General features: G+C 32.9%; 2 protein-coding genes across 2 annotated transcripts; both read left to right on the forward strand.

Moving 5' to 3' along the window:
• The first annotated feature begins 25,323 nt into the window (after nt 1-25,323).
• On the forward strand, nt 25,324-33,211 carry LOC111881720 (very-long-chain aldehyde decarbonylase CER3). The gene is made up of 11 exons (XM_052766823.1): nt 25,324-25,689; nt 25,777-26,003; nt 26,125-26,360; nt 26,944-27,163; nt 28,826-28,953; nt 30,559-30,815; nt 31,521-31,628; nt 31,716-31,922; nt 32,110-32,220; nt 32,453-32,626; nt 32,881-33,211. Exons 1-11 carry the CDS (start codon nt 25,633-25,635, stop codon nt 33,049-33,051), a joined length of 1,896 nt encoding a protein of 631 aa, XP_052622783.1. The 5' UTR covers nt 25,324-25,632; the 3' UTR covers nt 33,052-33,211.
• An 18,657-nt stretch (nt 33,212-51,868) lies between these two features.
• Nucleotides 51,869-55,762, forward strand: LOC111881716 (fumarylacetoacetase). The gene is made up of 13 exons (XM_023878105.3): nt 51,869-52,270; nt 52,910-52,988; nt 53,081-53,139; nt 53,209-53,333; nt 53,426-53,500; nt 53,587-53,662; nt 53,748-53,847; nt 53,941-54,000; nt 54,669-54,802; nt 54,897-54,961; nt 55,038-55,134; nt 55,243-55,368; nt 55,470-55,762. Exons 1-13 carry the CDS (start codon nt 52,061-52,063, stop codon nt 55,530-55,532), a joined length of 1,269 nt encoding a protein of 422 aa, XP_023733873.1. The 5' UTR covers nt 51,869-52,060; the 3' UTR covers nt 55,533-55,762.
• Nucleotides 55,763-72,089: the final 16,327 nt, after the last annotated feature.

The following is a 72,089-nucleotide window of genomic DNA, read 5'->3' on the forward strand; positions in this document are numbered from 1 at the left end:
CAATTTTGAGAAGAATCAAGGCAAATTCAAGTCCATTCTTACTTATTCTTTAAGTTGAACTATGTTTGAGCTACTTGACTTCGATTTTGATCTTAGTTTTACTGTAATCATGAGCTAAAACTATTATCTTCTGTTTAGGATAGATGACTTTATGATTATGCTATGATTATATGGTTGGATTACTTTTATTTGGTGATTATGTTTTGTTAAGCTTGTTAAAGAACCTTATGTGTTAATTATAATTATTCTTCTATTAATTAACCAGTATATTAAGTTGTATGACCATCTCTTAATTGCTAATCTCATATGATTTATGTGAAAACATTGTTATATGCCTAGGAATAGAGAACGTGAAACTAGGGTTAATAGAGAATAGGTAAGTTAATGTGTGAGCTTGTGTGAAGAACCATCAGTAAGAGGTTAATTGAACGACCCATTTAATTAACCACTACATGTCTTACTTAACCCGAATCAATAAACTAGAAAACCTGTTAATTTAACCAACTGGCCATTGTTTGAATTGACTTGTTTTTCTAAGGATTAGAAATAGCGAACGTGAACCTAATCACACTAATCAGTAGCCAATGAAAAGTTAATCCATTGCATTTGCCATAAAATCAACCATAGGAATAAATGATTCAAAACCTAAACAGAAGTCTTCTTCATTATTAAATTTAGTTGATTGGTTATTTGCTTTAGCTGTTAGTTGCTTAGTTTGAGTGTTAGTTAAGTATTTAAGTTTCTAGTCTTGTAAAACTAGAGAAAACCTTTTTTTACTTGTTTTATTTAGATAATATTAGCATTTATTTTAATTGTTTACCGTTCCCTGTGTTCGATACCCTACTTGCTTGAACTATATTACTAACCGATAGGTACACTACCTTTCGTGTGTTTATTTTGTGTCTAAGTTAGTAGGATTAAAACTAGTTAGTTTCACACGTATCAATCATAGTTCATAGATCTCGGCTAAATAATACTGAAAATTTTGAGATTTGCTAAGATCTAACACATTTTTACCAAATAAACTAAGAATTCACATAAAACATGCATATAACACATAGATCTACACATTTTACTTGCATTCTCCCCCAAAAATCATATGAAACCCGAAAACAAGGGGGTATGAACTCACCTTTGCTTGATGCTTCGGTTTTTTAAGAAGTGGAAGGGATTTTTGGTCTTAGCACACCTTTGTTGTGGATATCGAGTTTATTAAGCTTCTAAGGTGTGATCATGGAATAAAACCATGTAAGAAGGAGTTTTTCATGTTAAGATGAAAGAAGATACTTGTGTTTGAAAAGAACTTACCAAAGATTGGAATGACTTGATGAAGATCCGTAGAACCCTAGAAAATTTTTGAGATCTTAGAGGAAGGAAGAGGGTGATTTTAGAGATGTTTGGAGAGAATTTTTTAGTGTGTGTGTGTGTGTGTGTGTTTTGGCTCTCGACCAAGAGTAGAAGAAGAGAGGGGAGAGAAAGGTGGTGAGGTGACTTACATGGAAGTATGGGGGCCCTTGCATGGATATATGTTGAACATTATGGAGGTGGCACCTCCTAAGTCAACTCTTATTATATTTCTTTTTTCTTTTTTTTGTTTAATTGATGTTGGGCCAAGATCTTTGGGCCAAGGAGGGAAAATGGAATAGTTTTAGCCCATTAACATTTAGTTAGAATTTTTGGAACCTAACATAAAACTTTCGGCCAATTGGGCCTTTAGAGTAGTTCACGACCCATTAGTATAAAGGAATGGGAGTTTATGGCCCATTAGGGCAAATTATTTCATTAATGGCCCAATAAGGCCCATTAAGGGTAAACTAATTTATTTTGGACCCAAAACGGCCCAAAATGCTAAGTTTTATGGAAGTGGGTCCAATTAGACCCCAAATACGGTTTCCAAGCCCAAAATGGTTGAATTGGATGCTCATTGGTTCATTAGGCCTAATAAGGAAGTCTTAGTCCGTTCTGGACTTAAACCATGAATCTTAGGGCTTCAGACTCTTTGATGAATATAATTGATGAATCTAAATGAGCATTGAGTGAGATTTACTTAGGTGATGTTTGTCTTTTCTGATGCAAAATGTCCACAGTCTGCGGACCACATCTGTACACCTCTGCAGTAGAAGAGGTGGACCAAACATCTGCAGTCTGAAAAAAGAAGATTGTTTGTTTTTTAACATCTGCGGACTGCTAAAATAAACTGAAATCTAAATAAACTAATTTTTTTAATCTTCAAAGTGATTTTTTTAATATTTTTATGACTTTGTTATAAATAATTAACGAATCTATATCAACTTTTATGTTTTATTTTATAAAAAATAAAAATAAAAATGGTATGAACTAACATATATATTTGATAAAAACCAACAACTTTGGTTGCAAAGTTATAACTAAACATTATAATTAGTGATCAAAGAATTTGATACATAAATGGATGGAAATAAACTTCGATTTTTTCAATTAAATCTTTTAAAAATGTACCATAAATATTTTCTCGAGAAATTGATGATACTGTATTAAATAATGTTTTACAAAATTTGGCAAAAAAATATAAGAATATATTATGATTTTTTTCATATTTATATAAACAAATTCAACGACTATTACTGTAATAAATCTTTATTTATAAATTTGTCAAAAATATCATTTTTGTATCGTCGAACATTTTTCTTTAAGTTTTGTAATTTTTTTTTCAAATTGTTTATCATTAATAAAGGTGGAAAAAATATAAATTAAAAAAAAACTTGAAAAAAATAAAGATATATATATATATATATATATATATATATATATATATATATATATATTTAGGCTAGAAGATGTTAGAAGACTATGATCCACATCTGTGCCAAAAAGAGGGCGCCCAGACATTTTTAGGTCTGCAGTCTTCAAAAAAACAAACAGTCTGCGAAGGTTAATGTTTGCGCGTAATTGCGCGGCGCAGACAGAAGAGGCCTCGCAAATCTACTGACAAAAAACAAACAATACCTTAGAGTATATGTTTTACAATAGATGAACGGTTACACAGGAATATAATTTGCTAGCTAAGTGCCAGTTGTGACACTACATCAAAAGATTGAAAAATCTTGGAACGAATATCAATTTCTATTTTGCATTCTTGAAGAATGAGATATAACAAAACATTTTTGAAGTAAATTACATTAAAAAATAATAATATATTCATGATGATTCTAAAAGAATAAATTTGCTTTATTCTAAAAAAATATGCTCATCATACATTCTAAATGAACAAGACGATGAACGTTTATTTCGTTTTGAAATATCGATGATCATTGTACATCCTTATCCCACACACCATCGTCTAACCTTTAGGCCTTTGATCATCATGTTCTCCTTATTGCACAATTTATCTGTATTATCTTTAGGCCCTTTACAATAAATTCATTGAGAATAACAAGCTAGAATCCCTTGTTCACGACCAATAAAAATGATAAAAATTATTTTGTGAAAAACATCTATGATAAAAAAAATAAAAAAAAAGAGAGAGAATAATGATGTATTGCATAAATAACATCTATGATAACATGTCAAATATTTATAAAATACATTCTTAAAATAATAAAACTGTTTTAGTTCTTTCACATTAAGAATAAAACATCTATGATAACATGTCAAATAAAACATCTATGATAACATGTCAAATATTTATCACAATAAGCATTCTAAATTCAATAAATTCTACAAAAAAAAACATTCTCACATTAAGGACTAGTATTTTTATAGTTTGTGTTTGTTCTTTCTTTTAAAGCCTACTTCTATATAAGATTTTAGAATGACTGACCAACAATTGGCTTGTTCCATATATTTCGGATCAACCAAAACCTTTTCTTTTTTGAAATGACAAATGATTTTAATATACGAGACAGAATGATTCAAAATAATATATGTGAGTTTTACTTTAATCTTTATAGATCGGATGATATCAAAAGAAAAACCAAGTTGGGTATACATTTATAGATTGGAAGATACTAGGGAATGATTTGAAAATGATAATGCCAGTAAAGAAATGAGAAGAACAGAAAGCAAAAAATAAAAATAAAAAAAATAAAAAAAATAAAAAAAAATAAAAATTCTGGGGAAAGTATGAGCAATCACATGAACATCTAACGTTATATTTTTTTTTTATTGAAAAAATAATTAGAGATAATCACATGATTTTTGGAAGGGTCATACTAATTAGACCCCATATTCACTTACTAGACCCCAATTATTATGAGTTTTCAGCTTTTCCAGATCTTGAAAATTGTAATTGCTTACTTTTTAATTTCATTTATTTTTACAATTACAGTCACTACCTCCTCGAAGCCATTTTTACGTTTTCAATTTTTTTTTTGATGGTGAGTGTCTTGTTGATACTAAAACTTATTTAATTTAATACCAATTTTTTTTTTTTTCATTTCATCCAGCAATAAAGGAATAAAGGAGAATATGGACTATCATTTTCATTTTAAAAAAATAATAACAAACCATCATATTTTTATTTATATAAAATCGAAACATTATTAACATAAAACTACATATACTGCAAATTATGGATTATCATTTGAATGCTTTTAGTTGATAGTTACTTTTGTACATAAATTATATATAAATACTTTATAATATATTTATAAAAAATGATTTTTATAAATTGTATATAAATAATATAAAAAATATATAAAAGCTGTTTTATTTTAAATGTTTGATAACATAAAAATTATCTCATTAAATATATTTTAGTAAAGTTTGTGGTTAAAAGGATTTAAGTAAAATTTGTAATTTGTATATTAAAAAAAAGGTTTTCATCGTTACTCCATAATTAATTAATAATTACAAAAAAATCATAAAGTAAAAATGTTATCATTATATTATAATGATAGTATTTAAGAAAAAAATGAGATCTAATGATTAGGGGGTTATTTTAAATAGTAGAGAGGATCTAATTAAATGGACCCTTTTTGAAATATAAGTAACTGAAAAAGTTGAGGAAATTTGGTCGATTCTTGCCCCATTCTCATTTTAGTCATTTCTTTTTGAAGAACGAAAAAAATGATTTCATAAAAGAAAGAGTAAAATACTGGTTCTTTCTGATCATATCAATACTAACGAAATTGAAGATTGAGAAAAACAATCAAAGAAATAAATAATTACATATATAATAAACCATAAAATCATATGAATAAATCAACAATTATATACCAATAAAATTGAAGATCGAGAAAAACAATCAAGTAAATAAATAATTACATATATAATAAACCATAAAATCATATGAATAAATCAACAATTATATACCAAAAGAAATAAAATTTCCAAAGATATTCACCGGAATAGTGAGGATCGATTATGGCCCTTAACGATTGAGCAATATGACATCGGTTGAAGTTCTATTCATCACTTCATCTTCTTCCTTTCCATTTTTGATGCCTCGTGAATATCTCTTACCCATTCTCGACTTTATTTCACGAGCAACAAGCAACGGGTTAGTGTATGTGGGTGTCCGGAGGCATGGGTGCATTTGCTCACCAGAGAGTTTAGAGAAATAGAGGGATGATCGCCGACAGTTTCAAAAACAGAGATGGAGAAGGCGAAAAAAGGCGTGGAGAAACACCAGAAATTGATCGATTATTTCTAGTGGTGGTGAAGATGAATTAAAACCGATTTGCTATTTAAAAGGATATTAGATAATTTAACAATTACTATAAATAATAATATATATGATTACAAAATTACCGTTATATATGTTATTGAAATGATTGGTTGATATTAAATCTTATATCCACAAAATAATTGTCCAGCCTAGATCCATACAATAGTTGTCCAATCACATATGAACCTAGCTTTCTTTCTCTTTCTCTCTCTCTCTCTCTCTCTCTCTCTCTCTCTATATATATATATATATATATATATATATATATATATATATATATATATATAGGGTTAGGTTATTTTGTTTTCACTATCTATTGTGTGCTCGTATGACTGATTCTGGACCAATCATTTTAGTTATTTTAAGAAAGTAATTAATGCATATTACATGTTGAAGATATAATAGGTATTAATTACATCTTCAGCATTTAATATGCATTAATTACTTTCTTAAAATAACTAAAATGATTGGTCCAGAATCAATCATACGGGCATACAATAGATAGTAAAAACATTTGAACCTAACTATATATATATATATATATATATATATATATATATATATATATATATATATATATATATATAAAAGTAGGTTCGTGTAAAAACAAGAAACATTGTGAGAACGTAAGAACGATTCTCAACCAATCATTTTATTTAAATACTTCAAAATTAAAACAAAAAGTAAAAGGGTATTTGTGGTATTTTAACATTGAATTAAATATCAAAATTAATTTCAAACCCCTGTTATTATGGAAATAGTTTTAATGATTAACGATTCTTTAAATATTTAGCTAATCTTTTGTATCCAAACCCTAGCCGAGAGAGAGAGAGAGAGAGAGAGAGAGAGAGAGAGAAAGAGAGAGAGAGAACCAATCGGTGCTTTTTTTTGTTTCTCTACCATCGTTATTATTTTCGTACACAACTCCATCGTTGCTGTTCTCCTCCATGGCTACACTGACATCCTATGAATGCCTTCATCTTCTTAGGTAATCTCTGTTCCTAAAAAACTTCTAATTTCACATCAAGTTTTCCTTTATCATCTTAGATTTAGAGTGAGAATGCCTCCATCTTCATGTAAATTTAAATGGTTAAAAGATATGCTATGAAATACTTGACTATTGCTTGGTAGTTCTTATTTCTTTGTGAAAGTTCATACTTGTTGTGAAAATGTTTTTTTATCCAATTAATCCTCTTATTTGTGATGAAAAATGCAGTTTTGGTTTAAATCTATAATTTCTCTATTTCTATTTCATATGTTGTATGAATGTTCTTGCGGTCAATATGATGAGTCTAATATATCTTTTAATGCTAATAGATGACTCATGAGCTTATTGATTTGAGAAACGTGTTACAAAGAATATTGTTTGACAATATGTCTTACTAAACTATTGATTTGATTGAAAAACTCTGTATAAAGGTAGGAATGATAATGTTATTATTGGATTGTGTAAACTGAATATTGACAGTCAAATACTTGCATTGTTGTATATCAAACTAAAAGACACGCAAGGAAACCGACAAATAATATTGTGAATTATATGTCGATTAGTTGCGAATAATAATTCAATTATTATTATTAAATTTACCAAGTTTCGTCCAGAAATCAGATATATCCTTCTCGATTAGATCTGATTATAAGAAATGTAGAAGAAGACTGTCCTGTTATTGGACGAATTAAGCACAAGACAGAAAAGTAAAACCGACCTGATGATTGCTGACTTGATCTTGAAGCAACTGCACAGATCAGATTCCTGTCCTTAAAGGTTTTTACTTCACTTGTATTGGCTGTAAGCAACAGAGTAAAACCCCAGGATTTAATGCAGCTAGATCGATATTCCAACAGCACTGAAAATCGACAAACACAAAGCGACTACTCGGAAACTAGAAGAAAAAACCGCAGAGAGAGGGAGAGAGATTTCAGATTTTCGTGTGTGTTCTGAATGGCTCCTAGGGGGCTATATTTATAGGTATCGAAACCCTAGAAGGCATAAACCGGGCCCCAGAAACCCTAGGGCGATAGCTTGCTCTCCAAGCAAGCCGTTTCCTGATCCTTCTAGAATGCCCCGATGACTTATCCTTTACGAAGTCAACCGGTCAAATCGGCTTGACCCAAACTCACCAAAAATAAAAGCTCCTCAGCTCCCAGCGACCGATGCGTCGTGCGAAGTGCAAAGTGCCCCTAAATCGCGCCATTTCGCGCACTCGCGGCGTCGGCTAGTGCTAGGCTAGGCTAGGCGCGCACGTGGGCTTGGCCCATTCCTTTGATCCACTAAAGCCTTTGAAGGCTTACCAAGGGAATAGGCTTATAAACCCTCAAAATTTTCTTCTCCCCACCAATGTGGGATACAAAGGAAATTGCCAACTTGCAATTCCTTTATATATATATATATATATATATATATATATATATATATATATATATATATATATAAAGTTCCAACAATCCCCCACCAAGTTGGTAAGTTTCCTTTCACTCAGACAGATGATGTCACTCGGGTGTCACGAAGATTAAACCCTAGTTTAATGAGAACAAACAAGAAGAGACCGATTCTATGGTATCCTTATAGGTTTAAACCATGAACCTCAATGACCTCTCCGGTTTACCCCCACACACCACAAGTCATATTTGTGTTCTCCCTGAGCACTATTATGGCCATGCGCTATAAATCCTTTTCATGACCCTTTAGAAGATAAACCACTAATCTTCACTTGAGGCGGCACCACCTCTAGATCATATAGGCATAGTTTTACAACATCTTCGTTGCTTAGATGTCTCCAAAACTACGTTAAGAGTCGTAACTCAACCTCATTCTCGGCAACGACGCACTATCCTACCTCACATGGATTTATCATGAATGATAGTACCTTCTATCGTTAGTGATTTCGTTGTTACCCTTTAAACTTGAAAATTAGGAGCACTAATGTCAAGTTGGGTTTCCATCACTAAACGATTCTATTGTGGTTTTAGACCCATGACTCTCGTGGTAGATGTAACCAAATCTCTCGTCAGAGGTTTAGTAAACGGATCTGCCAAGTTCCTACTTGTCTTGACATAGACAACCTTGATGGTACCACTTTCAATTAGTTGTCACACAAGATTGTGACGCAGACCTACATGTCTTGACTTCCCATTATATACCGCATTATATACTTTAGACAGTGTGGCCTCACTGTCACAGTACATGGGTATTGAAGGCATCAGAATATCCCACAAACGTATATCCATAAGTAGATCTCGAATCCACTCTGCCTCTTTGCCTGCTGCTGCTAAGGCAATTAGCTCAGCTTCCATCGTTGAATGAGCTATGCATGTCTGTTTCTTGCTCGCCCAAGAAATAGCACCACCAGCTAGAGTATAAATCCAACCACTTGTGGATTTTGAATCACTGGTGTGATCAATCCAGTTGGCATCAGAATAACCTTCAAGTATTACATTAGATGACGAATATGTCAATTCAAAAGTACTTGTCCTTTTCAGGTATCCTAGTACTCTACCCACTGCTTTCCAGTGCTCCGTCCCTGGATTAACTGTATACTGACTCAACTTGCTTACAGTGAATGCAATGTCAGGTCGCGTGCAGTGAGTAGCATACATCATGCTCCCAACTGCACTAGCATATTCTAGTTGGGCCACAACTCGACCAGAATTCACCTTAAGTTTCACACTTGAATCAAAAGGAGTGTTAAATTCCTTAATGTTCAAATGTTGAAACTTTGTCAGAATTTTCTCTATGTAATGAGATTGACTCAGAGAAATCTGACCACCCGTCCTCTTCACCTTGATACCAAGAATAGTATCTACTTCTCCAAGATCTTTCATCTTAAAGTTCGAGGATAGGTATTTCTTCGTCTCAAGAATACCTTCTAGGTGAGTGCCAATGATCAACATATCATCAACATAAAGACATATAACTACTATGTAATCAGATGTATGTTTAGAGTAAATACATCTGTCAGCACTATTGTGCTGAAAACCAAAGGCAGTCACAGTGGTGTCAAATCTTTCATGCCACTGTTTAGGAACTTGTTTCAACCCGTACAAAGACTTAACAAGTCTACATACTTTGTTTTCTTGTCCAGGTATTACGAAACCTTCAGGTTGCTCCAGGTAAATCTCCTCTTTGAGATAACCATTCAGAAAGGCTGTCTTCACATCCATTTGATGAATGTACAATCCCTTCAAAGCTGATATTGCTATGAGAGTTCTAATTGAACTAATTCTAGCAACTGGGGCATAGGTATCAAAATAATCGATCCCTTCTCGCTGCCTATAGCCCTTTGCAACCAACCTTGCTTTATAAGCAGATATGGATCCATCAGGATGATATTTCTTCTTGAATATCCATTTGGATCCTATGGGTCTTCTCCCCTTGGGTAGATCGGCCAACTCCCAAGTTCCATTACCCATAATTGAATCCATTTCGTCATTGATTGCTTCCTTCCACAGAGGAGCATCCCGAGACGTCATGGCTTCAGTAAAGGTCTTAGGATCATCATCCAAATTAATTGAAAAGATGACCTCTCTCGTCACTTTCTTTTGTGTTCCTTCGACCAAATAAGAATAGAAATCCTCTCCAAAGGTTTTCTCAATTCTAGCCCTAGTACTTCTCCTTGGTTCCTCCACAATGGGAGGAGGTGGGAGTATTTCTCGAGAGGTACTTGTAGGTGTTGTATGACTAGAGTTTTCTTCATCCTTAGAAAACTTGTCCTCAAAGAATTCCACATCTATGGATTCCACAACAACACCAGAATCAATATCTAGTAATCGGTAAGCCTTGCTATTTTGAGCATATCCAATAAATATACTCTTATTAGCTCGTGCTCCCAATTTGGTTCGCTTAGGATCGGGAGTCCGATAATAAGCAACACACCCCCACACTTTCAAATAGTCTAGGTTAGGCTTTCTACCTTTCCACAACTCATAAGGGCTTGTAGGAATCACACGACTAGTGATCCTGTTATGAACATAACAAGCAGTTAATAGTGCTTCCCCTCACAGATTGTTTGGTTGACCCGATTGGTTCAACATACAGTTGACCATCTCACAAAGAGTTCGGTTTTTCCTTTCAGCCAAACCATTCTGTTGAGGGGTGTATGGTGATGTTCTCTCATGTTTGATTCCATTCTCTTCGCAGAATGTGTCAAACTCTTGGTTGAAATATTCTCCGCCTCTGTCCGAGCGAAGAATTTTGATGTGTCTTTCAAGTTGATTTTCGACCTCAGCCTTATATCGTTTAAATGCATCAAAAGCTTCATCTTTTGATCTCAGCAAATAAACATGTAGATATCTACTGAAGTCATCACAAAATGTGATGAAATACCTTTTTCCTCCTCGAGTAAGGATTCCATTTAACTCACATATATCAGAATGAATCAACTCAAGTAAAGATGTGTTTCTCTTAACTGATGAAAATGGTTTCTTTGTGAACTTTGATTTTACACATGTTTCACATTTTTCAAAATCTTTTGAGTCATATTTTAACATACCTTTAGTTTGCATTTTTTCAATGTTTTTAACATTAGTGTGAGCTAAACGTTTATGCCATAAAGAAATTGAACAAACAATATAACCAGAAAAGTTCACTTCATTCACATTAGCAACCAATCCATCAATTACATCATTACCAACACTCGACACCCTAGCAACACTAGAAACACCACACTCAACACTAGGACCACTCACATTACCCTCATCACTAAGACACAAGCGATACATTCCCGAAGTATTGTTCGCCCTCCCAACATGTGCCTTTAGTGATCACAATTTTGCCTCTCTCAAGCACCATCTTGAACCCAGCCTTGTCAAACTTGTCCGCAGAAACCAAACCCTTCGAGATGGTAGGAACATGAAGAACATCTCGAAGAGTCACCCATTCACCACGTGTGAACTTCAACCGAACATCACCCTTTCCTAGAACTTCATCTCTGTGGCCATCAGCACAGACGACAACCGTCCCTTGTGGCATGGGGTGGTAGGTGCTAAAGCTTTCTCGATGCCCACAAACATGCACAGTGGCTCCAGTGTCCACGAACCAACCTCGAGCACAGATTGCTCGAGTAAGAGAGGAGATCATGAAAATCTCTCCAAGGTTCACACTGGCCACCATGTCAGTCACCTTCTCGACTGCGTGTGCAACCGGTACTGATTTGTGATCTTTGCATTCTCTTGCATAGTGCCCAATCTCTCCGCAGACGTGGCAAGGACCGGCCCTTTTTGGCTTTGAGTTAGGATTTTGATTACCCGGTTTCTTGAAGCTTTGTTTCTTGGGTCCAAAGTTCTTCTTGTTCTGTCCCCCAGATTTGCCTTTGTGGCTAGAACTCCCAGCTGACACTTGATGCACACTTTGTCCAACTTTACCTCTCTTGTCCCTGATGCGAGTTTCCTCCTCAATGCAGAGGTGTTTCATCAGATCATCCAAGGAGTAGTCCTCAGACTTGTGCATCATTCTCTTAGAGAAATCTTTCCACGAGGGTGGTAGTTTTGCGATGATCGCACCAACCTGAAAGAGTTCTGGAAGAGAGATGGTGAGTGCGTTCAACTTGTTGACATGACTTGGAGTTCATGCACTTGCTCCATAATCGATTTGTCATCAACCATTTGAAACTCAAGGTACTTGGACACAAGGTACTTGTTAGTACCTTCCTCATGTGCCTTGTACTTAAGTTCCAACGCATTCCATAGCTCTTTTGGATCTTTGATCGGCGAGTAAAGATCATAGAGCCGATCAGATAGGGAATTCTTGATGTGACCCACACACAATTCCTCGGATTCTCTATGCAGAATCCTTTGCTTTTCCAGTTCTGCAATGACCGCTAGGTCCACAGATTCCCCCTCCTTGGGAATTGGATTATCTGGAATTGGTGGCAGTTTTGGGTCCAACACAAAGGAGAGCTTCAAGACATGAAGCATGAACTTGACCTTTTCGGCCCAACGAGTGTAGTTTTGACCATCGAATTGGTCAAGTTTGGCAAACTCTTGGTTCATGAAGTGGAGGCTAGCAGTAGTGTCCATTAGTCTGTTGATTGATCACAAAGTATAAAAACCTTTAAGATTGTTGTATATCAAACTAAAAGACACGCAAGGAAACCGACAAATAATATTGTGAATTATATGTCGATTAGTTGCGAATAATAATTCAATTATTATTATAAGTTTCGTCCAGAAACCAGATCTATCCTTCTCGATTAGATCTGATTATAAGAAAGGTAGAAGAAGATTGTCCTGTTATTGGACGAATTAAACACAAGACAGAAAAGTAAAACTGACCTGTTGATTGCTGACTTGATCTTGAAGCAACTGCAAGGATCAGATTCCTGTCCTTAAAGGTTTTTACTTCGCTTGTATTGGCTGTAAGCAACAGAGTAAAACCCCAGGATTTAATGCAGCTAGATCGATATTCCAACAGCACTAGAAATCGACAAACACAAAGCGACTACTCGGAAACTAGAAGAAAAAACCGCAGAGAGAGGGAGAGAGATTTCAGATTTTCGTGTGTGTTCTGAATGGCTCCTAGGGGGCTATATTTATAGGTATCGAAACCCTAGAAGGCATAAACCGGGCCCCCATAGGCCGGCCCCAGAAACCCTAGGGCGACTGCTTGCTCTCCAAGCAAGCCGTTTCCTGATCCTTCTAGAATGCCCCAATGACTTATCCTTTACGAAGTCAACCGGTCAAATCGGCTTGACCCGAATTCACCAAAAATAAAAGCTCCTCAACTCCCAGCGACCGATGCGTCGTGCAAAGTGCGCCTAAATCGCGCCATTTCGCGCACTCGCGGCATCGGCTAGTGCTAGGCTAGGCTAGGCGTGCACGTGGGCTTGGCCCATTCCTTTGATCCACTAAAGCCTTTGAAGGCTTACCAAGGGAATAGGCTTATAAACCCTCAAAAGTTTCTTCTCCCCACCAATGTGGGATACAAAGGAAATTGCCAACTTGCAATTCCTTTATATATATAAAGTTCCAACATGCATTATATGCTATCAATTTCGGTTGTTTTTTTTCACAGATTTTGATAATTGTTGCAAGATTCCATATAGAAAAATGAATGGTTAAGATCCTAAATCATTAACCTTGATAATTGTTGCAAGATTTACTATAATAAATGAAGGTTTTTTGCCACATGTCCGCTTCTCATTCATTTAGACACATGACATTTTCTAGAATTTTTAAATTTTCTATTTTCCACTTGTCATTTTATTGTATTTTTCATTTTATTAAATTAAAGTTCCACATTTAATATATAAGGTAATATATATGTAAGGTATTTATTAGAAAGAGTTTATATATGTAATGTATTCAATACATTAAAGCCTTGTTAATTTTAATAATTCAAAAAAATTCTCATTTTTCTTATAAATTCAAAATTTTCAAATTGTTAAAATTTTAAATTTAATTTTTTTTTAAATAAACTCATGTAATACATGGGTCTCATACATAGTTCATTATAGAAAAATGAATGGTAGTTAAGATTCCAAATCGTTGTTGCTCTGCTTCTAGTTGCTAATGGAATTTGATAAACTTTTTTGTATTTTGCATAGTAATCTGCCACATTTAGTACTAAATGTATGCTTTATACTACTATGTTATTTACTTATTTTGCAAGTGTTGTCACTACTTATTGTGGTTGCTATCTTTTTTTTTTATTTATCAAATTTCAACGAATTTCATTGCTTAATGACTTTTTTTTGTATAATTCAATTATGTTGTAGGTTATTATATTTCATGTTTATGTTCATACAAAAAACTTCATAATATTTTTTGATTTATTTGTATGCTTATTTCTAAAATATAATGTCATTTTTTTAAATAAAATATTAAGGATAAGTTTGAAGAACAAGACATTCTTTTCCATTATATTTTTAAAATGTGGAACAACAATCCATAACAACTACACCAATTATATGAAATGTTTTTAATAATGTTAATATTGTATTGGAGTCCCTTTTGCAAAATTAAGTAGTTAGTTTATATGATTTTTGTTGTAATTTTTCCGATTATGTTGATATTCCATCATGAATTTTTTTTTTTGTTTCTGTTTTTTTATTATATTCTTAATAGAATATTACAATGTTATTTATAATGAAAATCTTTTAGAATCTGAATAATACTTCCATGGATATCCAATGAAGAATATTGCCGGCCACTTTTATTGTGACTATACAATTAGATATTCACGTTAGAATTTTATAAAAATACCACAAAAAACATGATGTTTGAACTGAATGAATAATTATAATTTGATATGCATATTAAAATTCATATAAGAATGTTTGAAAGAATAATGCTCAAGTTTAATATTCATATCAAATTTTAAATTTTAAAACTCTAAACTAAAAATATCATATTTTAAAATAATAATATGAAACTTTGAAAATTCCAACTATTTCATAATTTCAAAATTTGTATTTTTAATTTCGAATTTAAATTTAAAATTTTGAATTTCAAAAGTTCCACTAAAAAATCCTCAATAGGAAACAATTATACTTCCATATTTAAGGTTTTTCTCTTTTACCATTTTACCTTTATTCTAATAAAAATAATGTTTTTAATTAATTTAATTCACAAATTACCAAAATTAAAGGAAAAATCTACACCATCCATTGGATGATATTTGTTCTTAGGTTCTCACAATAATCTTTGTTCTCATTTGAACCATCATATATATCTTTAATATCTTATAAAAGAAATCTCATTATTTCTAAAAATAGATTGAATATAATAATATTATTTTTTTAAGACGTTCAAATCATTAAGCTAATAGTACAAGTAGTCATCAATAAAATAATATTAAATTTTAACATGTCTTTTGAATACTTATATTTCTCAACAAATTCTATCTCCTTCCCTAAATTTCGGATAATTCAAAAATTTGAAACCATCAGAAAATACATGTTGATTCAAATATCCCTCCTGCAGATGGCTCTTTCTTAACAGGTTTTTATTTTAATCCTTACTTGTAATTGATTTCATCATTTTTTTACTTTTTGTATTTTTATCTTATAAATATATTGGGTGAAGGCTTTATTATATCAGGTTTGTTCATAAAAAAGGTTTTTACTATGTTTCTTTAATGTGTTGACTTTGCGAGTTCAAAGAACTCAACCAAGAGAGCCAGTTGGAGCATTGTATTATCATTAGTTTGTATATTTTGGTATCTTACTTTTGCAATAAAGAACGGTTAAACACAAGATTTGACATGATTAAGGTAATTTGTATATTTTTCATCTTGTTTAATCTAAAAATGAAACTTTTTTCATCATTGGTCCTTATAATATCAAGTTCCATCACATGGACTTCCTGATTACGGTGATTATTGTCGTTATTATAAGGTTCTATATAGATTTTGTTCAATATTTTAAGGTTTCGAGAACCTAAATCAATATGAATCCTTGAATTACATACCATCGTTGAAAATGTTTTAATTTGTGACCAAACTTGGTTTAAAATCACAATGAACAAGTTGACATCTGAGTATTTTGGCCTTCTCAAAGGCCTATTTATCGACTTTTGAATCACAACACCTGATATTCTAAAGGTTTATTTTTATAAACTATTATTTATATATTTTAGCGTTTTACTTAGTAAGACATTAAATTAATAAAGGAATTAGGAAAACGAAAAAAAAAAAAAAAGAGGACGATAAACAGTACAAGTGGTTTGGGTATGTATAAATGGAAGTAATAACCATTTAGGGGGTGTTTGGCAAAAAAAGCTTATTGCTTATTAGTTTATTAGCTTATAAGTTAATAAGTAAGTGTAGGGTAACTTATGAAAAAATGACGTATTAGTGGTCCCCACCGGAATAAGTTATTTTAATCCAAACACTTTTTTAACTTATAGTGATAGGAAACCTAATAAGTTGTTTTAAAAAAGCTTAGTCAAACACCCCCTTAATATGGTATGGTAATGCTCTTGAAAAATAGATGACATTTAATATTCATTTTTCGAAGTGAACGCAAAATGGTTTTAACTCTATAGAAATCAAATTATTCGCCGCCCGCAATAATGCACGGGTAGACTGCTAGTATATATATATATATATATATATATATATATATATATATATATATATATATATATATATATATATATATATATATATATAACGTCGTTATTTTCACCATAAATTTTTTTCCTTTTTAAAACATTTATTTAACAGAATACGTTAGTGGAAGACTTAGTTTTTAATTCAAAACATTTTTTTCAAAACCACAACGTTACTTCAAAATTTCAAACGTAATTCCAAACCATTTAAAATGTAAACGAAATATTTTAAAGTAAAGAATCAAAACGTGTCCAAGAGTAGTATCGTTAATATAAATCTACTACCCAAAAGAACCCCTCTCACCAATGTCAATCTTCTAAACTGCCTGCACCAATCAAGACACAAAAGAGAAAAGATACAAATGTCAGCCCCCACTGGGTGAGTTCATAAAGTTGCATATAAAACATACAAACCCCAAATAAGTCAATCATTCATTTTATGATGAAGCATAAAAATGATAGACAAATAACAGATAGCAAACAACCACATATCATAATTCTTCAATCACATATTCAACTGCAATTCTGCCACATATCTTATATGATCAGCCAAATACCATATAAACACCCGCATAGCATACAAATAATCACATTTCATGTAACAACATTTCATTATCTATTCAACCTTCAATTATATAACCAACTAACTAGCGAACAATGTTGAATCATTTACATCATATTTAATTTAAACCATTTACAATACAACGTGTCACCATCTCATTTAATTTCAATTCAACTAAATATAGTTATTAACTTAATTCAACCGTTTATTACATATAAATTAATTCACCGCTTATTATACGTAATTTCTTTTGATAATATTAAATCTCAATTCAACCGATTATAATTATCACCTTAAAACAACCGATTATTACATATAATTTAATTCACCTTTTATTATATGTAATTGCTATCAAACGATTATCATATGCAAGTTTGACTCAACCGGTTATTGTATATATTCACCTTTCAACCGATTATCTACTTTGGGGTTTTTCTTAGTGAAAACCTACACAACAACTTAAACCCGTTTACTACTCGTGTGCTCAGCCAATTTAGTGTTCTAAGTGGCTCATGGCTTCCACCCGAATTCACCAACCTCAAGACTTCCACTTTCGCTACTCCAACGTGCTAAGTACAAGTACTTCACGATGTCGTTCATGATCGGTACAAACGGTGTCAATTCTACCGATACACCTCTTGATTCCCACGTGATGTTTGATCCGGCCACACCATAAAGCCAACACCACTTCAGTTCCCGTACACCGAGGTGCACACGAACCACATGTCACACGGCCGTCTAGAAAGATCGTGTAACTAATCACCATTATGGCTTAAGCTCTTTCAACCGATTAAACTTGCAAGGTTCTACCCATGACACCATTATACCCCACAAACAAACAATCATACATCAACGTATAAATGTTACTCATACAACCTTAACGAGCATAAAACACGGAATAAAATTTATCATATTATCGCCTTACAATAGCATATGTCTAAAAATTCATTACAACTTTAATTCAAAATGAGCATGCTAGATGATCAATCAATTCTTGCAATATAGCACGTAACAAAATGGCATACCATCAATCAAGCATAACATACGACTCTTGCTTTCATTAGGCATGATCATCGCAAACAAATTCAATTAGCATATATCAATCATAACATCATATCAACAGATACCCACACATAACTATACACAATGTGCAAACAATAGGATTTACCAAACAAACATTAGCAATTCAAGCATGATCCTAATTAGCATCAATAATCCACTTATGCGATGTAGTTTTCAGTTATGCACTAAAGTTAAGAAAGTTATCTACTTATACCAAAAACTAGCTTGTCATATACATCAAGTACATCAAAGTGTAAGCAACATAGCAATTAGGTCATAACATGGCAATAGCACAAACCATATATTAGCATCACAAATATCATATCATCATCAACCACAAGTAATGACATAGTCATCCTAAAGTGAATCAAATCACCATCTACAGATTGCACGTTTCAATAATGCAACCTTAGTGAGTTAAAACTATGAACTCACCTTTAGCCTTGAAGAAATCTTCCTTCTATTCCAAGTCTTGAAGTTACTTGAAATTCTCAAGGCCCCACCTAAACACCACACTTAACAAGCAATTAACAAATAAAGTATATGTTTCAAAAATACTACTTTATTCTAACTTTCATATTATTATTTTTTTATAATTTCCAAGTCTGACCCCCGTACAGTGTTTTAAGCATAAAACCAAATGTAGCGCTCTAATTGGGATGACATCTGACTTTCTGGAAACTAGAATCGATTTCCTAGTACTTCATGAGACTGGAGCATCATCCAATTCTGCCCAAATTAGCAGCTATAGCTCTCGCGAGATGGGGGCAAAGTTGTTGTGCAAAATTATGTTATTTGCCAAAATAAACAAACAAGTAAAGGCTTTAGCCAATGGATTAAGAATACATAAATTTTCATCAATTTGTCCATGAATGAGTGCATTAAGATCTCATGGTTTGCATCTCCCTAAATCGAAGTTCCTAGTTTGCTAGAAACTTTGAATATTGGTTATCTTTTGTTAAACACCAAACCTCACTGTGCACTTGATCGAACTCTTGAATCTATATAACAATTTTTGTCCTATTTGTATTTTAAATGAGATGATCCACCATCCATAAAAACAATTAACAAATCTTGTTAAACTAATTGTTTACTCCACCAATCACACACCATCCATTTATCATATCATATATATGTATATATCTATGCATGTGATTAATTCCATGAATTGTAACTAATACACATAGAAAGATTTTACTTTATATTCACGGGAAGCAACGTGTCTCTCACCGTCCTTCATAGTGGTCAATACATGTAATATGCAACCTATCTACGCTTTCCATAAAGCTCCTACCCACCTCGCACCATGCTTGTGTAAAATTTTCTTCTCATTCGTGCTTCACTGAAATACCGCATTAAGATCTCACCGGAGTTGGTTTCCCGTTGTTTTTCTTTGTCGAATTCCATTGTGGGAACCACTTTAAGCCACAACAACCTTTTCCTTTCTCCTTTCTATATTCGCGTTTATTTTTCTTTCGTTCCTTCCCAGTCGACGCCAAGCAAGGACAATAAGCAAGCCTGATTTTTGGGTTGCATCTTATTCCACATGCTGAGGAAACGGATTGGAGATAATTGATCCAATTCCCTTGAAGGTTATACCGTTATATGTAATTACTATACTCGAAGAAAATGGAAGAAAATACGCACATACGCAGGGCCGGCCCAAGGGCTGGGCGAGCGGGGCCACAGCCCAGGGCATCAATGCACAGGAGGGCAACAAATTTTAGTAAGCTGTTATGGGTTTATTTTGTTTGGGACAAACTTTTAGATCCATAATAGAAATCCAGTCCAACTATGTAGGATTAAGGGAAGCGCGAACAAAAAGGATGAAAACTTGAAAAGTGAAGGCGACAATTGAAGATGAAGAGATGGGTAGAAGTCGAGGAGACGTGGAGACAAGGTATAACCTCTAGTCGCATGGGAAGTGCTGCTAAAAAACGCACACTTTTCTTCTTTTATACTCGATCTTTCTCTAATTCGTTTTTTTTCGTTCGGCTGCCTTGATCAGAACAATTTAGAGTCGAAGACTCGAAGTCGACTTTTCAATCTTCAACCTCTTATTCTCTATCTATAAGGATTGAAGGAAAGTCATCACTAATTTTGGAGGATTTATTTCTTTTTTCCGGATCAATGTCGATTTCAACTTGATTTCTTTTATTGAACTCGATTTCTCTTCTGCAATCGAATTTATGTTGATAAACACTGCCTGGATTTATTTCTTTTGTTTGGATTAATGTCGATTTCTCTTGGTTTCTTTATTTCTCCACTCATGTATGTATGTGAAGTCTAGAATTGGCATATCCTAAGAATGAAAGAATTTATGTATGTGAAGTCTAGAGACTAATAAAAGTTGTGTTAATGTTCGTTTGTACTTGAAACTAGTAAAAGTTGTGTTAATGTTCAATTTGTACTTGAAACATGAAAAAAGATTTAATCAACATTTCTTCAAGTTATGGCAAGTGTTGATTATTGATTTTCTTTTCTCAAGTTCAGTAATTTGATGTATACATACACTAAGATATACTTTGCTTTTGTTTGGACTTCCATTTTAGAAACTTGATTGTTGTTTTTGCGGTTTATTAGTAGCAAAAGACAAAATTGTCGATTGTTGAACATTTATGAGAATTTCTTTTTGATACAAATACATGAAATACATAGTTATTATTTTTATTTAAGTTTCTTAAATAAATGAGATTGTTGTGATTGAAGATCCATAATCATATGGACATTTGGTAAAGTATTGAGGAATGGTTCTAGGCTTAGAACGATAAAAAGGGGACTCTTAACTTATACCAACATAATACTAAATGTTCTGTCCAATAATCATATTTGTGGACTACTGTATATGACTAAAATTTAACTTCTTAAAATTTGTTTTTTATAAACTTAAAATTATATAGGATTGGTACAAATAAATAGGCATAATTAAACATCTCCGTCCAGGGCATGAAAAACCAATGGACCGACCCTGCACATACGTAACTATCGGTTATGTTGAATTCAAAATAGAAATGTTACACTTTACGTCCTTTGATTTATTTCAAAATAATTTTTTTTAACCTTCTAACAATTTTTTTAATAAATCAAGTTTTATTCAATGACATTTTAACCCCTCTATGTCATTCATACGTTTTAGTGAATTATATATATATATATATATATATATATATATATATATATATATATATATATATATATATATATATATATATACCTTATTTCTAAAAAAAAACAATTCATTAAATTATATACTCGTTAAATATGTCGATTAATTAATTTCGGTATTTATTGACACCCTTTTTGTTTAGTTTATTTCATTCTATACCCTTAGAATCGAAATATCTTTACAATAATTAATTTTCGAGTAACAGAAAGCTAACATCGATACCGGAAGGATTTTTAGGTCGTTACTATATATATATATATATATATATATATATATATATATATATATATATATATAGAGAGAGAGAGAGAGAGAGAGAGAGAGTGTGTGTGTGTGTGAGAGAGAGAGAGAGAGAGAGAGAGAGAAAGAGCTAGGTTAAAATGTTTCTAGCAACTATTATGTTCCAAAATGCATCAATGAGAATTCAAGAAATAATAAACAATTAAATAAATCATTTAATGGTATTTTGGACATTTTGTACTTTTTAATTACGGAATCATTTAATTGAAATTCTGCAATTAAGGAAATAAAATCAATATTTTTGACCTAGTCTCTCTCTTGCATCGTGTCTTATATTCAAGGAATTACCAAGATGAATGACCGATTCAACAAGTTTGGAACAAAGAATCGAAGCCACAACTATGGTGATCGATACCCCACAACACAACCGATCAAGACCTCGATTTCTTCTTTCTTCTTCCAGTCGACACACACCACAGATAAAAGGAGTGGGTCACTTCTCTTTTTTTTTGATGCGCACACACGAGATAGAGAAGAGAAACGCACACACCCCTTTTCTTCCCTCCCGACGATCGATAATTAATAACCCAAGTTAGTTGAGACTTCTCCTGGTCGAATGTATAAGTCCATTAAGAAACGTATGAAGCCTAACCGATCCTCATAATCCCATCAGACGTAACCCCAGGAATATTTAATGAGGTCTATGATCAATAAAATTGATTTGGTAAGTTTCTTTCGACATCTATGATCGACAAAATCAAATTGATTTTATCAAGTCGTCCAAACTTTATCTTGATTTTGATTCAAGATCGAGATTGTGCTCATCATCTTATTAAATTCGATTTCTTCAATGTTCTATTTTTGTTTGATTGAAGAAATATTCTGATACAACTTGCACTTCACAGTCATAAGTTGGAGTTTGTTTCGAAAAAGTCAAAATTGGTGTTCATATTTCTAAATCGATATTGCAAATGTGCGTTTGTTTCTTGAATTCATGACTGGGAATAGATGCAGATGTGTGTTGATGATTCAATCACAACTCTTGAATTATGTAATGTATTCTATTAGAATTTATTTATATAAATGTATTATGTTAAAATGTTTGAGAATAATTGTTAACAATAAGTATATTTGTTTAATTGGTAATGAATTTGTGATGCTTTATGGTTAACTTTATAGCCTCTACTACATTTTATCAGAATTTATAGTTTTTATTTTCTACTATATTCTGTCAAACTTTATAGTCTTTAATACATTCTGTCAGAATTTATAGTTTTTATTCTTTTAGAATGCATTGAATTTTTTTGATTTTTGAAACTTGATTATGTTTTCTTTGTGGATTTAGGTTTTGAAGAGGCTAACATTGATGTGGAGAAGGAAGAAAACATTGAGAACGAGAGTGTATTATACCGTAATGTGTTATGCTACAATGTATAAAGTGTTGCTTAAAAATAATATTCTCTCAGAATAGATTAATGTTTTTGTTATATTTTAATGTTTTTTTTTCTTTTATCTTTCAGAATGCATTATTCAATGAATCACAATCATACAATGTAATTATTTGGTATATTATTAGTTCAAGAATTGATTTTATGTAGTCTTTTCAGAATGTATTTACTAGTTTATGGTTGACATTTTGTCATTCTGACAGAATAAAATCGAAAAATATATTTACTAGTTTATGGTTAACATTCTATCATTCTGACAGAATAAAATCGAATTTTTATTTTGAATTAATTTAAAATATTCAAATTTTTAAAAATAAAGAAATTAATTATCCCTAAAAATCTGAAAATTTCCTTTTTTAATATAGGTTAATTGACTAAAATGCCCTTATGCTGAAATTTGTGTGATTATATGGTATGTGTTATCCTATTCTAGTATCATAGACCCTCAGATCATGATCTTTGATTATATTCCATCCAATGGTCCCATTCTGAAACACAATAGTGACTAAAAACAAAATAACTAATCTTATATATATATATATATATATATATATATATATATATATATATATATATATATATATATACACACACACACACACACACACAATTTTAGGAGAGATATCTTCGCTTCTTATGCATATCAAACATTCTAAATTATTTTTGATTTATATATATATATATATATATATATATATATATATATATATATATATATATATATATATATATATATATATATATCCTAATAAATAAGAATGATTTTGCCACATGTCATTCTCTCATTTAATTTGCCACATATCATTTTGTCATAATTTAAAGATATATATTTATTTTCCACTTGTCATTTATTTCATTTTCCATATCTAATATATTATTAATTAGTTTCCATAAATTAAACCTACCATAATGATATTAATTTCAAATTTTAAATTTCAAATTTCAATTTCAATTTCAAATAAATTTACAGTTTAAACCTTTGTTTTTAACATTTTGTTATAATTAACCTGTTTAGTATACGAGTCTGATAACTAAACAATAATTTTAATTTATTTATTTTTTCGCATGTTTTTTTCTCATAATTTTTATTTATTTCAAATTTCGAATTCAAATAAACTTCTCATTTAATCGTTTCTATTTAACATTTTGCTTTAATCAAACACGTATAATATACGGGTTTCACAACTAATATATATATATATATATATATATATATATATATATATATATATATATATATATATATATATATATATATATATATATATATATATATATATATATATATATATATATATATATATATATATATATATATACTGTTTTAGGAGAGATATCTATGCTTCTTTTGCATATCAAACATTCTAAATTATTTTTGATTTACATAGTAAATTTTTTTTGCTTTTATAGGACACGGTGACCGGGAGTGATTATTTAAAATAATAAATGTTTTTTTAAGCCAAAAAATATATTAAAATAAACCGACTAGCAAGGAGCCACCGAAAGATCAAAACAAAGTTCAAACATTAAAAGAAGAATAATACGAAGTATTCCAACTCAAAGTATTCAAACTAAGTTTATGCTTAATCCATCTTAACGAAATAAGTTGGATTTCATCCGCCATCTTCATTAGGTTGCATTTTAACTTCTTAAAAAAAAACAAATTCCATGCTTTTCAAATCATCCATATAACCAAATCAATTAAACTCCACATCAAATTACGACTCTTGTTTCCCAACAGTTTTCATTTAAAATAATAAATATTTTTTAATTTATTAGCCAATTAGTTTACTAGTTATAAAAAAAAAAAAAAAAAAAAAAGGTGTTTTGAGTTTTTGATAAGTAACTTGTCTATGATGTGGAATAACTATATATAATATAGGCTAAAATTCAGATTTTTTTTTTCTTTTTGGTTGACAACATATAATATTAGTCTTGTAAAGTAGAACCATGGCGAGCAATCAACTAACAATCGCTGAAGGATAAAATGGTAATTTGGTATAGAAAATTAAATGACACATCCCTTTTCCTCACCCTCCACCCCACCACTCCCTAACTGTATTTTGGGAGGTACAATGCTACCATTTCTTAGTCATTTCACATTTTCATGTAGGCCCATATTGCATGTTTTCTTGCCTATATAGTCTCAATTTTTTACTATCATTTTGTTCACAAAAGAGAACAAATTTCCCTAAAATACCAATCTATTGTCTTTCCATCTCTCGAGTCGTTCTGGTGGTCCTTATCCGTTGGTGTTTTGGAAACCTCTATCGTGCATGTTCTTCTTGAGCTTATACTATAAGAATTCCCCATTTTGGCCACTACAAGAAAACGCTCCATCTTATATATAGCCAATATGTTTTAGAGTAAAGATTTAACCAGGTTTCGATCCACCCACACCTACCTAGGTTTCCTGTTCTTCTTTCTTGCTGAGGGGGTTAGCTATTTTATATTAATCATAATGTTGAAGACTGCTCTTTTATCTACATGGCCTTGGGAAAATCTTGGCGTTTTCAAGGTAATTCATCTCGTTTGACACAAAACACCAACACAGAAACAAAAACACGTTTGTTTTTAATTCTACTAACTTGAAATATTTGTGTAGTATATGTTGCTTGGACCATTGGTGGGGAAGGTTATACATTCAAGACTTGAAGGGGATGATCATAATCTAGCAAGCACTTGGTGTTTCAACATTCTTCTAATAAGCTTTCTTAGATTTGCTCTATACATGTGGTATACCAACACATGTAACATGCTTTTCCTTACCCGAAATCGCCGGATTTGTACAAAAGGCATCGACTTTGAACAAATAGACAAAGAATGGAATTGGTACACATCTCTCGAATCAAAAATCTTGATAATAATAAGTAGTATCTTACTACATAAATACCTATTTCTTTGTTATGTTTGTAGATGTTAACATTTATAATGAACTCTTTCTTACTTTCAGGGACAACTTTTTGATATTACAAGCTCTAATAGCTTCCTTAGCTATTTACTTGTTCCCTTATGGATTTCCAAACTTGTCCGTGTGGGAAACCAAAGGTCTAGTAGTTATTGTCGTATTGCATGTGTTTGTTTCGGAGCCACTGTACTATTGGATGCATAGACTCCTACATGGAAATTACCTTTATACCCCGTACCATTCTTTCCACCATTCATCAACTGTGCCCCAGCCAGTTACAGGTAAAGGCATTCATATCCCCATCTTCCAACATTTATAATCATGCATCTATTCAAGATCCAGTCTATATTGGTGTCCTTCAGTTACTTTTTATATTAAACCATATGACAAAATTATTTAATGTTCCATCAAAAAGGAAAGAATCATATAGATATATACAGCATGCAAGTATATATCCAAAATATATATGTTCTCAAACGTTATTTTTAAGATTTTTGAGGTTTTGCACACATTTTCTGGAATATTTATGAAGTGACAAACTTCATCGGCGCGAAATTATTATTCGATGGTCCACAATGTCATAACTTTTGTACTTCTAGTAAAATTCCCAAAACGTGTCGAGTGTCGATGTTGTGGTGAATATCATTCAATTAATACTCGAAGGATACGTTTACCAAACTCGTTTCTTGAAATGACAAAACATCAAACATGACTATCTATTATTTTACAGTTTGATACGTTCAATAAAGAGATTGTGGGTATTGTATTCAAATGAGTTGTAAGGATGGAAGAATACACTGACACATAATACAACTACTGCCCATGACATTTTTTTATACTAATTGTACTTAAAAATAAATGCAGCTGGAAGCACCACGTTCTTGGAAGGGTTATTAGTGACCACAGTGATCGGAGTACCCATACTTATTTGCTGTTTATTGGGATTCGGATCGAAGACTGTAATCTACGGCTATGTCTTTGTCTTTGACTTCTTATGTTGTTTCGGGCATTCAAACGTTGAAATTATGCCTCACTGGATTTTCGACGACTTTCCCTTCTTCAAATACCTACTCTACACCCCAACGTAAGTTCTTTTTTAAGAGTAAATTACTCTCAAATTCGCAGTCTCAGTCCAACTTTTAAAACATAAACGGATAGTAAATTAGGAGTTTTTGATCAAAATGGTGTTTTTGAAAAAAAAATATTTACCATATAGGTATAATTTTAAAAATATTTACCAAATAGGTGTAGTTTCAATAATTTAATAATTTTCAAAAAAAAAAAATAATTCTTTTTACTGTTTTTACGATACTCTTTTGACTTTCTTTTTGAACATTTCATTATTATTATTTTTTTCTATTAATGTTTATCAAGTTATTTCGACTTATTTTTTATTTTCTTTTGTATTTTGTAAAAAGGATTGTTGGTTTTGTTCTAAAAACATTATACCAATAATTTTTTAAATTTAAACCAAAACATTAAGGTAAAACGATTTTAAAACTAAACTGTTTAATTTAAATTGATTTGGTATATGTTAGTTTTAAATATACACATATGTATTTTGGGTAAAGGAAAAAAAATACCCAATTGTTTTCTTTTTGTGCAAACTAATTTTTTCCTCTCTAGTGCCGTTTTATGTAAGGAAACTAAAGAAAAACACATTTTTTTTTTTCCTTTTGTCGCTGTTGACCGAAGATAATTTTTTTTCTTTAATACTTCCATTTAAATTATATACAGAAAAAACATATTTGATTTGAAGGAAAAGAAATATTTTTCCTTATATTTCCATTTAGATTATACGTATATAAAACATTTTTCAAGAATTTTATATGTACGTTGTACGTATTTTTTTTTTATTAATTTACATAAAATAATACCTCATAAAAGTATTATTGCAAAAAGTTAAAAAGAAAACTAAAAAAAAGTATATTAGAAAAATGGTCAAAAATAATTAAACAGTAAAAAAGTTAAAAAAATATTATATTTTAAAAATATTCCTATTTGATAAATATTTTTAAAACTACACACCATTTTTGTCAAAAACTCAGTAAATTACTCAAACAGTCAAATTCGTAGTTTATCCTTTCCAAATATTGCACCAATGATTATTGCTCTTATCTTTGTTAGAAAACCTTGTTAAAACTTAAAGATATATAAAATGACTAATATATCCCTCCTTGTATTTTTCTTTCTAATTTTCTTATATTAATATTTAACTATTTCAAATGGTTACGGCCCATGGGCCCACCCTCTCTCTTCACTCTCTCTCTTCCCCATCCAAACCTCAATCTCTCGAGGCATATTGCTGATTTTATTAGGACTTAACGTTTATTTTGAAACACAGTTAGTACAAAGGATCATCGGTGCAATTTTTAGAAACCATAGAAACGTAACTTTTCAATTTTTTGAATTGGACGAAATGTTGATATGACGCACTTGTCTACAAGATTTTAATGAGTACTAATGAAAAACTATATTGGGCGTGGTATCAATTATTGTATTCTTTATAGTGTGGCATTTAAAGTATGCATATTGAAATGACTTTATTACCATGTACGAAAAAAATGTTAATGAATATGATAAAAGATAAAATTCAAATTCAGAAATATATATATATATATATATATATATATATATATATATATATATATATATATATATATATATAGAGAGAGAGAGAGAGAGAGAGAGAGAGAGAGAGTTGATTAATTATAATTTCAAATTAATTTTAAATCTATTTTTCCAGATACTATAGCCTGCACCACAGTGAGAAGAACAGCAATTATTGTCTATTTATGCCCCTCTATGATGCCATATGGAACACTTTGAACACAAAGTCTTGGGATTTACACAAGAGAATAAGTCTCGACGCAGGTAACTTATTTAGTGTTACATGAATAAAAAAAACCAATGTAATTTACAATTCTGTTTGAATGAAAATCCAGAATAATTTTATAAATGTTAATAAGAAAGAAAATAAGAAGTGGAAAAAGGATATATATATATATATATATATATATATATATATATATATATATATATATATATATATATATATATATATCTATATATATATATATATATATATATATATATATATATATAGAGAGAGAGAGAGAGAGAGAGAGAGGTTTAGGTTTTATGGAAAACAAAAAACCCTAAAAATAATAAAAATGCATAAAAAATACTTAGAGATCACAAATTTTTTTTTTTGAATTTTTTTTTTATAAAAAATCGCAGCTTTTTATAAAAATTCGTTGAAAAAAAAATAAAAAATTATTTTTTTTTATTAAAAAAAAAGTTTTTTTTTCAGCGATTTTCTTTAAAACCTGCGATTTTTTCTTAAAAAATGTAAAAAAAAAGTTTTGTGATCTCTAGGTATTTTTTTTATTTATTTTTATGATTTTTAGGGTTTTTTTTGTTTTCCAAATAATCTTTTCATATATATATATATATATATATATATATATATATATATATATATATATATATATATATATATATATATATATATATATATATATATATAAAAGAAAAATTACATAATATGTATACGTAAAATGTGTCTTCAATTAACTATTTATTTAGAGCATTATTAATAATGAAAGGCATAATTCATATAAATTATATGTTATGTTAATTAAATATCTTTTTATATTTTCCTTTTGTTTATTTTCATATCCATATAAAAAGTTTACATATCATATTTTAATAAACTTAATAATATTTTAAGAACTTTATCAACATATAAATTTATATGGTTAGGAAGATAAATAGGAGAATATTTAATTTCTAACAAGATAAATATCATTTATATTTTTTCCTATTTATTTTTTTTAATATAAAACAATGACAAATGTTTTAAAGAAGATATTTGTCTATAATAAATATTTGTCCCGTTTGAAAACAATTGGATTATAAGTGGGCGGCATTTGTTGGCATAAGTAGTTGGAATGTGTGTTATATTCGTTGTATTACAATTAAGTAGATTCCAATAAATACATATTACTAGTAGTTGTGAAGTAAAGTTATAATCCAAAAGCTTACATCTGATCGACTGTTGTGTATACTTCATAACTTTTAGTGGGCGGCATTAATAAATGCTTGATCTTTAGTTAAAATCAAAACACGCAACTTGGTAAGCACTTGGATAAGAAACTCATATACTATTCCACTTTGACATATAACCCCTTTTACTATTGAAATACTCACATAACTATCCATTTATTTTACTGAGTTTAGTTTAGATTTTCAAATCATATAATAATTAAATTGATAAAACCCTAATCTCATTCTCATTCTGGATTTCGTGAATATTGAGTTAGAGAAAGTGGAAGTCGAATTACTTCAAAATTAAACATTTTCAATATTGTTTGAACAACTATTTGCGTTTATGATTGTGTTTTTTCGAACTTAAAAAATTATTAGAGTTCTTAACTTACTTAAGTAGAAGTAATCTTCTTTTTTATTTACATGTAGGTAAGTCGACAAGGGTGCCAGATTTCGTGTTCTTGGCGCATGTGGTTGATATGAGATCTTCACTACATGTTCCCTTCATCTTTAGATCATTTGCTTCATTGCCTTATAATCCTAGACTTTTCTTGCTACCAATATTTCCTTCCACGTTCATCGTGATGTTGGTAATGTGGGCTAAGTCTAAGACATTCCTTTTATCTTTTTATAACTTAAGAGGGAGATTGCACCAAACATGGGTTGTTCCTCGTTTTGGCTTTCAGGTTTGTCTCTTCCTTTACATGTTTTCCCTTTTTAACTTAATATAAGACAAGACATGAGCTAATTAAGTTATATATTCATAGTTTTGTTCAACTTAATAAATGTGTACATAAATTAGCCGATCCAATTATGAACCAACCGATTGGATTGAATATCCAATAACAATTTGATTGGATCGGATGCTAAATTCAAAATCCAGTTGGATTGGATCGGTTATTGGATCATCCTGAAAATCCAATGGATAACCGAACTGAACCAATCCAATTAATATCCAATATTATTATCCAAATCTAACTTATGATACCACATGAAAAAAATACATGACATGAAACTAAATTGGGACGAAACTGAAATTCGAATTTATATTTGTGTCGTGTTCGAGTTAAGTGTAACATATGATGTCGTGTCGTATCTTGTTCGTGTTCAAAATTCGAACTGAAATTTATAAGATTTAGCATTTGTTTGTCATATTTTTCGTGTTTTCCATGTTATGTACGATTGAGTATTAATTAAATAAAGGGTAAATTCCAATAAAAACCATTAACTTAACCGAAAATTAAATAATGGGTTCCATCTAAATCCATGAACAGTTGAACACCCCTACAACTTAATACAGATTCAACAAAGAAATGAAGTTTTGCTCATGTTTAAGTCCTTAACACTTTATAAATTTCTTACATTCATTTAATTTGTTAATCTCTTTTTAGTATTTCTTGCCATTCGCGAGTGAAGGCATTAACAAGCATATCGAGGAGGCAATTCTAAGGGCCGATAAATTAGGCGTAAAGGTCATCAGCCTTGCAGCTTTGAATAAGGTATCTATTAATTTAATCTCTTACTCAGATAATATGAATAATTTCTTACGTGAATTTTTTGTTTGATTTAATATGTAAAATTTGTAGAACGAAGCACTTAACGGAGGTGGAACATTGTTTGTGAAAAAGCACCCGAATTTGAAAGTACGAGTAGTACATGGGAATACATTAACAGCAGCTGTTATCCTTAACGAGATTCATGAAGATGTAAAAGAAGTATTTCTCACGGGAGCAACTTCAAAGCTCGGAAGAGCCATTGCCCTCTACCTTTGCAGACGAGGAGTTCGTGTTCTCGTAAGTCTTTACATACTTTCAACATCAACATAAAACATTTTATAGTGAAGGAAACTCATGAAATAAACAAATAATACTCCTTTAAAAGTTCAAATATGTGGTATACTAGCTTCCAACGTTTACCTAAAGAGTGACATCATGATGAATTAAACTGCCAACTACCCATCGTATTTCAAATTAATTGCAGATGCTGACTCATGCAACAGAGAGATTTCAAAACATCCAGTCAGAAGCACCAACAGATTGCCAGAAGAATTTGGTCCAAGTCACCAAGTACCAAGCTGCAAGAAACTGCAAGGTGTTTATAGATTTAATGATTGAATGTTTAAGGACTAATTAATTAAGTGATAGTGTTGATTGTCTTTTACTAGACCAAGTAAAAGACAATCAAACAATCCTTATATAAGTCTTGGATATTACACGAGTTCTTTAATTAGGGTTTTTAATATTGATGTAGACTGCTAATTGTACGGAATGAATTCAAAGTTTCTTTTTGTATTTGAAACATTTGAATTGTTTTATGATGCCAGACGTGGGTGGTCGGAAAATGGATAACTCCGGGACAGCAAAGGTGGGCCCCATCAGGAACTCATTTTCATCAGTTTGTGGTACCACCGATTTTTGCTTTTAGAAGAGACTGCACTTATGGTGACCTTGCAGCCATGAAACTACCTGATGATGTTGAAGGTCTTGGATCTTGCGAGGTATATACATATGCATATACTCTCATTGTCTTACAAATACATAAAATTAATCAAACGTATTACTTTCTTTTTATTTTCTTAAAATATATATATATATATATATATATATATATATATATATATATATATATATATATATATATATATATATATATATATATATATATATATATATATATATATATATATATATATATATATAATCCGATATATGTGGGATTTGATTTGATTTTATTTTATTTTATTTGATTTAGTATACAATGGGAAGAGGCATAGTGCATGCATGCCATGCAGGAGGGGTGGTGCATAGCTTGGAAGGATGGACACACCATGAAGTTGGTGCACTTGATGTTGATAGAATCGACGTTGTTTGGAAAGCTGCAATAAAGCATGGTTTCCAGCCTGTTTGTAGTCATCCCAAATGATCCCGTTGTTCCAAATTCACCCTTTACTTGTTACATACTTCACTTTGGTAATCTTAGATCCAATTTCACCATGTATGATCCTTCTATGTATCATTTCAAAAAGTTATTCAAACGTGCATGGATTTACACGATACCAATCAAATAATATATCTTAAGTCAATGTTGGGGACACCTACGTATATTAACACATATACGCAATTGATAAAAGGTTATACTATATAATTCAAGGAAGAGTTGGTAGGTATTCTATAGGAAAATCATTTCGTAGATATTCCGTAGGAAAATATTCCATATGCATTTTGTAGGAGTTTCGTAGCTAAATAACCCGTAGGTAATCTGTAGATATTCCGTAGTTAAATTTGTAACAGAATATTCCGTAGGAAACGCGTAGGAACATTTGTAGCTAATTTGTAGGAAAAAATTACCCACGAGGGTTTTTCCTACAACCCGTTTTTTGTAGGAAATCTGTAGGTAACGTCTTGTTCTTATGGATTTATTACCAATTCTGCCGTAGGTAATTACTTAATTTTCTAGTAGTGTCAGGACCAAGGTAAAGAGATAGAATACACAGTTTCCCGGAATCAACTTTGCATGGCCCTGTGCCCCATACGGCCATACCATTCATCAAATGTGGCCGGTAATGACATTCATAGCCACCGCCTTCCATTTATGATCAACTTGACTTGTCACATTCAAAATACTATGTCTATGAGTCTATCAATTGGTCATGTCTTTCAATTATTTTTTGTAGTAGACCATATAGAAAAATATTAATGTTTCATCCAAAAGGAAAGAATCATATAAATTTTTGCAGCAAATATCCAAAGTATATATGTTATATAGCACGTTAATTATTTGGATGAAATTTGTGGTTTTCAATTTTTTTTTTTTTTATAATAAACCATATAAAAAGTTTTATGCTGTCTGTTTTGTACTTCAAGTAAAATTTCCTAACACATGTCGCACTACTAGAAACGTGTTCTTCTTCTTTTTTTTTTTTTTCCAACGGCTAATTCCGTCCGTAATACCTTGGAAACACGGTTTAATTGCCGATGGATAGATAAATATCCGTGAAAAAAAAAATAAAAAGCACATCACAATAAGCAATAAACAAATAATAAATCAGGTCACATGAATTTAAACATTAAGTAAAGCATATTTGTGCAAGAGAACTAGATATGACTTTCATCAAAGAGCAGAAGCATTAGATGAAGTACATTCGTAAATTAAACCCTTAATTTAATTACAACCGAAGCATCACAATTCACAACACATGCAATTTATTCATAAGACAAAATTTGTAATCTCATATAGAACGGAAGCATGCCAGAAATTGTAATTCTCCGGATATAAGCTACTTTATTTATTATTTAAAAAATTAAAATTATTATTTATTGAAAAATGGCTATACCGGTTACAGAAAGTTGAGAACCTAAAGGTCTCAATGGGTTCCATATTTTTAGAACCAGAACTTGTCACATAGTTGCGGTTTAGTTCCAAAACTATATATCTAGAGCGGTTCGGTTTCAAAAGAAGGTATCTGCTGCGATGTTGATGTTCAACCGTAATTACTTGAAAATATGGTTTCATCGTTAACCTAATTTAACTAGTTTGAATAAAAAGTTCGTTGATGTCAACAGGATAGAGCACATGCATGTGTTTCTTAAGTGAACCAATAATCACCTACCTAGCTAATGATTTACAACCTATTTCACATTCAGTGATTATGACCTAACGAAACACATATCAACTACTTCTGATGCAGACAATGATTTCACACAAAAACTCAATGTATCAAGTTGTATGAGTCAATTGAACTGATTAGTGATTAGGATGAAAATGAGCCATTGGCTGCTGATTCGAGCCCAAGCAAAATCAGAAAATGGGCTGAAAGGTGAAAATAGCCCACTAGGCAAAACATTGTTGCCACTTGCCACGAAAGGACCTGATACGTATGTTCATAAAGAAGATAACCCATAAGTGCCTAACATGGCTCATACTCATAATAGCCCAAGTGAGCCTGGTACTTGATGAGATAATGATCCAGCCTGATCACAATGCTAACGTCAATGTCCGCTAAAGTGCTCGAATAAAGGAAAAACCCAAACATCAAAAGAATTCATGACTGGCTTGCTACCTTCGCATGAACACACGCGATCCATGCCCACTCTCACTACTAGAAACTTGAGTTTCAGCTACGGATTTAAAGAGGGATTTATTTCGTAGCAAAATTTTGGCTTATAGAGAGGGAATTACGAGAGATCTACGATGGTTTAAACAAGTATTTTATTTATTCAACATATAGCGAATTAGAGAGGGTTTAGCGAGGGATAAGTTACGGATCTTACAAGTCTTTATCGACGCGCCCTTATTCGTCGGTAATCGGTGGAAAATGAAGGCATTTGGCGAGGGTTCAACGAGGGAAAAAAATCATCGACTTTTTGCCTTCTGGTATGTATTTAGCGAGAGAATGCCGATGGAGCATACACACGTTATGTTTTTTTAATTGAAGATCTCTCGTTGATTGACGAATCCAATTCCAGTTTCACGAAGTTTGTGTAAGTCTCCTTCCCTCCCAAATCTGCTTTCTCACTCCAATTGAACACGAAGTTTGTGTAAGTTTGACTCTCGAGTTGCAGCTTAACCTAATCTCACCATCTCCATTCAAACAGATGACGACACCATGGACCATTGCAGCTTCCGATTCCGACAGCCTCCACATTTTTGAAATCTAAAATTATTCTTCCTTAACTTCCGATTCAGGTAAACCTCTTGATTTTATTTGCTTTAGTCATATATTATGTTAGGTTTGGTTCAATTGCACAATATATTACGTTAGGGTTTAATTTCTCCATTTTTTTTTCCTTTTTCAATCGTCATTCCTCTTATATCGATTGCATCTATATTAGAATAGATACTTAGAATTAGAACTTGATATAGGGCTTGATTGGTTGCTTTAGTCCTATATAAGCCTGGTAGCATAAGTTTTGTGCATCAAAGCTTCACTTTGAAGCTCTCCTGTCATCTCTGTACATGCATCCACATGCTCTGCAACAAGCCCAACAGCACCAGTTTCATAGGCAATCATAGTAAACTGATAAATCCTCCAATCCGTGTCAGCTGTTTTCACCTGTGTAATATGCCTAAATGCAAGTCAAAATAAGTTTACTGATCAAGTAAAAAAAACATTATATAGAATGCCCTAAAGTGATCAAGGTCTATGGGATTTTGAAATAGTGGTGGAGACAAATTCTTATTACTAGTATGTCCATGGAGAACTTTTTTTAAGGTGGGAAACCTAGGATCCCTATCACAAGATCAAACAGGCTGTCAATAGTAAGCTGTCACTATTGTTCTCATGGCTTTATTGTGTTATGTGGAGACTTTGTAACGAGGTTGAATTGAAGAAAAAAAAAGATAAATATAAAAGAAAGAAAGATGATAGTTAAATGTATGAGAGGTAAAAATGTAAAACATACAGCAGGGGTTTTTGACATTCTTTGAAAATGGGGAAGACTTCTATCTATGAATCCGTTTGGAGCTCGTTGACCTCCTACTGATTTGTTGACCAACACATGCAATCATTTGACTTATGTTGATTGTTTGGAAAAGAAATTAATTCTATTGAATTTGTTGTTCATAGAGTTATGGAAGATATTAGATTGAAGTTATTTGGTCTTAAATTTGGTTATTTGGGGCTGAATATAGAGATTTGTAAAAGTTGGAACATCCCAATCAAAAATGTCAATGGTTCTGATGGGGATTGATTTGAATTGTTTTTTGGTTAAAAGGAAGTGCTGGCAGGTTTGCTGTCGTGGTTTCAGGTTGATGAGAATAAGGATGGATTATAATAAATGTGTTGTTTTGAGCAATTGGCTTAAAGGGTATTTTTGTCAATTTTGGAAAATAAGACATTTAGAAGAAGGTATCGTGAGTTGCAATTTCAAAAGTATCTATTTTTCTTTGATCTTTTTGGATTCTTGGTGGGATAATATTTTGAAGAATAGAGATTGCTAGATGCGAATTCAAGAACAGGGTATGATTGTGATTTTTTTGGATAATGAGGAGGATTGGATTTTTTTATCTCAGGCCTACTATCGCAGGATCATATGAAGGGCGAGATACTTGCGATTTGGAGATTTTTATTACTGGGATGGGAGAATTTTGGGTCAGGGGCATATTGGGTATATCCTAATTTTTGGTGAGTTTCGTTTCTGGTCGGAAGAGATTGCTGGTCGGTGTAGGGTGAATAGTACTTGGGATCTTTCTGTTAATGGAGGTTTAAGTGGTGAGGGCATTTTGGGAATTTCTTTTTTCCTCAATGAATTTTGGGGCTGGAGCGATCTGATTGCTGGTTGGATTGTCGTGCATATTAATTGCTTCCATGTATTCGATTTCCTTTTCATATATTCTTCTGGGTTTTTTTATTATCGGAAATGGTGGGAGTTCTTTTTTGACTGTTCTGAGAAGAAAGGTGTGAGACAATTTAATCAATTTTTTATTGTAGCACCTGGTTCCTGGTACGTAAAACTTATTTGAGTATTCTCTTTCTTTTTGCCTTGGACTCGGCGAGTCATAGGTCAGACTTGCCGAGTCAGGACGGGACCCGGGACATGTTTAAGTTGGCGACTCGGCGAGTCACCGTTGTTGGATGAAACCCTAAGTTTCAGGGGTTTGCACCCTATTTAAACAGCCTATCCGCCCCAGGTCAGCCCCCATTCACCCCCAGAGCTCCCAACCCTCGTTCTAAGCTTGTTCCTTGAGAGTTTGAGGCTATTGTGTGTGTTCTTGAAGGCTTTGAGGCAAGAAGGGGAAGTAGATCAAGAGGAAGGAAAGGGATCCAGGCATCTTTGCACTCTTTCAGTAGTTCCTTTGAGGTATAATCCATTTCCCCCTGTTTCTATGCTTATTACTTCATGGAAGTCATTCTTGAGCCAATCCCCAAGCTTGTATGTGTATAATGTTTCGTAATAAGTTGATTGGATTCTAGATCTAGGCAAGATTGAGCTCCAGGAGCTCAGATCTGTTAGCTTTATGGACCCATGTTGCTTGTTCACCCTAGATCTACCCTTTTGAGGCATTTTGAACCCTAAAATCCATATTGGTGAATATCTACACGTAAAGTTGGAAACTTTACGTGTGATTCGTGTCCTAGAAGCCCAGATCTGTGAATGACATGGACTGGAACCGAGCAAATCGGTGTATTTAGTGGGTGCATGGCAACGACTCGGCGAGTCGTTCATGTGACTCGGCGAGTCTGTTCGCGAGTCTCCGAGTTTGTCCCCTTTTCGTAGTGTCGAGTGAGCAGTGAGTCACGGGGTGTGACTCAGTAGGTCAGAAGCTGAACTCATCTATGGAGGAACTCGGCGAGTCAATGCCCTGACTCGGCGAGTTCAAGGAAATCTCCTTAGATCAAGAACAGACTCGGCGAGCTGTTCATACGACTCGGCGAGTCTTAGCATAAGTGTTCATCGGATGAATATGAACTCGACGAGTTGTTCATACAACTCGGCGAGTAGGATGAAGGACTTGAATATCAGTTTAGAAGGAGAACTCGTCGAGTCATCACCTAACTCGACGAGTAGAATCGAGATTCAGGGCAACTATTTGGGTAAGGACTCGGCGAGTTGGAAAGCCAACTCGGTGAGTCGGGTCAACTGAAAGTTGACTCTGACTTTGACTTAGGGCATGATCAGGGGTAAAATGGTCATTTTACTTAAAGGACAGTTGGTAGTGTTTGGTTGAGTATGTTGTGGGAATTGCAGCCGGAGGATTTCCGGAGCAGCAGCAGCAGCAGTAGACAGTCAGTTCCCGATCAGATCAGCAACTACTTCGAGGTGAGTTACCTTCCAGTAGCGGTGGGTCTACGGCCACAATGTCGGCCCACCAATAGGAGTTGTATGTAGATGATTGTCTCTGTGATATTCATCTAGGGATTACTACTACCTGTGTTGTGTTTATGTGCTAGTATGATATGATGCTATGTGCTAGTGACAGTAGGGGGAGATAGTCCCCGAGATATCCGGTCGGTAGGGCCGAAGGGGTAGCCATACCCAGCCATGTTAGATAGATACTGATATTGCGATGCATGTTATGTAGTAGTAGTAGAGGGGAGAAGTAGTTCTCCAGTATCCGGTCGAGAGGACCGAAAGGGAGGCCAGCACCCAGATATGCTAGGCAGTATCCGGTCGAGAGGACCGAAGGGGAGGCCAGCACCCAGATATGCTAGGCAATGTCCGGTCGAGAGGGCCGAAGGGGTAGGTCGGGCACCCAGATATGCTTGACAATATGTGTATGTTATGTGATTATATGGTATGTGGTATAATGGGGGAACTCACTAAGCTTCGTGCTTATAGTTTTCAGTTTTGGTTTCAGGTACCTCCTCAGTTAGGGGAAAAGGAGTCGGCGCGGTAGCAGCATGTCACACACACACTCTCTTGTTTCCGCAGTTACGAGTTTGTTCTGGGAATTGATACTCTGATATTTGATTGATCGAATGTTGTGATTTTCAACTTGGTTTTCGATGTGAAATGATTTAATCAAATAATGTTTTAACTATTACTGCTTTTATGTAATGTTTATAACGAAATTTTTGGACGTGAAAATTGGGTCGTTACAAGTTGGTATCAGAGCCCTGGTTTGAGGGATTCGGACTCACCTTCGGGGGTGTCTGAACTCAAATCGAGGGATTAAAAGATTTTCTAAAAGAAAATGTTTTCTAAAAATTGAGAAAAGAGTTTGAGAAAGAACGAAGTGTGTGATGTGCGCGACCGGCTGAGCTCAAGTAAGTATTCCCCAAAGTACCCATACAAGTTTATGTTATGTTTATCAGCTTTTATAGAACAGCATGCTAGAATAGGACTAAGGATCTAGGAGTGATGCCTTATGTGCCTGCTTTATGTGTTCCAGCTGTATGAAAATTGCATGCTAGTATCGAGTAGACAGCAGTAGGGTAGCCTGTTAGGGTTGTGCCCGATAGTGTGAGTTAGCACTGTGTGCTAGATCAGTTTCCCCCCCCCCCCCCCCATGAGAGCGGAGTTGCTTGAGGTTGTTTCCCTTGTTTGAATGTTGCTTGCTTCGTGCTATGTGGGACTCCGAATAATGGGAATTAGTCATTAGGCGAATACGTCACGTCACATGTGGGACTCCTCGGCATTATCCTCTTCAACAAGCCTGTGCAAAAACTTGGGTCATTAATCACTCATATATACAATAATGTAAATTTCCATTATTTCGTTAATTAACTTTGTTTAATTCACGTGTATGTGTGTATGCATGCTTCATTTCTATAATTTGATAACTCATATTTTCTGTAAAACTTCATTTCCTTTCTGTATCTGTAATAAAATAATTACTTTTTTTTTAACATCTCCCTAATTGCCCTGATTCTGTGGGACCAGGGAGCTTCTGAAAGGTGAATCAGAGGGACTTTTGAAACTTCCTGCATTCCGCCCTTATGTTGAGCTCTATGCAAAGCTATATTGTGAACTTATTGTTATTATAATATAATAACCAAACGTGATGCCGAGTAAACTTTGATCTTTTATTCACTCGGTAGAAACTAGAGAGGTTCCTTCCATAGGAAACCTAAAAGTGCACACTAAACGTGCACTTTTAAAACAAAGTCATTCCCATTGCTTTAATTAAGTAGAATTTTAATATAAAATGTTACGTTTTAGTAGAATTAAGTTTAAAGCCATGTCATGATTGTTTATAGGTTTGACTGAAAGGGTAATCCAAAGTTCCATCAGTGAAAAACTTTTTAGTTTTTAAGTTAAACCTTTGGGAGTTTCATGTTATATGGATAGTTTTGGTTTTGGATATTTTTTTGAATGATACTTTGATAAACTTTGATAGTTTTGGTATTGTAATGTTTGGTTGTATTGTTATTCGATTTTTTTAGTATAAAAATTTGATGATTGTAGTATTTTTTTCTTTTAGAATCATAAAAAAAATGATATTACAAGTTCGCGACGGATTGGTGAGAATAAAAAAAGTATTTTAATGCATCAATTTTGCGAGAGATTAGCTACGAAAAAAATATCATGTCTCTAAAACCCATGTTTCTAGTAGTGTCTAAAACCCATGTTTCTAGTAGTGTCTATCTGCCACTTTCTTAGTTTGTATCTTATGATAAATTTTATAAAACTCACGGTGCTTTTCTAGCTACCATTACGTCCCTATATGTCCCTAAAAAAAATTTCTCAAGCAGCAGAAAACCCAAAATGGGTGGCTATGAGCAAAGAAATCCAAGCTCCCAAAGAAAATGGATTTTGAACGATAAGGGAGCTACCACATAGCAAGAAATCAATGGAATCAAAATGAATTTACAAAAATTAAATATAAACAAAAATTAGGAAGTGGAACGCTATAAGACTCGTTTCATGGGGGCGTTTATGGAGAGCAAATGATTAACAATACATTATTTTATATACATTTTGAAGTGTTGTTGTTAAAAGGATAGAATGATAATCTTTCTCGTCCAACTGATCCATTCAACAAATTTACCATACAATATGAATCATTCAAGTCTCTTAATGTTTCAAGCCTCATATGATTCTATGATTCAACAATGATTCTATGATTCAACAGTAGGCCTCTTATGATTCAACACTGAATCATTTAGTTTCTATTCAAGAGTCCCTTAGATGCTAAGCAAACAAATGTCACATTGTTAATGTGTGGCAATTAAGTTGTTCGATATATTGCAACGAACCGATTTATCATAAAAGAACAAAACATATTAAAATAGATTGTTATTTTATTTGTGAATATGTGACGAAACTTTATGGGGTTTGTATGTCATATGCTTGGACAAGATATATAAGTTTGGGTATGTGACAAAAATGAAGATACTAATGGTGATGGTGAAAATTAAAAGGAAAAATACATAATGTGAAAATGTTTAAAGTCTTTTAATCCAAAACAATCTCATAAAGTTGGTAATCAACTTTTAAAAATGGAATCCTAACAAGCCCTAATCACCATGAAACTTTATCATATCATGAACATATTTAAGTCTCTTCTAATTTAAGAAAGAATGTACAAATATACTAACTATAATCATAATCTTATATAAAAAGGCAAAAAAGTAGAAAAAACAAATCTCAAAATGTCAAAATGTAACGTCTGGTTCTTGGTATGTATTTAACTTATAAATTATTCATTTTTATAGAGCAACTCGACGAGTTGGGGGCCCCAAACTCGTCGAGTAGATATGTTTTGGACCGCACGTTTTAGTGACCAACTCCACGAGTTGGCTGTGTGAAATGAAACCCTAATTTCATGATTTTGCACCCTATTTAAACACCTTAAACCATTCATGCTGGCCTCATTTCCCAACCTCCACTATCGTAACTCTAAATCTCGAAACCCTAAGGCATTTGTGAGAGTTTGAGAGCCATTTTTAGAGTGTTTTGTGTGCTTGAAGCTTGTGGAGGAAAGAGAAGCTTGGAGGAACGAGGAGGAGCCGTTGGATCCAGAAACTTTGGTTCATTTTCGTCACTCTTCTGGTATAAAGCTTGAACCTTGTTTTATAGTTGAGTATATCTCCTTTTTGGGTTATTTGCTTGGTTTTGTCCAAATATCATGGTCCTTGGGAGTTAGACGTCCAAAATAGGTTAACACTTCAGATCTAGGGTCTTGAGGGATTTTCATGGCATAAAGGTGTCAACTTTATGGTCATGGAAGTCCCATGCAACCTTTAGACTATCATTTTGGCCTTTTGGAGCTTCTAATGGCCATGTATGTAGAGAAAGCTGGAACTTTACATGATCTTTCAGTCCGTAGAGTCCAGATCTATTACCTCATGGTCTATCTTGTAGTTTTGGTGGTCTTTGAATGAAGACTTTGGCCTTTTGGGGTTAGGGTTTGAGCTCAATCTCATTAGGAAGGGTATTAATAGGTAAAGTTGGAAACTTTACTCTCATAGAGGCATTTCAGTCTAGATCTGGAGTATAGGGCATAGATCTGAAGAATAATGGCTTAATGCATTAAGAAGGGTTAACAGACTGAAGAACTCGACGAGTTCATAAAGGAACTCGGTGAGTTGGGGGAAAACTCAACGAGTCGACTCGGGATATCGCGATCCTGTGAATTATGGAAACTCGCCGAGTTGGAAGATAACTCGATGAGTTAAATCGCAATATCATGATTCTATGATTCATGGGAACTCGGCGAGTTGAAGGGCAAACTCGACGAGTTGAGTCAACTCGGAGCGTTGACTTTGACTTGGACCAAAGTTAACCCTTAAGGGGGTTATGAGTATGAAAGGGTAATTAAGAAAATCTTTTATGTGTAGGGGATTGAGTGTTGGATTAGTGTCTAAGCCCGTAACTATATTTGGTATGTACTTGACCCAGTTGTGCATGATCCTTTTGGGTTGCCTTTACCAAAGCAACTTGATAGGATGATTTATGGAGAAAGAGGATTAATTATGATTTATTAATATATTATATGAATAATATATTAAACGAGAAATCATATTGTTTAATTAATATTAGTCAATAATTAATTGATAGTTAGTTTTGTGACTAAAAGACATTAATTAAACTTAGGGGACTGGAATTGTAATTATAAGATAATTACAATTGGGCCATGGATCACCTTGGAACATAGGTTGGACGAATTGTATGGGAAGTGCATAAGGAATTCGTCCAAGGGGTGTTCTAAAGGGAGTTCATGGGCTACTTAGGGCCTAAGCAGTCAAATTAGGGTTTCCTAGTTGAAAAACCTAATAGCCTCACTATATAAAGACCCCTATGGCCCTAAAAACGTGGTGAACTCTCTTGGAAGAACCCTAGGTCGTTTTTGGTGCTCCTCCTCCATCTCATAAGTCATTTTCTTGCTTGTGGTGTTTGTAAGTCATTAGAGGAGTGACATTTATGACTCTAAGCTCCAAAGAAAAGAAGATTCAAGCCATTGAAGAAGAGGTAATAATCTAGATCTGTTTTTATGTGATAATTTCGAAATGCATATGCTAGATTAGGGTTCTTGAGTCTTGGATGAATTGCATGTACAATAGAGAAACCTAGATCCAAGCATTAGTGTTTGCATGAGCACATAGGATGTTCTTTTGTATGAAACTCATCTGTGGTATTAGAGCCTTGATTGGTTTCTGTTGTATGTGATGCAATGCTTGTTTATCTGCTGAAAATTGTGTTTCTGGCCTCTGCCCGACCCGACTCGGCGAGTCAGTATCTGGACTAGGCGAGTCAGCCCAACTCGGCGAGTCCAGGTAGTGACTCGGCGAGTCCGGGAGTTAGGCAGAGAATATTTCGGGATTTATTGTTGTTTTGCTGAAGGACAATTGCTAAATTCGTTTTCTTATGATAAAATCCGAATTTTATTATTTCTATGTGATTATCCTTACCGAAACAAAAGATAATTTCAAATTGTTTGAATAATAATTTCCTTATATGATAAAAGTTGATTATTTAAATTATTTGGTAAATTATCTTGTAAATAATCTTGATTAGGTCAAATTTAGATATTCATTAAATTAACCGTTTAATTTAAAATTATTTGCTATTTGATCCTTTGTGTTTTGAAAAGTTTCAAAACTTGTCCTCAAGTTTTGGAATTTAAATTTTTGATTAAAAAGTATAATTTTGAAATATTTAAATTCTAAACTCTAATGATTTGAAATGTTTCAAAACTTGCCCTCAAGTTTTGGAATTTAAATTTTAATTAAGAGTTTAATTTTAAAATGTTAAATTCTAAAACCCTAATTTTTGAAAAAGTTCAAATTGCATCCTTATGGTTTTATTAAATTAATTAAGTGTATAATTAAAAGAGAGTTAATAAATCCATAATGAAATGGTTTAAATTTAATTAAATTAAAAGTGTAATTTGTTAAATTAGACCACATAGTATTTTAAAAGTGTAAAATACACCCTTATACTATATATAACATTAAAAGTCTGATATTATATATGTATAACTTAAACTGCTAGTCTTACTGTTAGTAGACCTCATTCACGAAGTCGATCTATAAAGGGGTTATAAGGTTATGGCCTATAAAATGACCGTTTAATGGGTGTCCACTCTCACCCACCGCTTCCTTAATTGAATGGTCGTTAGCCAAACAGGTAGGATAAGGAAAACCCTCTCCTCATTAAAAGTATAATGAATGTTAAAGTAATTAAATGTTTTACAAAAATTCCCAATCTTAGTTACTTTAGGCAAAAGTGAATTGATGTAATTCCATGAAATTACACTTTGTACCCTTGCTAAGACGTTAGTGGAGCGTGTGTGGTTAACCGACACACTAAATGGGTTCTAAGAAAAGGTAGCAAAGGTTGACTCAATGTTTTTCATAATTTGATGGAGCGTGTGTGGTTAACCGACACATCGAATAGGTGACTGTAACAATGAGGACACCATGTACATTTGCATGGTTATTCACACCCTGTTTTGTGATCCTCGGCATCCCAGTTACAAATCGACGGGTATATCGAGATTAATTGAACATGCCATTGAAAAGTTCAATGAATCTTAAAGGATCTAGGAGTTTTCAATACATTTAAAACTTAATCTTTTTTTCGTTTTTCATGGTGGAAAATTAGTGAATCGTCATTCACTTACCTTCAAATGTTCTGAAATTTGGGTTACGACATCCCTCTCCCAAGTTGTAGAGTATTGTGTTGGGTCCTAGCCTTAATATCTCATTTTGATGTTTTATTAAGGACTCAATCAATCAACTAACTTGAATTTTCTCCCGTTTTGTAGATGTCAAAGTATGACAACTATGGTCTTCCCAAATCTCGTGGAACAAGCTTTCCATATGAAGATGATATTCCACGATTCGATCGAGGAACACGAGATTATGCTTCACTTCCTCTACCTCCTCCTATTGTTCTCCCTAACTCACAAGTTAAAAGGCTTGAAAAGTTCAAGCTTACTCAAGCCCTTTTGGCAAGTAAACATGAAGAAGGAAAGTCAGTGTGTGCACACGTCTTAGAGATGAAGTCACGCATTGATAAGTTATGAATGTTGGGAGTCGTTGTTTGTGAGAAGCTGGCTGTTGACTGGGTTCTTCAGTCATTTCCTGACTCATATAGTGAGTTCGTAAGAGAGTACTATATGATAGACCACGACGTGACCCTCATCGATCTCACCTAATTGCTTGTTGATGCTGAATCAACAATGATTTGGCGCATTGGAGAAGCAAAGCTGTTTGGTGGATCTGCCTTCCAAACCTCTATGGACATAGGCAATGGCAACGAAAGGCATGCCATGGTCGAAAGTTATAAGAGAAAGGCAAAGTCTGAAGTAGTTTCGTGTGTTGTTCCAAAAGAGTCAATTTGCTTTTATTGCCAAGAGAAGGGGCATTAGAGACGAAGCTTCCCTCTCTACCTGAGTGATCTAAGAGATGAGAGAGTCAAGTCGTTTGGCTCTGCTTCAGGTAAAATCCATTAACTAACTCTATAAGTTCCTATTTTTGATTCTTGATACATTATGTGATAAGATTACATTTTTGATGTTTTGTAAAATCGAAGAAAAGAAAGGAAGCTTAAAGGAAGAAGTGAGCTGAGTATGATCGTGAAGAAATGGATTTTGATCGCATGGATTCAAAGATCGGATTTTAAGCTGCGCCTTTAGAGTTAGGATAAATTGCTAAGAAATGTAATAGCATAGTTTTTCAGTTGAGTTGCGTTGTAAGGACAAATTTTTCCGCAATAAAATAAATTTTGATTTTGTCTTATTTATTTATCCTTGCAACGAAATGTATGAAAAATTGATGTTTGTGTATTTATATTATTAGCAATGTTGAAATGAATGTGATTCTTAGTTATCTTATTTATGTTAGTGTCATAATTTTCTAAGTAAGGAAATATTCTCATCGCCCAAGTTTCAATTGAACAGAAACTTGGAATCATACAACTTGTATTGTGTGATGTATGGAAATCTTGGTACTTAGCTAATTAAGACTAATTTCGTGTTCACATAAGTATGTGAGTTAAGTGAAGGACTAAAGGAACTATTACACAATGTTGTGCACTAGTCAAGTCCACAATAAATAATAATAACATTATTCTTCATGATTTACTAATGGTCTAGTAAATGTGGTTATACTTACAAGATTTAGTATAATTCTGAATCATTGAAAAGTTTCAATGAATGGCAGAACGAATAAGTAGAATCAATGAAGGCAGAAAGATAAAAAGTTTCTCCAATCTAAGAAGAAGGGAGAGTACTTTTGTTTCGTGTTTTGTGATCGTCTTGGTAATTGTAATAACCATATTACAATTCATCCTCTAAGGATACCTTCCCGGTATAAGTGGGTCGAAAGCACCAATGTCGGCCCACCAGTACTTTTATATAGTATAGATGATTGTTTTTGTGATAATTGTTGGGTATGTCACTATCTGTTGAGATTTATGTGCTTGTATGTTATGTTATTACGTGGTAGTGGTGGGGGGTGAAGCAGAACCCGTAACCGGTCAAAAGAGACCGAAGGGGTAGACCAACACCCAGATATGCTAGGCACTATGTGATTTATGTGCTTATATGCTAGGATATTATGTGGTAGTGATAGGGGGTGAAATAGACCACGTAACCAGTTGAAAGAGACCAAATTGGTAGGCCAACACCCATATATGCTAGACAGTTACCGGTTGAAAGAGACTGAAAATGTAGGTCATCACCCTGATATGCTAGACAATACCATTTGAAAGAGACTGAAGGGGTAGACCAATACCTGGATGGGCTAGGCAGTATGTTTATTGTATGGTATGTGGTATGATGGAGGAACTCACTAAGATTTGTGCTTACGGTTTTCAGTTTTGGTTTCAAGTACTTCTACTTCGAAAGGAAAGGAGCCGACATGATCGCAACACATCACACTATAATTTTCCGCACATGAGATCTTTGGGAGATTGTACTCTGATGTTTTCTTATGACATGTTTTGATTATTGAGATATTGGTTTTGATTATGATATGGGATGACACTATTGATGTTTTCAGACTACTAGGCTTTTTTTTTTTTTTTTTTTTAAGAATATGTCACGCATGTCAATACTACCGGAAACAACCGCTTTGCATCGCCTTAGAAGTAACATCGAACAATCTTCATTGCTGGAAAATTGCCGTTTTCATTCTCAATATCATGGTTTTGAAAATCAGACTGGACCGGCCGGTTGAACCGGTTGAACCGGGAACCGGCCAAGGATCCGGTTTTTTAAAGCCTAAAAATCGCCACTAAATCAAACCGGAAAAAACCGGCGGTTCAACCAAAAACCGGCCAAAACCGGTCTGGTCAAACCGGATTAAACCGGTGTATTAAAAATATACTACTAAATTTTGTACTGAAAAAAACTCTTGTGGACCCCCACATTTTCGTTAGAGAGGTCCACGCTTTGATTTTCAAAACTCCCTACTACTCCACCCCTTTTATACAACTCTCAAAGCTTCTCAACTTTTCTTTTCTGGCGATGTGGGATATGGGAAAATGCTGGGAAAATGAATTGGGATGCAACCTAATTCCTAAACATAATACTACAATCATATGAACATTCTTCTCCCATATTCGATACTATCTAATTTATTCTTTTTTACTTCTTTTATTATCTTTATATTTTTTCAAATAAAATTTTCAAACGCCATTTATTTTTACTTATTTTTATTGCATATTGTTTTTGTTATCATTAGTTTTCTCTCAATTTTTAGACTAGTGGTGTCATATTTCATCTTTTTTTTTTTTCACTTTATGATGCTTTGTTATCGTGGATTTAAATGAAAACTAAGTTATTGAATAAAATTTTAAAGAAAAATCACATATAACTAATTAGAACATAGACCTTAAAATGTTATATATATATATATATATATATATATATATATATATATATATATATATATATATATATATATATATATATATATATATATATATATATATATATATACTGGTTCGTCCGGTTTTCGAGACCGGTTCAACCAGTCGAACCAATCGAACCATTGACCCGGTAAGACGGCCGGTTCGATGTCCGGTCCGGTTTTGAAAACATTGCTCAGTATGCAAACTGTTTATTAGAACATATATTGACATATTTTCTTTCTTTGCTAATGATCGACGAGTGCTCAAAAAAAAAAAACTAGTTGCACCTTAACATTCAACATATATTATATGACTAGTTGTGAGACCCGTATATTATACGGTTTGATTAAAACAAAATGTTAAGTACGAACGATTAAATAAAAAATTTATTTGAATTTGAAATTGAAATAAGTGAAAATTATCAGAAAAAAAACATGCAAAAAATAAATAAATTAAAATTATGTGGTTAGTGTGTACTAAACGGGTTAATTATAACAAAATGTTAAACATAAAAGTTTAAACTCTAAATTTATTTGAAATTGAATTTGAAATTTAAAATTTGAAATTAATAGTCATTATGGTCGGTTTAATTTATGGAAACTAAATTAATGATATATTGAAAATGAAAATTAAAGTAATGACAAGTGGAAAATAAATATATCTAATTTTATGAGAGAATGACACGTGGCAAAGTTATTTTCATTTATTAGGGTAGATTGAAATGAAACATTTGACTTTTGTAATATGGAAACATAAAAGATTCTTAGGAAAATGACATGAAAGACGCATGTCAATTGCATCAAAGACGGGCTACACATGAACTGCATGTCACCTTTGTAAATGGTCGCATATGTGCGACACATGAAGAAGTTTTTCCATATGACATGTACAAATGCACTGTTCTTCAAAAATAAAAGTTAGAGTAAATTACTGAAATCGTCCCTGTGGTTTGGTCAAAATTGCATGTTTGGTTTCTAACTTTTTTTTTGCACTCGGATCGTCTCTGTGGTTTAATTTTGTTGCGTTTTTCGTCCATATGGTTTGATTTTGTTGTATTTTTCGTCCCTTACATACATAAAGTTAGGGACCAAACATACAATTTTTACCAAACTGAGGGGAATAAAAGATTGTTTTTGTTGCACTAAAATCATTTATTTTTTTATATTACTTATACGGTTATACCTTTCTTATTATTAAATATGATTTGAAATTTATACTATAATGTTATATGTAATTTTATAAGTAGAAAGTTTGTTATGTATTTATTATTTTGAATGAAAATTATTTATATTATTTTAATATTTATGTTATGATCTTGATTAGTTAATCACAAAACTCTAATATTATAAATTTTTATGGTGATAATTACATGTACGTAACTTTTGTCGAGATTAAACTTGATGATGTTGTTAGAAATTAGAACTATTCAAAATTCAAATCATTGTTTGGATGCGATTGTGATTAATTTTAAGGTAATAAAAAATACAATGATAAAATTTTCACTTATTAATGCCATAAGGAGGGGGATACGCGTTACCTACAGGTATAATTGCAAACCCAATAGGGAAACATGGATCTGAAATACAATTTTATAAGAGAAGATGACAAAAATAGTAATTTACATTAATTACATTACAAAAATAGTAAAAAAAAACTGAAGTTGCAAAAATAACTATGAATTTCGCAGATGGAATAGTCCCATCTGCGAAATGGGCTTTCCATCTACGAATGTACAAGCAGCTAAAGCACAATTGTGCATTAACTGCTTATACATTCGCAGGTGATTTATTTTATTTTATTTTTTTATGTTTTTTCTCTATATATATTGAAATTGTAGGGTAAAATCGCAGATGAAATAGCCGCCCTATCTGCGATTTACTCTCATTCCATCTGTGAAATTGCGGTTATTTTTTTATTTTTTATTTTTTTTTTTAGTTTGACTATGAAATAATGTTGCCGAACAAGAGTTAAAATTATGAATAGGCGTGTGGTAGATAAAACTAAAAAGAAAAAATTCAAGTAAAAAAAATGAAAAAAACATGTTTATGGGCATTATGTTGATGTTGGTGATATACGTTTAGATATAATCGAGCTACAAACCAATTGATTTCACAGTCAAACTAAAAAAATAAAAAATAAAAAATAACCGCAATTTTGCAGATGGAATCAGAGTAAATCGTAGATGGGGATATTCCATCTACGATTTTACCCTACAATTTCAATATATATAGAGAAAAAAAATAAAAATAAATAAATAAACTACCTGCGAATGTACAAGCAGCTAAAACACAGTTGTGCTTTAGCTGCTTATACATTCGCAGATGGAAAGCCCATTTCGCAGATGAGACTATTTCATCTGCGAAATTCATGGTTATTTTTGCAACTTCGGTTTTTTTTTTTTTTTTTATTATTTTTGTAATATAATTAATGTAAATGACTATTTTTGTCATTTTCTCATTTTATAATTGGATATCATTGTCATTCCTGGTAAACAACCTTTAATTTAAAATTAAAAGGTTGAAATGTCCACCAATGGTAAATATAATTAAATAACTATTAAAAATTATTGAAATATCAAAAAAATAAAAAAATCAACAAGCTACCATTAAAATGTCCTTAACCCAAATCAAATAATATAGATTCATTGATATCCTTAGAATTTAGAAAGACCGTTTCTTCATATCACCTTACAATTGATTCAGTAGTTGAATTAGTTTCACAAGAAAGAGTGTTTCTTGATATCACTTTTTGTAAGATCGATTCACTAATTGAATTACTTTCCAAAAAAAAAAAAATCCAAATATTAATTATTTTATTACAACTCTTCATTTTGTTCAATTTTGTGATTAGCACTTTTATTTATCTACTCTTGAACTTTTTTGTTGTTAATATCTTTTTGTATTAACTAATTCGAAAATTGTAAGTATCCATTTTATGGATTTATTAGGGTGATAAAAAGGGAATCGTTTTCTTTGTTTTCGGTCATTCATAAATGTACACGTTAGGTTGCGTCTTTGTTTTTGTACACGAGTAAATATGTGCGGTCACACCAAAGAAAGGAGAGCGTAACGTGGGGAACTCTTTTCCATTAAAGCTCACTCTTCTCTTAGCAACTCTCGTGCTTCTGTGTTGCTCTGTTCTCATCGGAACTCCTATCGCCGGCGAAGCTCTCTTCCGTCCGATCAACTATGGCGTTAAAGTCTTTTGTTGAAGTTAAACTCGACTCACACTTCTCGATACATAACCTTCCCTACGGTATCTTCAAACATGGTGGGGTTGATACCACTACTCCAAGGCCTGGAGTTGCAATCGGAGATTACGTTCTCGATCTCTCAGCAATTCAATCTGCCGGATTGTTTGATGGTCCATTACTGTGCAATTCCGATTGTTTCCATCAGGTTTTTGTTTTGTAGTTCATTTAATTTTACATTTCGAATTTATTACTTACCAACCTTTCTAGTTGCTACACCAGTGTACTACTTTTCAGCCTCATATTCATATTAGTTTCCCGATGTTGACGTGTTGGATCCATCTACTTTTACTGAAGTACAACCGTGTGATCAAATTCCATGGACTGCTCCTAGTTTACATGCTATTAGATTCGAAATAATAGGTTTCTAATATCAGATTGGAAGATTTCAGCTTAGAAATTGTTAACAGAATCAATTAAAATGAAGCTTTAGTTTGCGTAGTGAAGTTATTGTGGGATGGAGTATTCTATTTCCATTTGCGTACTGGATTAAGGTTAACTTTGGCTTTTAGGCGAGTAACGAAACAATCAAAGAATAAGTATACGAAGTAGAACACTTTGAAAGTACATGATTGAAGCAGCAGTTCCTTTTTAAATGATAAATCCTAACAAATAAATATGATCTGATTCTGATCTGTGCTTGGATTAATGTTTTTGGGTTAAATTGTATTGGTTAATGGATTCAAATATACTTGTTCAAGATCCGTTAAACTGTAAATTTGAGAGTGTATTATACTATTATTATGAAGAATATTCTTAACATCTTCTTCAAATGTTGCAAATGCAGTCAAATCTTAACAAGTTTCTGGAACTGGGAAGACCAGCATGGAAGGAAGCTCGTGCTACACTGCAAAAACTATTGTCATGTGCGATGTCATTAATCTAATTTTTAACAACTTGCATATAAGATTCAGTTTAAAGTATTTACCTAAATAGTTTTTGTCATTTCCTCATGTAGCTGATGAACCTGCTTTACAAAACAATGCAAGTTTGAAACAGATGGCACTTTTGCCTATGGTAAGAGATATCTTCTTCTGTACAACTTTTTTAGTTGAATTAGAACTTATTTAACAGATAATGCTCCAGGATGAGGTGGAAATGCTTCTTCCTATTGCTATAGGGGACTACACAGACTTCTTTTCATCAAAACATCATGCTAAGAATTGTGGGTTGATATTTAGAGGGCCAGAAAACCCAGTCAATCCCAACTGGTATGAAATTTCAAGATTTTTATATGTACAAATTAAAGAATCATTCTTTCTATGAATTTACATACTTACCCTTGAAATCTATGGGTTTTCAGGTTCCATCTTCCCATTGCTTATCATGGAAGAGCATCATCTATTGTTATATCTGGAACTGATATTATTAGACCAAGGTAACATAAATTTATATAACTAAATGGTGTTGGATGTTTTTGTGTTACGTATAAATAATCTTATACTTATTTGTTTTTTCCATCAGAGGTCAAGGTCACCCAAGTGGCAATTCTCCACCATACTTTGGACCTTCAAGAAAGTTGGATTTTGAGCTGGAAATGGTGAGTTTTTGTTGTACACAAGCTATTTGGGATTTAAATATAGAAATAATATTCCTTCACCTTATTTTTTTTACATTGTTTAAAGGCTGCTGTAGTTGGACCTGGAAATGAACTAGGAAAGCCTATAGATGTTAATGAGGCTGCAGATCATATTTTTGGAGTGGTGCTGATGAATGACTGGAGTGGTATGTCTGCTTTTTTACTCACCTTACTTTATTGCATATATTATTACAAGATTTTGTTGTCTGTTGATATTAATTATAAAATGGCCTTCACAGCTAGAGATATTCAGGCGTGGGAGTATGTACCTCTTGGTCCTTTTCTTGGGAAAAGTTTTGGTAAGAATTCAGGATTTTTTTTTTCTTTCGGAAAAATATGAGTTCTACATTTTCAATAATCTAGACCCGTTTGTTAAGCAGTATAGGACAGGACAGGACATGACATGACATGACGGAACAGGTTGTATTGCGTTTGACATGCATTGGACTGGGACCAGGACACATGTTAGTAAGACAAAATTGAAATTTTTTGTCCCACACAAAAAGGTGGAACAAGGCTGGACACATACTCGCACTTGATCTCTCGTCTAGGAAAAAAGACGTGAATGCCCTTCTCATCCTTATCATTGAAAATAGCCCTAGAAAGCTTGTCCAGTCCTAGTTAGGGTTAGTCCCGCTCTGTTCAGTCTTGTCCCGTGTAACGGGACAAGACTAGACTGGACTGAACTACATTGAACTGTACTACACGAGCTTTCGAGAGTGATTTTCAGTGATGAAGATGTGGAGGGCGTTTACGTCTTTTGCATATACGAGAGATCAAGAGTGAGTCTGCGCCCCGCCTTGTTCCACCTTTTTGGACGAGACAAAAAATTTCAATTTTTGTCTTATTGACACGAGTACCGGTCCCAGTCCAATGCATGTCAAACGCAGTACAACCTGTTCTGTCATGTCATGTCATGGACTGTGCTAGCAGAACTGTGGTTTGACTAGTGGTTGGTGTCTTCCAGGGACTACAATATCACCATGGATTGTGACTCTAGATGCTCTAGAACCATTTGCTTGTGATGCTCCTACTCAAATCCCTCCACCTTTGCCATATCTTGCAGAAAAGATATCCAAAAACTACGATATTTCTTTGGAGGTGTGGTTTCAAATTTTACCGCTTTAATTATAAATTCAAGCAAATTCTTTGGACTACTCTTTTTGTACAAATCTAACTTGTCTACTGCTTCAAGGTTCGGATTAAACCAGCAGGAGAAGAAAAATCATTCACTGTCACAAGGAGCAATTTCAACCACTTGTAAGAAAATGGACATTTGACTTAAAAATGAAGTTCTTTGACTTAAAAATCAATTTTTATTTTTTATTTTTTTTAGGTACTGGACACTTACTCAACAACTCGCACACCATACTGTAAATGGTTGTAATTTGAGACCTGGAGATCTCCTCGGAACCGGAACAATTAGTGGACCTGTAAGTTGTTTTCTGTTCTACACTTGTAATTATAAAATGTTTTACACTCTCTTTGGTGCCAAAGACATAAATGCCCCTCCTCATCATCATTGAAAATAATTTTTACAGGAAGCTGAGTCTTATGGATGCTTGCTGGAGTTAACATGGAATGGAACAAAAGAGTTGTCTGTTGGTAAAACAAGCCGTAAATTTTTGGAAGATGGAGATGAAGTTATTATCAGTGGCATCTGCATGGTATAATTAAAATCAATTAAAAATAAATAAATATTAGTAATATAATTTTCATGGATTTGTGTCAAGAATTGTTTCATGTGAATTATTAAAATGTTATGCAGGGAAACGGGTACAATGTTGGATTTGGTACATGCTCAGGGAAGATCCTTCCATCTTTGCCATGATTAGTGATTTTGATTTAGCTTGAAAGCTTTTATGTACGATATTTCTATTTACTATTAGACAATAATTCAAAAAAAAAAAAAAAATATCTGTAATCAAATAGATTTTGAAGCCACCCTTGGTTTTTGTTTTTCCCGTGTAGGGTTACAAGTTATTATTTTCGAGAATTTAACGAAAATTAGAACAAAAATCCAGAGTATTGAGTATTGAATGATGTTGGCTATTTTTGTAATGGACCAATTACTCTGCAATGTTGCATAAATTAATTAATAAAAAATCAAGAAGAAACTTTTTTAGAATGCAATCATGTACATGTATATCAAGTTAAATTCAACGTATTTAATGATTGGTTGGTATGTACGCCAAAGATATTTGTTAATACAATTTTGTAGTAGTATATGTAGACAATGATGATCGAATATTCACTCGAACTAGTTGTGAAACCCGTATATTATACGGGTTAATTAAAACAAAATGTTAATATAAACGATTAAATGAAAATTTTATTTGAATTTGAAATTTAAAATAACTGAAAATTATGAGAAAAAAACATGTAAAAAATAAATAAATTAAAATTATGTATTTAGTTATCATATTTGTGTACTAAACGAGTAAATTATAACAAAATGTTAAACACAAAGGTTTAAACTGTAAATTTATTTGAAATTGAAATTAAAATTTAGAATTTGAAATTTGAAATTAATAGTCATTATGGTAGGTTTAATTTATGAAAACTAAATTAATGATATAGTGGAAATGAATAATGAAGTAATTGACAAGTGAAAAATAAATATATTTTAAAATTATGACAAAATGACATGTGGTCAAATAAATAAAAGAATGACAAGTGACAATAACATTTTCATTTATTATTAGGGTAGATTATTTAATAAAATTATAAGATATTTTAGACTTTTTTTTTTTTTTTTTTTTTTTTTGTGTGAAGATAACTTATCGTTATCGCATATATAATATTATTCGACCGTGGGTTTTATTAATTTTTAGTGGCATTATTTACAAATTGTTTTCATGTAATATTTCCTAGTGTATTATTATGTGTATTTGGTACTATTTGTATTAAGCTTATTGTATTATTTGACATTTGTATTAGGCTCTTAGGCCCATTCGACCATGCTTGTGCCTTGTATATCTCGGGTGCATTGTTGCAATATATTGTCCCTTAATGAGAAGAGATGGACCATGGGAAATCATTTTGTTTATATGGTATCAAAGTAGTAATCTCATTTCTTTTGAAATTCAACTCTTTCTTTTGAGATCGACCTTTTTTATTCTCTCTCGACGGCTTTTCTTTCTTCTCATTCTTTCATGTGGAAACATATTTCCATCCAGACCTCTAAATCGATACTCCGCATCACAATCTTCTCCAACAACCTTCATATTTTGCACTTGTGTTTAGACGCATATGTTACCCTTACATCACCACCCCCTATAAGCTTTCACCCATACAACCCCATGTGTATTCCTTGCTTATCCCTACCATCATCGGTGGTTAAGCCATTATACCACAAAATTATTATTATACATTGATGACACTATATTAACTGTTTTATCCACTTAATTAGTTTTTAAAACACATTACAACTACCCTAAGCATTGAGTTCTCCACGACATATCTTGGTGATCTTGACTTCTTTCTTTGGCATATCCACTAACCGTGATCAACATAACATGTTTCTTTTCTAACACAAATATCTATTTGGAAATTCTTGAGCATACTCCAATAACTAACTGCCAATTTACTGAATTGAATATAGATAAATTCACTTGGAATGAAGAAGCCATAAGGGCTTTTCAGTCATGTTATGTTGCACACTAAGACTTTGTCACAAGTTATGAGTGAAGTTGTACGCGTTCTTGTGCACCTATACTCAGTGAGGACCCTACTCTATATCGCACCATTATATGTGCTGTTGAGTACCTTAAATCACTTTACCTAATATCATGTATCATGTATGTGGTGCATGCAGTAGATTTGCGTTTATATGCATGACTCTCGGGAGTATCATTTCACGACTCTATAGAGGATACTTTGATACATTCGTGGCACCATAGACTATGACTTACAACTTTTCTCATCTCCATATCAAGGTCTTATAGCTTACTTTGATGTTGACAAGGTTGGTTCCCTAACGACTAGATCTTCTACATCAGGAAAATGCATTTTCCTCAGTCAAAACTTATTATCATGGTTCTCCAAAACACCATGGCATTGTTTCACGATCAAGGTAATTGAGTACTAAGATGTTGCAAATACACGATTGTGCTACAACAATAAGAACAATATTGAGCTGTTATTTACTGTAATTCCGCTATAGCCCCTATTTCTCATCTTCATCATTAGTTGGTTTGGCTATTTACTTATTTATTCATCATCTGATTACGCATGCTCTACAAATAAAACATCATCTTTTTGATAAGAATGCTAACTCTCTATTTCTACAGATTATCAATCCTTTGAAACAAACACTCCAAATTTCACCTGTATTGTAGTGTATTGTAGTCATTTTGACTTCCAAATAGATAAGTAGATACATCCTTTATTCTTTTCATCCTTCTTGCTAATTTTGAAAACACTCAAAATAAATGAAAGTAAGAAATAGGTTTGGTTAATGTTAATTACATCTTTTGGTATCTCACAATTTTGGTTATAGCATTTGTACATTTTAATTTATTTTTCTTCCTGTTGAAGAATTTTTCTGACTCTGTAACTGTGAATGTTTACATTAAAATGTATCGTAAGCCGTGAAAGTATGGAATGGTCCATTCCATTCTTTGTTTTGCATCATGGAATGGAATGAACATTTTTCTTCCTTTTGTTAATCTTCTTTCCTTATCTATGTGTTGTTTTTGTTTAAATGTTCATGGATTGAATAACTGCAACATAACCTATTTATTAATTTTAGAATAAAAAATAAAAAACTTTAAAAATACCCTTATTGGTTGTGTTTTCTCAAAAGTTTAAATAATTTAAAATTTATAGAAATAATCATTTTTAGCTAGTTTTGTTTGAATTTAATCTCTATTCAAGTTGAAATGACTAATAAGTTTTTTTAATTTGTGTTTTTTTTCTATTTGTTTAAATATTTATCTTTTATTTTAATATTAATGTTAGACCAAAATGCAAAAATGGTACATGCAGTTTGTATTCTTTACGGAAATACGTTCTGACTTTTAAAAAATCCGGATGAATGGTCCTTTTCAACAAGTTTGCTTGTATTTTTGGTCTCTGTAAAAAATAAAAAGGCTATTTTCTTTCTTATTTGTAAGAATATTTTTAATATTTTTATAATATTCAATAGATTTTAAAAAGAAACGGATATATATATATATATATATATATATATATATATATATATATATATATATATATATATTAAATGCACCAGACAAGAAAAGGTAACACCCAACCTCCTTTACACCGATCTTATTCTTCCTCATTTGACTCATAACTCAAACTACACATTCATAAACACATTTAAATTTGAAACACACCCACACCCGTGTATATGGAAATTTAGATGTTGTTTGCTTTATAAAAGATAAAAGGTTTGCAGTCTGCGGATCAAACTGTAGATATCTACAGAATAAAAGGTGAATGAAATATCTTCAACCTATAAGAATATATATATATATATATATATATATATATATATATATATATATATATATATATATATATATATATATATATTCTTCCTAATAAATAAAGAACTATTTGCTATTTGTCATACTTTCATTAATTTGGCCACATGTCATTTTGTGGTTATTTTCAATTAAATTTTTCACATATCATTTTGTGGTTGTTTCATTTTTATATAATGTATTAATTGCAATAAATATAATAATAAAGCCATCTCAATTTCATTAATTGATTTTCCTTTTAATTTAAAATCTTATAAATTAAAGCCCATTAGTTTTGTTTATTTATTTATCCAAATCATTTGTTTAAATTTAAAAGAGAAAAACATTTTAATTTTTAATAATTCAATATTTTTCTATTTTTCTTATAAATTCAACTTCTTAAATGTTTATAATTTTATATATATATATTTTAAATAAACTCGTATAATACATAGGTTTTACACCTAATATATATATATATATATATATATATATATATATATATATATATATATATATATATATATATATATATATATATGTATATATTAAATGCATTAGACAAGAAAAAGTAATACCCAACCTCCTTTACCCCATCTTATTCTTCCTCATTTGACTCATAACCGAAACTACACATATATAAACATATTTAAATTTGAAACACAACCACACCCGTGTATATGGAAATTTAGGTGTTGTTTATTTTTTAAAAGATAAAAGGTCTGCACTCTACGGACCAAACTGTAGATATCTACAAAATAAGAGGTGAATCAATTATCTTAATCTATAAAAAAAATTGTTTTTTTTAATAATCTGTAAATTGTTAAAATAAATTGAAATTTAATTAAATTGATTTTGTAAAATTATTACTTTATATAATTTTAATAATAAGTATTTAAGGTATTAGGATCATAAGACAATATTTTTTTGGATAAATTGGTTTCTCTTTAGCAAAATTTATTAATAAATAAATAAATACAATGAAAGAGGCTACCCCCCCCCCCCCCCAAAAAAAAATAATAATAATAATAATAAATAAATAAATAAATAAATAAAAATACTTCCAAAGAAAACAACCAACAAAAAGAATAAAAAGTTAACAATTCAGTCTATCTATGTAGTTCCAACCAATCTAAGCCTAAATCTAATTCTAAGCATTGGAGTGGAATAAAAATAACAATCAAAGCATTAGAATGGAACAAAAAATAACAATCAAATTTAAAGTAATCCAAAACTTGATGTTTAAAAACTCATTACTAGAACTAATTCAAATCCAACAACACCTATTTTTAGTGATCACCTTTCTTTTCTTATATTTCAATATTTATACATATATTTAGACATTATTTTAATACGTTTTAAGCTATATTTTGGTTAAATGCAAAGATATTTGGTACTTATTGAGTTAAATTACATTTGAACAGAACAAAGACCGATTGTAATCTTACTGTCGAACATGACCCATGACGTGAATACCGGGCCATAGAACTCATTCATTTTCTGTATGCTTAATCTGTTGTGGTTTTTGTTTTGGTTTTTTTTTTGTTGATTGTTTTGCAAGTTTAATGGGTCTTAAGAAAGTAACTCCACAGTCTCAAGGTGATGTGTCCAACCTTCACCCATTATACCAATTTCCAAGCGACATTCCACGGGAAATTTTGAACAACTACACCAACAAATTGGGGTGGATTTATAACCGAGAATTTGCAGTCTCACCAAATATTGATTGGGATAAGCTAAATGAGATTGGAATCTTGGAAAGTCTAAAGACGTACCTTACAAATTCATTTGAAGGAAATGGTGTTTATTTTACATGCAATGGTTTGAGGAACTTGTTTTCAATTAAGGACTCTTGTACAAGGAATTGTGTGTCGAATCTTTCTCTATCGTTTCTTTCGAAGAAAAAACGGTGGATCCACATTTAACGGGTGCACTAATGTTCTGACTTGGCGGTCATTATCGAGACTGTAGTCTAGCCGAGTTAGCATGGAGGATAGGATTGTGTGAGGAGCATGATGCCATGTCTCCTCCATTTGTATACTATTGCGGTCGACTGCACGAGATTACTCAGCTGGGGTAAATGATTATGGGTATTGGAGGAAAATAGCAAATGGAGTGTTTAACTCAGGAGTATCTCAAGAAAGTCATATCTGGTCTCCCATCCACCACCTCATTACATTTTTAATCAATCACAAGAAACATGGCAGCAAGGTTACGAGCCTCAATTTATTCTTCCTTTGCAATATTATAGCGCACAGAGTTTGCTGCAACATACCTTATTTCCTTGCTCAATATTTGGGAAGAAAGCAGTTACTTCGAGAATGGGAAGTCCAATCGCATGTGGAAATTTCGTATCCTGGTTGGCAAAATCTTATGGAGTATTTATTACAGGATTCACTCATACTTTAAAATGCATTAAGGGAAATGATCTTCCTTTGAGTTATTTGGAGTCAATGAATGTGATAGTAAACAGGGGAGGATATTATGGAATACCAGATGATGATGAGGTGCGACAAATGAAGAATGTGGAAGAACAACCAAGATCGAGGGGACGGAGAAATGTGAGAGGATAGCCACAACATCATGGCGTGCCAATTGGAGGAGTTCCCACTGACCTATTCCAAAGTTAGGTTAGTTATTATCTAGACATTATTTAGGGTGTCGTGCATTACCAAAACCAAGCAATTAACGAGATTTATTCACATTTTCACATTGAACGTCCACCACTTATGCCTCCACAAGCACCCTACATTCCGACTTGGGAAGAGATATGGGCATCACGTAACTTTAGGTCTGGATCAAGCGGAAAACGAGGAGATGAAGATGATGACTAAATGTCTATCCTTTTAAATTTATTTTTGAGTTTTTAAGTTTTTATTTGTTTTGGTGTGTTTTTTTGGTTTCTTTTTAAGACATGTAACCGAATGACAGTGTTTATTTTATTATTTCACATTTAGGATTTTGTTGGTTTGTTTATTTTCCCAAAATTGTTGAAATATCGAGAGAGAAAGAAGAGAGTTGAGAAGAGTTATAGAAAAATAAAGGTTTTAAAAGAAGTCTTAAGCAGTTAAGATATCTATTGAAGTTTACAAGCAAAGAGAATTTTAGAAGAATTACATTATGTGACCATCAGTTCTCACAACATGATCATATATATGTTACGTAGAGAATAGGCTTTACATCATGATTTCGAGCCAATTAGTCTATACTCACGTCATGAAATTTCTACATCTCACGTCGTGAGTCCACCAGATCACTAATTTCTGCTTTTTCATTCAACCTTACAACATGGTGTATGCTTCCCCACGTTATGACTAAAGAACAACTCATTATTTTTAAGTTTCTTGAACCACACTTTTCGAAGATGCAAGTTTTTGATTTGTATTTTATCTGGCACATTCACGTTTAGCAAAAAGAGTCCAGTTCCAACAAAATTTTCGAGATGTTCAAGCTTTCCAACCAACGATCAGATTTGATCTCGCCACTACTACCCCAAGGGAGTATGTTCTTCTTTATCTCTTTTATTACTGTTAGTTCATTCATTGTTATAGAAATATAATAAGGGCATTGTATGAAATAAGTGTAAGGTAAGGGGGTCGAAAAAGGACAATCAAGCATAAAAAATATTATTGCAATGGGGCTAGTTTGCTAGTATTATGTGGGATAATTCATTGAGAATCCTAAGATTTATTTTAAGACAATATGTTATAGTGTATTTGTGGCTTCACAATCTTAGTGAAATCATGAGACAAAAACACAACTCTTTTAGACTAATATCTTTAACGAAAAAAGGTTGAAGTTAAGTTTCCTTGCTTAAGCGTATGTTTTTCTTTTATATTTTTAGTTTTGAATGAAAAAAGTGAGTTGTGAAAAAAGGAAAAAAAAAAGAGAAAAATTAGAAAAGAAAAAAAAGTTACAAAAGTTTGAGTGATTAAGAATCTGCAAAGTTATGAACATCAAGAAATATTACGAAATAAAGTTTAAAAGTTCCAAATTATTGAATACTCAAGTTGAAGAAATTGAAGAATAAGACTAAAATTGCCAAAAGTCAAAGCTATTATTATTGTAATTTTTTCTTTTTAGGTTATTTTACCATATGTATGTTTGGAAGCTTAACCAAAAATATTTTGAGTTTAAGAAAGATTTATGGGGATGGATTCAAACCGATGCATAAAATGAATGTTTTTCAATATAAAAGAAAAGCGTTTATGAGGATCGTAAGTATTTAGGACGGGGAGGTAATTAAGAATTAGACACAAATATATGCATTGAGGCGACACGTAATTAGTGGGTTCAATTCAAATTGTTTTGTATGATATTGGTGGGCATGGTTCTATGCGATATATTAAATATAAAGTTTTCCTTGAGGGTAAGCAAAAGACAAGTGTGGGGTATTTTGATATTGCCATATTTATACATATATTTAGGCATTATTTTAATACATTTTAAGGTATATTTTGGTTAAATGCAAATATATTTGGTACTTATTTTAGTTAAATTATATTTTGCAGCCAAAAAGGACACTCTCGAAGAAAAATGACTAAAAACGACAAAAGCTGGAAGGTGGGAGGATTGGGGCTGAAGCTGGGAGCTTAATGGAGTTTAAAAGAAAGAAAAATCAAGAAAATACACTTCCCACGATGTGGATTTGAGAATACCACGGTGTAGCTCATGGAAAGATCTCGATTATATGCGTGAAATAAAAGCTCACGACGTGAGCCATTATCATTCACGTTGTGAGAAAGTGTTCCAAAAGATTTATATGCGGAGAAGCAAGTTTCCTTGTTGATTACAGATATCTACTGATCTCACGTCGTGACATCCTATTGGTCACGACGCGAGCAACACTTTTATGCAAAACTATATATATGAATTACTAGATCGACAAGAGGGGGATTGAAGACATATTATGGAGATCTTTTTCGAAGTTTGGGACGGAAAGCAGCGAAAATTAACCTTTAGGAAGAGAAGAAGATTGAAGTTTAAGAGTTTTGAAGATTTTTGAAAGCATTCACAGATTACACTCGGTATGCATTAGATTAACCATGTCTAGCTTGAATTCTCCTGTTTTTATGTGTTTACATTCGTTTAGTATAGTTGAAACTGAATATTATGTGTTGGTTTAAGCTTCTGTTTGATTATCAATACCTAACATGCTAAAGTTTTAATCTTTGTTGCTTAGATTCAAGTTAAGTTTAGTTGAATGACCATTTTAATTACATGAACATATTTACCTGTTAGTTTAAGATCCTTGAATTACTAGAGCTACGATTGGCCAAGTTCTAGATTAGGTAATAAAGGTAACAACTTGAACTGCGTTAGAGAACATAAATTGATCATAATTGTGGTAATTTGTATTGATCATAGATAATTATCTTACATATATCATACATAGCCCAATTATCTTAAATAATCAATTATGTGATTACTTGTATATGATCATTACATAGTAGTTCATGAGGTGGTGAAAACATTAGGAAATCGGTTCAAGATTCTTAATAATATTTATATTGGTAACAAACTAAGTAAATCCATGTTTTAAAACTAACCATAAGTAAAAAGGGAGATTCAAAGCTAAACGAAAGTGTCTTCATAATGTTGATAACAATCATCTTAGTTAAGTTGTTTGCTTGGTTTTTAGTTAACTGAATAGTTTAAGTTAATCCGAACTTGTAAAATCAGATAAAACCCCCATTTTAGTTATTGTTCTTAGATTAATTTTAGTAGTTATTTTATTAGCTAAATTATGTTCCCTATGTCTGATACTCATCTTACTTTACTATATCATAAACTAAGTACGCTGCCTATTAGTGCATCAGTAATTACGTTAGGTTAGGTTATAAATTTAAAACTGGTAGGTACTATTGCACATATAATTTTCCCTTTTCTTCTCTTCCAATATTTTTTTCTTATCAATTAACAAAAGAACATTGTTGTTTCGAGCATCTTCGACTTTAGATAACCCATCATTACCCATAATCTTCCATAAACCCATTATAGCAATCCATATATCCATAACACTTCTTCTAATCAGATTCTTCTGATTAACAAAAAGAATATTGGTATTTCGAGCATTCTTGGCAATGTGCACTCAAACAGAAACGAGAGAATTTCTTAGTCTATTTCCAACAATCAAAAATTTAAACTCATTTCTCTTCTTCAAACCTCTCTTTTCAATCATCAAAAACCAATGCTATTGATAGCCACTTCAACAGTGCTACGAAGACTTAAAATGAGCAACATATTAACATAATCTTCAACACATTGCCACTAATTTCTCCATTCTGTTCCACCTCCTACAACAATAACACAAAAACCCCCAAAGAAAACCCCATTTTAATCCTAACCTGCGTGAATTATATATGATGTAATTTCTGAAAACACATTTCAAGAAAAATTCTATTAACAAATCTGATTTTCAGAAGACAAACTCACAAAAAAACTGGTTTCACCATGTTCAAATCAGATTTTATGAACCCTTGAAAATAACAAGTATTTTTAGCAAGATTAAACAACAAGTTTCAATAAAATAGAGAGTTTTTTTAGCAAGAATAACCTTCAATTTCATATTATAACAAGAAAAAAAAATCAGAAATAGGAGGGGAAAATTATTACCGTTTTCAGGGGAATATCCAGTGGTTCAAATAATCGGAGTGCATTTGGTATGGACGACGTCTACACGAGGAGGAGACGATGGTAACGAATAATGGTGGTGGAGGGAGTCGTCGATGGTGATGAGGTGTCGATAGATGTCAGCGACAGTTGTGGATGTCTTCTATACAATGACCACAGTTGTGGACCACCGCCGGTATGGAAGGCACATACAGGAAAAGTAGGAAGATGATTGGTGAAGGTGGAAGGCTTTGGATGAGGAGAATAAATTATGAAGGCACTGATAGTAGAGATCATGCATATGCACGTTTTTCTAGGTTTTAAACAAATTCACCAGACATTAGAAGGCTGAAGGAAAAGTCTGTATAATGCAGACCTCACGTAGATGTTTTGATGTCTACACATTTCTAAAAAACAAACACACTTGAAGCCCTTATGTTTGCACGTAGTCTGCACAACGCAAACAAAAGAGATCACGAATGTGACATCCCCTATTTTTAGAACAAAAAAACTTTTCTTTACACTTTAAAATCATAATATATTTGTTTGCAAAAAATACTAATATAATAATACATTTATGTGGAAATTGTACCGTTTTATTAAAATATCTTTGACTAAAGATGTTGTTTCAAAATACAAAAACTCTAAGGATATCATAATCAATACATAACATTGGTACAACATAAAGACCAAATGGTCCTGAACACTATTGTAGGTTGTCTCTTAATCACTCGATATCCTAAACAAGCTCCAGGAGCTTTTAACCCTATTACCTGTGATGCATATCATTTGAGTGGGCTAGGTTAGGAAACCTAGCGAGACAAATAGGGTTTTCAATATCACAATATTATTATGATAATAATTTACAATTATCAAACCTGAAAAACCAACTTTTTCCAAACAATATATATATATATATATATATATATCACATAACTTAGATATCTATAAAACCATACACCCATACATAATCATCTCAATATATTCTCATAAATCGTAGTCCACGATTATCAAGAAGAATCTACTCGCCTGATGAATAGTTTAGAGCAATGGTTTGACTACATAACTAGGGGTTTCCTTGGTTGGTGTAAGTCATAAAGATAATTAAGCCATCATAGTATTTGATAAATATGATATCATATTTCATGTATGTCTATGCGTTACGAGCCCTCCCTAGCAACGTAATTCACATGACTGTCTAGAATGATCAAGTGTTGTTGTAACATCCCAAAAATTCAAAACCAATTTTTTTTTTGTTTTTATATTAAATAAAACATCAAAGAAACGTGTTTAATCAAAACCATAGGGAATTTATAGTGTATCCATAATCATCCAAAATACATCAGAATGAAATAAGTGAAAAGTCATAGTTGTTGGGTTTTATGTACTCTTACATTCCTATGATGCACATACAACCCTAATGCTTTGGATCTAAGTTTTCTCTAATTATACATGAAATAAACATTTTCCAAAGCATTAAGCCTAAACTAGCATGCAAGGTGATATTTGAATCATAAAAACTAGTTGGAATATTACCTTGTGTAGTAGCTTGAATAACTTGGCCTTAAGAAAGCTTTGCACCAATAGTGTGATGCCTTAAATGGAGTCACAAAACACCAAGAACAATTTAGGATAAATATGGAGAGGTTATGGAGACTAGAAATCGGATTCTACTCTTGGAATAGCAAGTGGTAACCGATTTTAGGCATATATATATATATATATATATGTGTGTGTGTGTGTGTGTGTGTGTGTAGAATATCAAGGGTCATGAGTAACCCTAATCCATACCCATAAGCTTATGATCCACCCATTTGATTTGGATAAATACTTCATGGATTAACCCATATGCCCATCACAAATCAAACCATGGATCATTAGCCCAACTTATATGTATCAATTTCATTTGTCTCTTTTGATCACCAAATTAATTCTTAAAATAATCCATGATCAATACTAATTAAACAATGTGATTCCTCAATTAATATATTATACTTATAATATATCAATAAATCATAATTAACCTCTTACCCAAATATCCTTCCTAACATATTGCTTTGATGAATTCAACCCAAATGGATCATGCTACTATCGGGTTAAGTACATACCAATTATAGTTATGGGCTTAGACACCTTTTCCAACAGTTTCCCACTTGGATAAGGCTAATGATCCATGGTTTGATTTGTGATGGGCATATGGGTTAATCCATGAAGTATTTATCCAAATCAAATGGGTGGATCATAAGCTTATGGGTATGGATTAAGGTTACTCATGACCCTTGATATTCTACACACAAACATACACACACACACACATATATATATATATATATATATATATATATATATATATATATATATATATATATATATATATATATGATGGGTCCAGTCATCCTCAGGATGGAATACCCTCTGCCCACAACCAACTGGTTGGAATGCCCACATACTACGAGTCCAATCATCCTCAGGACGGAATACTCACGGCCCGCAACCATCGAGTTGGATTGGCCAGGTCTATTGGCTCTCACACAAAGCAGTTGAGGCTTAACCACTAATTAAACATGTGCACATATAATAGATAATTACATAACAATCTATAGACAGATAAACCGATCTAATGAATCACAACAACATAATAACATCCTATCTACCAGGATACTGATCTAACAGATCTTAATAGCATAATACCATCCTATCTACCATGATACTAATCTAACAGATCATACTAGCATATCATAACATATAAGGATAACAATCCAAAAGGGCCGGCCTTGGTGCCTTAGACCCTTGAGTATAGTGAGGAAAACTCACCTCACATTGTTGAAGTCTCGCGGATAAAACTCCAGCTGCTGGTTGACAGATTCGCGAGCTGTCAACATCAAAACAACACCCAATTAATAGTTAGGTTCCAAGCCCAAGGTCCAACTCACACTCTAAAGTCCCAATAGTCAAGTAATGGGCCAAAGCCCAACATATGGCCCAATTTTCCAAATGAGGCCCAGACCTCTACATGGTATTTCCTTAAGGTCATCCATTAATTCTAGTCTAAAATATTGGTATACCAATAGCCCAATATCTCATAATCATCAAGGCCCAGATTATGGCCCATCTATGGCCCAATTTTCCAAATTGGGCCCAACCCCTCATATGGGCCTTATCCTAAAGCCCATCTAGTTATTTTAAGTCAATTTACATGTTCTTGGATAGCCCATCATTAGTTTAATTGCCAAAGCCCAAAGGAAGGCCCACCTCAAGGCCTAAGTGAAATTTGGGTTTTCACATGAAATGACGATTAGGGTTAAGTTTTCCTACTTATCCCATTAAGGTCTTACTCCATCAAGTTCAATATTGACTTAGGTTAATTGCAGATGATTATTAATTAATTATTTTAGGTTTTCTAAATAATTCAAGTGTGGGTCCCGATCAAATTCCTATAATTAGGGTTTCCAGACATTGGGGTTTTCCAAACCCAAAATTAGGGTTTCCAGACGAAAGGTGGCAGCAGACTGCGACAATCGGTCCCAGGACGCCATCGAAATTGATCAGTCGTTGTAGCGGTAGTGGTGGCGCAGCAACGGAAGAAGGTGGAGAAGGAGAATGGGTCAGGAAAAGCAATCCTAGCCGTCGCAATGTCCAGTGATAGTTTCTTCTTCAACGGAAGCGAGCAACGGCGATAGCAGCTCTTGTCTTTGACTTCGATGGTTGTAGGAGCGATGGCAGCTAGGTTTTTGGCAGTCACAGTGGCGACAAAATGGTGATTGCTCGTGGTTCTTGCCGGCGACAGAAGCAACGGCGGTACAACATTGTGCGAGCTCGGCTTCGGGGTTCCAGCTTCATCGGTGATCCTCCGTTTACCAACGACCTCCGGCAACAAGGTTGTAGTGGTGATGCTCGGACTTGACTAGGAGGCAGCCGGAGGTGGTCCATTTTGAGGGTGGTGGCTGTATTCAACTCTTTAGGGTTAGGGTTTGAACGTGGGTAGCGACGTGTTATATACCCGACTCATAAACTTCTCCCCATAATAACAACAATGGCCCCTCCCTCTAATGGTCTTTTCCAAATGAATCCGAAATTTATGATTTAGTCCCTTCCTTCTGAAATCTCTTTCAAATCCAGTCCAAAACTTACCAAACACACCCTAACTTCTAAAAGTCTTTACACAATACATCCTGAAATTACACTTTGACCCCCGAAAGTCTAAAATATATCATTTGGCTCCCCGAAACCACTCTCCGCTAAATATTATTGGTTTTAGGGCCATTATAAAATAAAATAAATTATAAATTTACATCTTGGGGTTCCGAGTTTATTATTTAATTACTCTATTTTAAACAGGATGTTACAACTCTCCCCCACTTAAATCAGATTTCATCCTCGAAATCATTCCTTACCACTCCTGTCAAGCCAAAGAAATTGAGCAGCACGGCTATAACTACAGGCATACCCAACCCTTCCTAGGCAATCCACATCATCCCTCATAGGGTTTTAAGACCCAAAACTAAACGAACCCCTTGCAACATGATCACATCAACTCTGTCTGAAATTTTTAGTCTCGAGATGGTCTGACTCCCTGGCAGACCACCCATGCTGACCTTTAGCAACCTTAATCTTCCTCGACTGACCGACCAAATGCACACTTTCTGCCTTGATTATCCTGATGCTACCATCAGAAGCAAAATCACTGACCATAGTCAACAGTAGAGCACTTATTCTTGACAGTAGGCTCAAATAATCCTGCTGTGAGTGACTACGTATAACCCAAACTATCTGTTATTATGTCCGTATTTGCAACCTAAAGGACCGATACTAATACTGCCCAAACGCTGAGACTGCCCAAAACAACACGTTGCCACATGGATGCTTTCCACAATCTACCGAGACGTTCCAGGTCTCCAGCTGATAGGGTCCATGCGCCGAATCCCGACGTCACCAAATCATAGGCTAAAAGTGATTGCTACCCGACCAATGGTAAGCCTTATATCACTAATGATCTTAAGCGGTCCATTGCTTCCTTGATCTCATAATTGTAGCGCTCCTACAGTCTTATCACTGGCTCAACCAGATCTAATCCATCTGGGCAATTCCGAAATCCAATCCATGGATTTCCATATCCTCACTGTTGCACCCAAACTGGTGGGTACTACTGTTCCTTTCGCGTTCTAACAACACGCTCATGCCATCTGCCAACCTAATGAATGCTACGGCTACACCCGCAGTCTCACGACACTCTATCACTATCTTCCAACCTCATGAATTCTACAGCTACACCCGAAGACTTCCGACACTTTCCATGTTAACTGTCTGTTAGTGAAGGCTACGGCTACCCGTGTAGTCTCACAAAACTTCCCATACTATCTGACTGTTAGTGAATGCTACGGCTACCCCCGTAGTCTTACAATACTTTCCTTACTATCTGACTGTTAGTGAATGCTACGGCTATCCCCGTATTCTTACAACACTTTCCATACTGGGTTGAACACGCACTCGACCCCACACTCAGTTGAACTTGAGTTCTAACTGGAGCCTTAACATGGTTTCTGAGACCTGCTATCTGTTGCCAAGGAAAAACACACACCAAAAGTTGTAACATTTTCTAAACTCCTAACTTACCCAATCCTCAACCTAGACGGCCACTCGAACGCCTTTTGTCCTGACGAGGATGCGAAACTCATCCTAGTTTCATACATATTACTACTCCCACTTCTGAAACCTTAGACGATTCTCACCCACTTAGAATCAACTGAATTCTCAAGGCACGGGAGAATTGAAAGACCCCCAATCCTTCTTGCCTTACGATGATCGACCCAATGACCACTAGCGCTTATCAACTAGTTCTCCATCACTAGCCAATTCCAAAAAATCACACACTTCAAAGAACTAGATGAACACTTCCTGAATCCTAGTGAAACCGACAGTCTCTAATACTTGAATGATCCCACACTCAAATCTTAACACCTTAAGATAGGTGCTCCAACTAATATCTCAGCAACGACCTACTTCCCTTGGCACTCTCATCCGCCAGTCGATAACGATTACTACAACCACTAAATCCTGACAATGCTGAATAACCATCCTATGAGACCATGTCTGCAGACCTCCCGCATAATACCCCTCTTCCCAAGGTGCTCCAAGCAAATTTCCCGCTCTCGGGCTATAGAAATTCTATCATTCAGGGTCTCGCACCTTGACTCACTCACCAGCTTAGTCGTCCACAAGTGAACTGCAATAGCTGAAGCAACCTCTTCCCTATACCGGGCTACAAACTACTCCCAAGACATAGCCTCTAATCCCAAAAGTGCAAT

This window comes from Lactuca sativa, chromosome 8 (genome assembly GCF_002870075.4).
Source record: "Lactuca sativa cultivar Salinas chromosome 8, Lsat_Salinas_v11, whole genome shotgun sequence".
NCBI lineage: Eukaryota > Viridiplantae > Streptophyta > Magnoliopsida > Asterales > Asteraceae > Lactuca > Lactuca sativa.

What these genes read in the sequence shown, in the direction of transcription:
- LOC111881720 (XM_052766823.1), top strand. Translation starts at nt 25,633, where the DNA reads ATGTTGAAGACTGCTCTTTTATCTACATGGCCTTGGGAAAATCTTGGC. An exon ending in TTCCTCGTTTTGGCTTTCAG is followed by an intron (nt 30,816 to 31,520) that starts GTTTGTCTCTTC and finishes ATCTCTTTTTAG; the next exon opens with TATTTCTTGCCATTCGCGAG. An exon ending in AAGGTCTTGGATCTTGCGAG is followed by an intron (nt 32,627 to 32,880) that starts GTATATACATAT and finishes TATTTGATTTAG; the next exon opens with TATACAATGGGAAGAGGCAT.
- LOC111881716 (XM_023878105.3), top strand. Translation starts at nt 52,061, where the DNA reads ATGGCGTTAAAGTCTTTTGTTGAAGTTAAACTCGACTCACACTTCTCG. An exon ending in GCTGATGAATGACTGGAGTG is followed by an intron (nt 53,848 to 53,940) that starts GTATGTCTGCTT and finishes TGGCCTTCACAG; the next exon opens with CTAGAGATATTCAGGCGTGG. An exon ending in ACTACGATATTTCTTTGGAG is followed by an intron (nt 54,803 to 54,896) that starts GTGTGGTTTCAA and finishes TACTGCTTCAAG; the next exon opens with GTTCGGATTAAACCAGCAGG.